The sequence below is a fragment of the Salvelinus namaycush genome, chromosome 13 (assembly GCF_016432855.1).
Source record: "Salvelinus namaycush isolate Seneca chromosome 13, SaNama_1.0, whole genome shotgun sequence".
Lineage (NCBI taxonomy): Eukaryota > Metazoa > Chordata > Actinopteri > Salmoniformes > Salmonidae > Salvelinus > Salvelinus namaycush.
The window spans coordinates 2,689,620-2,759,897 of NC_052319.1; the positions used below are offsets into that span (position 1 = coordinate 2,689,620).

Below are 70,278 nucleotides of genomic sequence, written 5' to 3' on the forward strand. Positions count from 1 at the left end.
TCTTTTTTTTACTGAGTTTACAATAATACAAAAAGGTTTGACATGTGACCAAAAGAAAATGTCCTCTTCCCGTGAAAGACAATGGTTTACTTGCTGTACAATGTCAATGTTGTGCCATCAAATCAGCACAATATCAGTAGTAAGGCCATGTCCTTTATACTATTCTAAATAGTGATCAGGTCACCTACTCAGCACTTTCCTCTAGCCCAAGACTATGTTCAGTACATTGAGAAAGTATTCAGACCCCTTCACTTTTTCCACATTTTGTTACGTTACAGCCTTATTCTAAAATGGATTAAATTGTTTATTTTCCTCAGTCTGGACACTCTACCATAAAGGCCTGATTGGTGGAGTGCTGCAGAGATGGTTGTCCTTCTGTAAGGTTCTCCCATCTCCACAGAAGAACGTTGGAGCTCTGTAGTGACCATCGGGTTTCTGGTCACCTCCCTGACCAGGGCCCTTCTCTCCCGGTTGCTCAGTTTGGCCGGGCGGCCAGCTCTAGGAAGAGTCTTAATGGTTCCAATCTTCTTTCATTTAAGAATGATGTAGGCCACTGTGTTCTTGGGACCTTCAATGCTGCAGACATTTTTTGGTACCCTTCCTCAGATCTATGCCTCGACACAATCATGTCTCGGAGCTCTACGGACAATTCCTTCGACCTTAGGGTTTGGTTTTTGTTCTGACATGCACTGTCAACTGTGGGACCTTATATAGACAGGTGTGTGCCTTTCCAAATCATGTACAATAAAGTTGTAGAAACATCTCAAGGATGTTCAATGGAAACAGGATGCACCTGAGCTCAATTTAGAGTCTCATAGCAAAGGGGCTGAATACTTAAGCTATTTCTGTTTTTTATAAATTTGCTAAAAAATTCTACAAACATGTTTTCACTTTCTCTTTATGGGGTAGATTGATTTTTATTTATTTTTTAAAATATATTTTAGAATAAGGCTGTAAGGTAACAATGTGGAAAAAGTGAAGGGGTCTGAATACTTTCCGATTGTACTGTAGTCAGTTGAGTTGGGACTTGCTACAAGGCCATCAAATGCATTATGACTAGATGGGCAGAAACAACTCCACTCTTCCAACCAATTGTCAATCCAATGCTTTATTAAGAGGGCCCAATTATATATTTAAAAAAAAAAAAAAAAAATGTAACAAGTCTATCAACAACAAAGCTGAACACCAGTCATTGAATGGAAATATTAGACAAACATATTTACCCTTTCCTGCTTAGATGTCTTTGATATGAAAGGATCACAGGGGAAATGTTTCAGTCCAGCGAGGGACACGAGCAAAGGGTTGGTGGTCTAACTAGTCTACCACCGTCCCATCACGTACATAAACACTTTGATTTACTCTGCCCATCTCATGCCGTAGACATATTGCAGACATTGAAAAATGAACAGGACAAAATAAAACATGGACAGCAATAAAATCACTCCAATCATATTGACAGCAGGGCAAGCAGACCTGAATGACCGGCTGCCATTTTTCTAAATAAACAAAGGGAAAAAACATTCTGTATTCAAAACTTCATCATTTCAGATTTTTTTTAAATCAATGACTTACTTCCATAAAAAGGATTTACAATCACTCTTGCTTGTATATGACAAAGTGGAGTTTCACACTCCCTTTGTACAATGGCATACCTTGTATGACAGGAAAAATAACTAAGAAATCAATTTAAGAGACCATTCGTACAGGTTGAACTGAAATGACTTTAGCCCAAATGTTTTACAAATGGTCTAAAAATGCATTTGTGAATCAGTGTACAACTGGATTTTCAGAGAAAACTTAAGTTTGTCTTTACATTTCCCCTGTTCAATCTTTGGTATTGCTTACGAATGTTCATTGCGCATTTTATTCATAAACAACACATCCAGTGTAACATTATGCACTAAAAGCTATGACAAATGTTGACCACAGTATATGGACACAACACATGTCCCTTTTTTAAATATAATGGCATGATTTTGTTCCATGCACCAGTGTGCTTGTCCTAAACAATTCTATTGATTTCATTTCAGGGAACAAAGGAGAACAGGTTGAGCTATTCTAATATTTAGTACCAACAAATGCAATTATGTAGGCAAAAAAAATAAATCTGTTCAATTTACATAAATGGCTCCAACAAACAAGAAAACAATTTATTTCATAAAAAGGTTCTGAAGTGAAAACTAATTTGGCTGCACGTCTATAGCAATGCCTTGGCAAAGACACAGGATTCAGAGATCGGAGTCTCTCGTGTTCCAATCCTGAGAGCCCCCTCTCGTGCCGTTCCCCTAGTACAATCTGCAAGGACAATGGGTGGACGTGACATTACCCAACTCATTGGCAACTATAGTTGCAGCATGCCAGTGAAGGACTAGATTAAGGGCTAACAAAAAGGTAGAGCATCAACCAGAATGACAGTTCCTTGATCCCCTACATCTAAGTACTACTGAGGATAACCATTTTCTTCTCTTACAGTACAAGGACGAGTAGAGAACGACCATATTCGCACCCCTGGAAGAATTAAGGGAATAGAATTCCTAATCCGCTCTGTTTAGAGGGAATTGTCCGTTCACTGTTGAAGCTGTGCGGTTCATACGGGCACAGGGCCAATCACAAACCTATAATAATAATAATAATAAATTGACAATTATGTACATACTTACAAAATTATATAAAGCGGGAAAAACAAGTTTAATCCTTTCATTCATACAATGTCTGCAGACAATTTTGTGCACATTCACCAAAAGGCTTGGAGATTTTTTCAGAAAACAGACTTAATGGAGGTCTTTCTCCATATCCTGGCAGTAATTTTCCACCCAGTACTGTGGCTGGGAGCTGACATGGTGATGTGATGCAGGGTAAAAGACATGGTGGTTCCGACCACTGTGTTGCTAAGCAGCACCATGTAAAGGACCTATATCTAGCAGCTGGTGTACATAGCATCCACAATCACTCCCTACTCTTACTAGGGCCTACTACAGCATGGTGCGTCCACACAGCACACATCCAAGGCTTTGGTTTCCTTTCAATGCAAACACACACCTTCTCTCCTCCCCTAGCAAACAGCCTAGCGAAAGCAACCAGCAGGGGAAGGGAATCCCACATTAACTAAAGAAAAGTGAAATGGGTGAGTCTGAAGGAAACTCATACAGCCAAGGTGGCTTTTGTGCCTCATCTTCACCCTCGTTTAGAGTCTCATGTTCCCTTGTTTATTTTGGGGAGTGGTCGTGGAGGGGGGTGAAGGGATAGTTGCTGGAGGAAGGACACTCCGAGACTCCCTCCATCTTGGCTGGCGAGCCAGTGGAAGAACCCACACTGCTGAGGCTGCCGTCTAGCACGTCTGGCGGACAGAGACTGGCAAGTGGAGAGCACGCAAACTGTTAGATATTCAATGACAGTGGGTCACATTGTGATTCTGCTCATCATATGAAAGTGCAGGGTTTAGCCTAATGGCAGAGGGGACTGAAAGTGTTAAAATTGTGAACCAAATGGCCTAAACATGCAGTGGCTTTTATGAAGTTTGAGGAACAATCACCAGGAGTTGAAGTCTGTCAGTTGGACTTGGGGAGCAGGCAAATCAGAGGACAGCATGGTGGTGGTTCCATGAAAGAGCCTCTTTGGCTGGCTCTCCACCTCCATCATCTCCCCTAGAGAAGGGGAGGCACAGACATTCATCAAGAGAGAACGGACATAAAACACCTCACACAAAAATGCCCTCTTTCACCAAAACAGGAGTTCAAAGGGGCAAGTGAAGTGGCTCTAGTATAATGTGTGTGTGTACAAAAACGCAAAACACAACTTCAAAGACTTTACTGAATCACAGTTAAGGAAATCAGTCAATTGAAATAAATAAATTAGTCCCTAATCTATGGATTTCACCTGACTGGGCAGGGGTGCAGCCATAGGTGGACCTTGTAGGGCATAGGTCACCCACTTGGCAGCCAGGCCCAGCCAATCAGAATGAGTATTTCCCCACAAAGGGGCTTTATTGGAGCCAGAAATACTCCTCAGAATCCCCACTCACTCAATTATCTGGCAACAACTCTAGTGGACATACATACAGTCAGGATGCCAATTGCATGCTCCCTCAACTTGAGACATTTGTGGCATTGTGTTGTGACAAAACTGCACAATTTAAAGTGGTATTTTTATTGTCCCCAGCACAAGATGCAACTGTGTAATGATCATGCTGTTTAATCAGCTTCTTGAGAGCCATACCGGTGAGGTCTTGGCAAAGGAGAAATGGTAATTAACAGGGATGTAAACACATTTGTGAGAGGTAAGCTGTTTGTGCATATGGAACATTTATTTCAGCTCATGAAACCAACAATTTCCCTGTTGCGTTCATATTTTTGCTCATACCAGTCAAACGCTTGGACACCTCATTCAAGTAGCCACCCTTTGCCTTGATGAAAGCTTTGCACACTCTTGGCATTCTCTCAACCAGCTTCATGTAGTAGTCACCTGGAATGCATTTCAATTAACAGGTGTGCATTGTTAAGTTAATTTGTGGAATTTCTTTCCTTCGTAATGTGTTTGAGCCAATCAGTTGTGTTGTGACATGGTAGGGGTGGTATACAGAAGATGGTATGTTACCAATTAGGTCTAAGTCCATATTAAATGGCAAGAACTGGTCAAATAAGCATAGAGAAATGACAGTCCATCATTGCATTAAGACTTGAAGGTCAGTCAATCCGGAACATTTCAAGAACTTTAAGTTTCTTCAAGTGCAGTCGCAAAAACCATCAAGCGCTATGATGAAACTGGCTCTCATGAGGACCACCACAGGAATGGAAGACCCAGAGTTATCTCTGCTGCAGAGGGTAAGTTCATTAGAGTTACCAGCCTCAGAAATTGCAGCCCAAATAAATGCTTCAGAGTTCAAGTAACAGACACATCTCAACATCAACTGTTCAGAGGAGACTGTGTGAATCAGGCCTTCATGGTCAAATTGCTGCAAAGAACCCACTACTAAAAGACACCAATAAGAGAATTGCTTGGGCCAAGAAACACAAGCAATGGACATTAGACCGGTGGAAATCTGTCCTTAGGTCTGATGAGTCCAAATTTGAGATTTTTGGTTCCAACCGCCGTGTCTTTGTGGGACGCAGAGTAGATGAACGGATGATCTCTGCATGTGTGGTTCCCACCGGGAAGCATGGAGGAGGTGGTGTGATGGTGCTTTGCTGGTTACACTGTCAGTGATTTATTTAGAATTCAAGGCACACTTAACCAGCATGGCGACCACAGCATCCTGCAGAGATACACCATCCCATCTGGTTTGCGCTTAGTGGGACAATCATTTGTTTTTCAGGATAATGTCAACACACCTCCAGGCTGTGTAAGGGCTATTTGACAAAGAAGGAAAGTGATGGAGTGCTGCATCAGATGACCTGGCCTACACAATCACCAGACCTCAACCCAATTTTTTATTGAACTAGTAGGCAAGTCAGTTAAGAACAAATTCTTATTTACAATGACGGCCTACCAAAAGGGAAAAGGCCTCCTACATAGACGGGGGCCTGGGATAAAAAATAAATACAATATAAATATAGGACAAAACACACCACGACGAGAGAGACAACACTACATAAAGAGAGACCCAAGACAACTACAATTGAAATGGTTTGGAATGAGTTGGACCGCAGAGTGAAGGAAAAGCAGCCAACAAGTGCTCAGCATGTGGGAACTCCTTCAAGAGTGTTGGAAAAAGATTCCAGGTGAAGCTGGTTCAGAGAATGCCAAGAGTGTGCAAAGCTGTCATCAAGGCAAAGGATGGCTACTTTGAAGAATCTAAAATCAAAATATATTTTGTATTTGATTAACACTTTTTGGGTTACTACATGATTCCATGTGTTACTTCATAGTTTTGATGTCTTAACTATTATTCTACAATGTAGAAAGTAGTACAAATTAAGAAAAACCCTTGAATGAGTAGGTGTCCAAACTTGACTTGTACATACAGTGTACAAAACATTATGAACACCTGCTCTTTCCATGACAGACTGACCAGGTAAATCCTGGTGAAAGCCATGATCCCTTATTGAGGTCACCTGTTAAATCCACTTCAAATCAGTGTAGATGAAGGTGAGGAAACAGGTTAAAGAAGGATTGTTAAGCCTCAAGATAATTGAGACATGAACTGTGCATGTGTGCCATTCAGAGGGTGAAAGGGCAAGACAAAAGGTAAGTGCCTTTAAACAGGGTATAGTAGGTGCCAGGCACACCAGTTTGGGTGAAGAACTGCAACAGTGCTGGGTTTTCATACTCAAGTTTTTTTCCTCCCCAATTTTGTGGTATTCAATTGGTAGTTAGTCTTGTCCCATCGCTGCAACCCCCATACGGACTCAAGAGACGTGAAGGTCGAGAGTCGTGCATCCTCCAAAACCGAGCCAAATCGCACTGCTTCTTGACAATGCCCGCTTAACCTGGAAGCCAGCCGCACCAATGTGTCGGAGGAAACGCGGTGCACCTGACAACTGTGTCGGCGTGCATTGCGCCAGGCCCGCCAGAGAAGTTGCTAGTGCGAGATAGGACAAGAATATCCCTGCCCGCCAAACCCTTCCCTAACCCGGACGACACTGGGCCAATTGTGCGCCGCCCCATGTGTCTCCCAGTCGCGGCCGGCTGCGACAGAGCCTGGGCTCGAACCAGGATCTCTAGTGGCACAGCGACCACTGCGCCACTCGGGAGGCAAAATAGAGCATGTTCTGTTGTGGTAACGTATTCAGCTCATACTTGCCTCAAATAATCTTACTTGGTGTGGTTCTATCTCTAGAGTGAGCAAAGCTTAGTCCCAATGTCGTAAAATCTTTCTCCATGTCTAACTTCGTCCTTCCAATTCCCCAAAAATTACTACAAGTATTACAAAGATAATTCTACCCCTCAGATTGGCTTTTAGAATGTCCCAACAATCACCAGTTTGTTTGTACGCTCATATACACACTCAACAAAAACATATGCAACATGTAAAGTGTTGGTTTCATGAGCTGAAATAAAAGATCACAAAAATGTTCCATAAGCACAAGTTATTTTTCACTCTAATTTTGTGCACAAATTTGTATACATTCCTGTTGGCGAGCATCTCTCCTTCGCCAAGTTAATCCATACACCTGACAGGTGTGGCATATCAATCTGATTAAACTGCACGATCATTACACAGGTGCACCTTGTGCTTGGGACAATAAAAGGCCACTAAAATGTTAAGTTGTCACAACACACAGATGTCTCAAATTGACGGTGCATGCAATTGGCATGCTGACTGCAGGAATGTCCACCAGAGGCGTTGACAGATAATTTAATGTTAAATTATCTACTGTAAGCAACCGCCAACGTCTTTTTAGACAACTTGGCAGTACGTTCAGCCGGCCTCACAACTGCAGAGCACGTGTAACCATGCCAACCCAGGACCTCCACATCCAGCTTGTTCACCTGCGGGATTGTCTAAAACCAGCCACCCGGACAGCTGATGAAACTGAGGAGTATTTATGTCTGTAATAAAGCCCTTTTGTGGGGAAAAACTCATTCTGACTCGCTGAAACAATTAACAATTTTACTGCGTTACAGGAATCGGTCAATTTAAATTGGCCGATCCCGCAGGTGAACAAGCCGGATACGGAGCTCCTGGGTTGGCATGTACTTGTCCTCTTGCTCATTTGTGCACCGGTGCCTCCCACTGTTTCTATTCTGGTTAGAGCCAGTTTGCGCTGTTCTGTGAAGGGAGTAGTACACAGTGTTGAACGAGATCTTCAGTTTCTTGGCAATTTCGCACATGGAATAGCCTTTGTTTCTCAGAACAAGAATAGACTGACGAGTTTCAGAAGGTCTTTGTTTCTGGCCATTTTGAGCCTGTAATTGAACCCACAAATGCTCATGCTCCAGATACTCAACTAGTCTAAAGGACAGTTTTACTGTGCTAACATAAGTGCAAAAGGGTTTTCTAATGATCAATTAGCCTTTTCAAATGATAAACTTGGATTAGCTAACACAACGTGCCATTGGAACACAGGAGTGATGGTTGCTGATAATGGGCCTCTAGATATTCCATCAAATCAGCCATTTCCAGCTACAATAGGCATTTACAACATGAACAATGTCTACACTGTATTTCTGATCAATTTGATGTTATTTTAACCGTAAAAAAAAGTGCTTTTCTTTCAAAAACAAGGACATGTCTAAGTGACCCCAAACTTTTGAACGGTAGTGTATATCTATAAAAAAAAAATACAGACCCACCTTTACGTTTTATGGGCCCCAGGATGCTGGGCCTGATGCAGTTAATGGGGCTTTGGCTCCGCCGGCTAGAGACAAGAGAAGACCGACAACGAAGCAACATTTATAGCAGTTACTAAATAAACATTCTGATCATCAGTTGTAGGCAAAAGTGGTGTAGAACTATGAATGGGAGTTGTCAGTAATCAGAGCTACCCTTAGAGCACTCACCTGAAGCGCCGCGTTGGGCTAGGTATAGGGCTGGGGGATAGGCCATTGCTGCTCACCAGAATTTGCAATGAAGGGGAGAAGCACTGCTGCTCATTGGAGGAATGAAATACATAATTATGAGCCAGGACTCGCTGCCAGAGAAACATTTGTGGTCCTAACTGCCAGGCATCCGTACAAATTGCAGTGGTTGCACAATGCACATACCTTCTTCCCTATCCCTCTTGTAGGGGATGGTGCTGGGGACACAGGCACAAAGTCGATGCGCTTTGGGGACGACGATGCAGATTTCTCAAAGTCATTGTCACTCTGTGGGTATTAGCACAAGCAAAACTGTAATCAGCAATAATCAAACTGTATTGTACCACCATCCATTCAACTGTAAGGTGGTGGTGGTGAGCATACAAATCATACCAATGAGGTGGTTGTTGCTAATATACTACTGAATGATTATTAAAATAACATAGTTGATTTATTCAGGCGAGACAAAATATATAAGATACATAGACATATACAGCCTAACATAAACCATACTTTCGTCTCCATTCCCACCCACCCCATCCCCTCCAGAGGTAGGCAGGCCTACAGCTTAAAGTCTAACGACCAAAGACCAAGTTCATAATGTGGCATGTTTTTTTCTATGTCATGAATTATATTCTCAGATCATTGTGTATCTAAGAACATGGATAACTAGTTAGTAGCCCCACCTGCTGACCACTGCAGCAATGGATCCCATACCCAGTCAGAGCCCTTAAGCGATACTTCAGGATTATGGCAATGAGACCCTTTATCTACTTACCAAGAGTCAGATGAACTCAAGATATAATTTGTGTGTCTGTGTCCCATATGAAGGAAGTTAAGAGGTAGTTTCACTAGAAAATGCTAACTACTGTTAGCGCAATGACTGAAAGTTTATGGGTATCTGGTAGCATTGTTGCGTCTAAATTTTTATACAATATACATTTATCAGAACCTCCCGGGACAAGGAAATTGTTGGATTCTCCTGTGCTCCTGTAATCTTAGGGGTTAGGGCAGGGGTTTTCAAACGTTCCTTGCCCAGGGACGCCCGCAAAGGCAAACTAGCGACCCCCCCATCATATGTTAGCAAAAATGTTTTATCTAAGTATTCAACATTTTAAAATGAATAGATTTGGTAGACAGTTTCATTGTTTTGACTTCCTCTTGCCATTGAACTGTGGGGAAGTGTGACATTTTGTTAACAAATAAAATATAAATACTAATTTCCTCCATATCAAAGGGATAGTTAGAGATTTTTGCAATGAAGCCATTTATGCTAACTGTTCCTGTAAACGTCAAGTCATTGCGCTAATGCTAGTTAGCATTGGCTCGTGAAACTACCTCCAACTTCCTTCATCTGGGATGCAGAGACATAAAAACGGTATCCACAATGGTATTCTGTGCAGCTAGCAATATAAAATACTTCCCATAAAATCCCCCCAAAACATAAAAAAACTGACACCCTGCCGTACTTTGGGGCCACGGACTGCAGTTTGAAAACCTCTGGTATAAGGTTGTCTAAGGTGAAAGCTATGATCCTTTATTGATGTCACCTGTTAAATCCACTTCAATCACTGTAGATAGAGGAGACAGGTTAAAAGGAGAATTTTCAAGCCTTCGAGACAATTAAGACATGGATTGTGTATGTGTGCCATTCAGAGGGGGAAAGGGCAAGATCAAATATTTTAAGTGCCTTTGAAGTGCAACACTGCTTGGTTTTTCACACTCATCAGGGTCCCATGTGTAACAAGAATGGTCCACCACCCAAAGGACATCCAGCCAACTTAACAACAGTGGGAAGCATTGGAGTCAACATTGGCCAGCATCCCTGTGGAAAACTTTCAACGCCTTTTAGTCCATACCCTGACGAATTGAGGCTGTTCTGAGGGCAAAAGGGGGGCAACTCAATATTAGGACGGTGCTTCCTAAGGTTTTTCTCCCGATTCAGCTCGAAATAGAGCATCTTCTTTTGTGGTGAAACTTATTCAGCTCATACTGTACTTGCCTCAAATAATCTTACTTAGTGTGGTCCTATCTCTAGAGTGAGCAAAGCTTAGTTCCAATGTCTTAAGATCCTTCACCAGGTTAAAAAATAAATAATCACCAATTATCAATTCTGGCATAAGTGCCATAACATGCAAAATAAAAATATTTACATATCATTCAGCCTTAATTCATTGGCACAGATTTGGGGCAAAGGGCTGGATCTGTCAACGTCTTTGTCTGAAATCTGATTAAAGTCACCACATCCCAGTAGGGTTTGTACTATTGCATGAAAGAACTCAGGGGAGTCTGCATTTTGAGCATAAATATTGCACAATGTAACCGACACACAAACTGTCCCCTCACCACAATATATCTGTCCCCCTGATTCTGTTCTTGAGAGACTGGTGGCCCTGCTAACTCTATGGCAGTTACTCCGGCATGGGCCACACTCCCTACAACAGAGAGGCTTTCACTGGCCGAGGGACACAAAATGCAATGTGGAGGCAGACCATCATACCAAATATACAAAGTGAAAGGCTCTACCCCAAATAGCACCCTTTCTGTAATGCACTACCTTAGTTTTCGGATGATGGCTTAGTAATCTAACATACTAATGCACTGCCAAATTGCATGAACGCTGAAGTGGTAAGAGCCTCCAAAATAGTGGAGTGCGTAAGCCTAATATATTTTTTGGGGGGGGGGTATTCATATTCATATTTATTGTTACCATGGGAGCATCATCATTTCTCACCAGACTCAGACTCTCCTCCCAGGACTGACTCATCTGCATGGCTGCTTGAACCTCCCTGTGATGAAAACACAGACATCTATGAATATGCTTTTTCCCTCAAAGGGTTGATCCAATGATACGCAACCGCGGTTATTGACATAGTATACAATCACACGACGAGTGAGCGGTTAATAAATTAAATGCTTTCAAGGCCAATAAACTGAATTTCATCATGCACCAACTTGTCCCAATCCACGTGCGTCTCTTACCGTTCATGGGCTGTCTCTCTGTTCATCACATCCACACCCTCCTCCTGTAGTACCACAAACAAGTAGCATAGACAATAACTAATAACAAGATAACTCATGTAAAACATACTGAGTCCGTAGAAACGTATATGTTAAGAACTTTTGTGAAAGAGCAGTTTGAAAGATATGGCAAATAGAAATCAAACCGGGTGGACACCAGAAAGAGATGGGTGAGGTTGAGGGTCGACAGGAGTAAAAACAAATAAAATAGAGCTATTGTAAAATAAACTGTCCATAAATTGTATATAGTATGAATAAGCTGGAAATAAAGGCCTTAGCGTTATTGTTCACTAGTTTACTCCAGTTGGGGGAGGGGTGGTAGGGTTGGAGGGTAATAAAGGAAAATATATATTTTTAAAGAGAGATAGATATGCATGTTCATCACATGTATATATACATTTTTTTTGCAAATATAATGGGGTATTGGAAGTAACGCAAACAATGACATTGATGGAAGCAACAACCCATCTGCAATATTAAAGCTGATCTACCCCCCCACCACAATAAACAAGAAGCATAGATTCAGTTGGTCAGTGCTATTACAGTATCTCGCCTATGGATCAAACGGGCTGACAATCAAGAGTGAAAGTTGTTGGAGAGTACTACCAATAGGTCTGCTCTGGGAAACCGTGAGCTCTGTGTACTATATCGGAAATAGGGTGCCATTTGAGAGGCAGTCTATGGCTCTAGCACGTTTGTCAGTCACGGATGAAGGCCTGAAATGCAAAGCAGCTAAAATCATAGCTTGGTTCCATGACAAGTGTGTGCACTGCAGTCGTACTTACCCGTTTGATCTGATGAAGCCTTGTGCTGGGGACGCGAATGGGCGATGAAGGGACCTGCATGTGTGTGAAGGTGAGCAAGATGAATTAAATGAATCCCCCTGTCTATAAGATATTACTTAGTAGGAGTATTATGCATATTATTTTGATTACACTCCAATTTCCATACCATATTAGGGCGGTTGACAACAGTGGTGCTGTTTCTCCTGCTGCGTAGAATCTCTCTGTGGAAAACCTGGGAATTATCACTAAAAATGGACAGAAAGATTAACACCACTTTGATGTCTCAAATGGCACCCTATTCCCAATATAGTACACTTATTTCCACCAGGTCCCAAAATAGCCCACTATGTAGGCAATAGGGTGCGATAGGGCTCTGGTCAAAAGTAGAGCACGGTATAGGGAATAGGATGACACTTGGAACACATTCTTCGACTACTATGCTCTGAATGTCAGCATTATACTACCGACAGCCTGATCTTGAGAAACTGGTGGCCTTGTTAACTCCGCTGGTCTGCTGTGGCATTACTGAATTGTCCACACTCCTCATATCAGAGAAGGTGTGTGTAATTATTATAGACCCCCTCATTAGTTACTGCAGAGGTCCAGCAAAATGAAGGCACTTCAAAAAAAAAAAAAAAAAAACTTTACGTTTCACAGCACATTAAAAGCCATGTAGTTTGACTAGATCAACATCTCAAGTCAGAAATAATGTGAGGAGCAGTGACCAAATTGACATTTAAAGTGATACAAGTGAGGTGAAAGACATTTTCTGAAAACCTTAAGCCATTAATCATTGGGGCGCTGTTGGATCGTCTCAGGTGTCCGTCGCTCTGAACTAGTGTTGATGGGATTACGAGATCCAATTCCATCTTCTCTTGTTTGCTCATCCTGGTGTCCTTTCGTTTAGCTGGCTCGAGATGTCTTCAGAAACGCCTGCAACGTTCCAGACCACCAGTATGTGAACCTACATGGTGATGCAAAGCAACGTTCTACGTAGGTAACGTTAGCTACTCCAATGCTGATTGATGGATCTGAAAAATATCAACATGTATAAAGTTAGTTTATATTGGCTCAAGTTCCAGCAAGTGACGCTCTTGAAGATTCTTTCTTGGTTCTTTGGCTGAAACGAAGTCCTTTTTCCTAATGGGCTAGCAAATCACAGCTCACTCAAAGCCCTGGCCTGTGCTAGTTAGCCTAGCCACACAGGCACAATGCCTAGTCGCTAGCTAGCTACTTGCTAATGAAACTAGCTAGCAAGCGAGCTAACGTTAATGGTCTCGAGCAAGAAAGTGATGCGTAGTCAACTGTTTAGAAAGACCAGTTAGCCAAATTAAAACACTTCGACAATTGACGTCGTGTTAGCTTGTAGTATGGCACAATATTATTAGTTCGCTACTAACTATTACGTGAGTTAGCTCGAATATTATGATTTCAAGCCAGCTGGCTAACACAGGCTAGCTAACGCCGTTATATCAAATGGTTATTGATGAAGGTGCTATGCTAGCTTGAAAGTTTCATTACCATGTTCAGACGACCATCAACCTACATAACTTGTACAGTTCTCCCTCAGCCATATATCGAGCATTTCCCTTCTTCACAATACGTTAACTCTGAGTAAAATGAAATCGTTTAGGTCGCTGAACTCAATGATCAATTGTGTTTATTAATCTGCTACTGGAGCCGCCGAGAAATCTCCAATACCAAACTTCCCGCCCCTTTTGATGCTTGCAGGGTGACCGACAGCAGACGGATCCAATTAAATTGCCTCAATTTGCCGGTGTGCCCGTTTGAAAAGCAGACAAGTGACCAATGGCTGCAGCGGTTGTGAGCTACTTCCTGGTGACGTCATACAGTCAAAATGTCGGTTAACTGATGCTGCTGCTAGGTAAGAGCTGAAGGAGGTCTGGAGGTGTTTAATAAAAACAGGTACGGGGAGATAGGACAACATTGCCTAATTCCTCTCTTTAACTCAAATCTAGGTGAGGTGCCATATTTCAATTTGATAGAGCTGTTACCATTTGCATAGAGAGTCTTAACAGCCTTACAGAAAAAATCCCCAAAGCCAAGTCTCTCAAGGGAGTGGAAGAGAAACTGATGCTCTACTGTGTCAAATGCTTTATAAATATCTAAAAATAATATGAAGCTATCCTCAGTTAAAAACATTGTTTTTAATACTCTCTAAAAATAATTCAAATAGGAAGAGAGCTACTTGTTCAGAAAATAATTTGTAAAATTCTGATGTAATTTCATCAACACCTGGTGATGTATTGTTCTTTAGATGTTTGATAGACTCTATAATCTCTTCAACGTTGATGGGTTCATCACACTGTTTAGATTCTATATCACTGATAGAGTGAACATTATTCAGTGAGTTAAAAAACATATCTGTGGATTCCTGACAGTACGTAGAGCTATACAATTTTCTGTAAAAAGAAATTTTTGGTCATCTGTAATAATGTTGTTTAATGTTTAATTTATGGATAGTGTTCTTTTTAGAGTGACATTTCTCAAGTCTAAAGAAATAGGATGAATTCTATTCTCACTCCTCAATCAATTTTTTTCTAGATCTAATATATTTATTAATCACCCAACTTCTTGCAAATTCTTTAAATAATAGTCCTGTACAAGGTATTTCCATAGCTGGTAAATAAATTATTATAAGCCAGCTGGCTGATGATACTACACTTTTTCTGAAAGACGCTAACCAAATTCCCATATCGATCAATGTGATACAATCCTTTTCCAAAGCGTCTGGTCTATACCTTAACATTAATAAATGTGAACTCATAGCTGTCAAAGATTGTGTGACACCTTCATATTATGGTATTCCAGTAAAAGAAGAACTTACATATTTAGGCATAACCATTACAAAGGATCAGAAGTCTTACTAAATTTTAACCCTCTTATTAAAGGTACCCAGAAGAAGCTAAATCAATGGCTGCAGAGGGACTTATCTTTAAAAGGAAGAGTCCTAATAACCAAGGCTGAAGGTATCTCTAGACTAACATATGGCGCTCTATCTTTATATCTTGACAGTAAAATAAGCAAGGAGATAGACCAGATGCTTTTCAACTTTCAGTGGAGAAACCGTACCCATTACATTTACGTACCCAAAACTGTTGTAATGAACACTTATGAGAATGGTGAGCTGAATTCTCTGGACTTTACTACTTTAAATAATACTTTTAAGATCAATTGGACAAAACAATTCCTAAGACCCACTTCTATCTGGAATTTTATTCCTCATCATGTCTTCTCTACTTTTGGTGGCCTTAACTTCATGTTGTTTTGCAATTATAATATTGACAAAATTCCAGTGAAACTTTCTGCTTTTCATCGGCAGGTTTTCTTGTCATGGTCCTTAATTTATAAACACAATTTTTCTCCACACAGATATTATATATGGAATAATCGGGATATATTGTATAAAAATACTCCGAAATAATATCCTATTGGTGAGCCAACTGGTAAATGGAGACGGTCTTTTACTCAGTTATAAGGAATTCTTATCACTTTACAAGGTCCCTGTAACACCTAAAGATTTTGCAATTGTTTTAGATGCCATTCCCACAGGTGTTGATTTATTATTCAGGAACGTGTCAAGACCTGATCCTCAGAGCCTACCTTCTATTGTCCCTGTTGACTCATCAGTAGGAAAGATTTGTTTCTCTTTTGGTCCATTCAACAACAGAGCGATACGAACCTTGTTTCAGCAGGATGTTGTATCTATACCTTATGTCATGCCTTATTGGAATGGATTTATTGATAATATCTGTTGGAAAAAAGTTTGGATGTTGCCACACACATACAGTGGGGCAAAACAGTATTTAGTCAGCCACCAATTGTGCAAGTTCTCCCACTTAAAAAGATGAGAGAGGCCTGTAATTTTCATCATAGGTACACTTCAACTATGATAGACAAAATGAGAAAAAAAATCCAGAAAATCACATTGTAGGATTTTTAATGAATTTATTTGCAAATTATGGTGGAAAATAAGTATTTGGTCAATAACAAAAGTTTATCTCAATACTTTGTTATATACCCTTTGTTGGCAATGACAGAGGTCAAACGTTTTCTGATAGTCTTCACAAGGTTTTCACACACTGTTGCTGGTATTTTGGCCCATTCCTCCATGCAGATCTCCTCTAGAGCAGTGATGTTTTGGGGCTGTTGCTGGGCAACATGAACTTTCAACTCCCTCCAAAGATTTTCTATGGGGTTGAGATCTGGAGACTGGCTAGGCCACTCCAGGACCTTGAAATGCTTCTTACGAAGCCACTCCTTCGTTGCCCGGGCGGTGTGTTTGGGATCATTGTCATGCTGAAAGACCCAGCCACGGCAGGGGAGCCAACTTCGGCGGAAGTCGTAACAGTACCCCCCTCCTGACGCGTGGCTTCCTCGAGGCCGCCACCGGCCTCGAGGATGACCCGGAGGGCGAGGCGCCGGGCGATCCGGGTGGAGGCGGTGGAAGAAGGCTCGCAGTAGAGAAGGATCCAAAATGTCCCCCACCGGAACCCAGCATCTCTCCTCCGGACCGTACCCCTCCCAGTCCACGAGGTACTGTAGGCCCCTCACCCGTCGTCTCGAGTCCAGAATGCCACGTACTGTGTACGCCGGGGACCCCTCAATATCCAGAGGGGGCGGAGGGACCTCAGGCACCTCACCTTCTTGCAGGGGACCAGCCACCACCGGCCTGAGGAGAGACACACGAAACGAGGGGTTAATACGGTAATACCTAGGAAGTTGTAACCTATAACACACCTCGTTTATTCTCCTCAGGACTTTAAACGGCCCCACACACTGCGGCCCCAGCTTCCGACAGGGCAGGCGGAGGGGCAGGTTTCGGGTCGAGAGCCAGACCCTGTCCCCCGGTGTGAACACGGGGGCCTCACTGCGGTGCTGGTCAGCGCTCCTCTTCTGCCGTTGTCCCGCTAACCTTAGCGATTCCTGGACGGCTTTCCAGGTGTCCTTGGAGCGCTGTACCCATTCCTCTACCGCAGGAGCCTCGGTCTGGCTCTGATGCCATGGGGCCAGGACCGGCTGGTAACCTAACACACACTCAAAAGGGGACATGTTCGTTGAGGAGTGGCGGAGTGAGTTCTGAGCGAGCTCAGCCCAAGGAACATACCTCGCCCACTCACCAGGCCGGTCCCGGCAATATGACCGCAGAAACCTGCCCACATCCTGGTTTACGTGCTCCACCTGCCCATTACTCTCGGGGTGAAAACCCGAGGTCAAGCTGACCGAGACCCCCAGTCTCTCCATAAACGCCCTCCAAACTCTGGACGTGAATTGGGGGCCCCGATCAGAAACGATGTCCTCAGGCACCCCATAATGCCGGAAGACATGGGTAAACAAGGCCTCCGCAGTCTGCAGGGCCGTAGGGAGACCGGGCAATGGGATGAGACGGCAGGACTTAGAAAACCGATCCACAACGACCAGGATCGTAGTACTTCCCTGGGACGGGGGAAGATCGGTAAGAAAACCCACCGATAAGTGTGTCCACGGCCGTTGTGGAACGGCAAGTGCCTCTAGGCAAGTGCCGAGGAGCCTTGCTCTGAGCGCACACCGAGCAGGAGGAGACATAAGATCTCACGTCCTTAGCCAACGTGGGCCACCAGTATCTCCCTCTAAGACTCCGCACTGTCCTCTCGATGCCAGGATGACCCGAGGAGGGGAGAGTATGAGCCCAATGGATTAGTTTATCCCGGACCCCCCCCCGGCACGTACTGAGCCCCCGCTGGACAGTTAGGGGGGGCCGGCTCTAACCGTGAGGCTCTCTCTATCTCCGCGTCCACCTCCCATACCACCGGTGCCACGAGACATGAAGGTGGAATGATGGGAGTTGGCTCAACGGACCGCTCCTCAGTATCATAGAGGCGGGACAGCGCGTCAGCTTTGGTGTTTTGGGAGCCTGGTCGGTATGAGATGGTGAACTGAAACCGGGTGAAAAACATGGCCCATCTAGCCTGACGCGGATTTAGTCTCCTCGCTGCCCGGATGTACTCGAGATTACGATGGTCAGTCCAGATGAGAAAAGGGTGTTTCGCCCCCTCAAGCCAATGTCTCCACACCTTCAGAGCCTTGACAACAGCTAACAACTCCCGGTCCCCCACGTCATAGTTTCGCTCCGCCGGACCGAGCTTCCTCGAAAAGAAGGCACAAGGGCAGAGCTTGGGTGGTACGCCCGAGCGCTGGGACAGCACGGCCCCGACCCCCGCCTCGGACGCGTACACCTCCACTATGAACGCTAAAGAGGGGTCCGGATGCGCCAACACGGGCGCATTGGTGAACAGCTCCTTCAGACAACTGAAAGCTCTGTCCGCCTCTGCTGACCAACGCAAGCGCACCGGTCCTCCCTTCAGCAGTGAGGTAATGGGAGCAGCCACCTGACCAAAACCCCGGATAAACCTCCGGTACTAATTGGCAAACCCTAAAAACCGCTGCACCTCTTTCACCGTGGTCGGAGTCGGCCAATTACGCACGGCTAAATGCGGTTTTCCACTCATCTCCTCCCCGGATATGCACCAGATTATACGCACTCCTCAGGTCCAGTTTTGTGAAGAAGCGCGCCCCGTGAAATGATTCCACCGCCGTAGCGATGAGAGGTAGTGGGTAACTAAACCCCACTGTGATGGAATTTAGACCTCGATAATCAATGCACGGGCGTAAACCACCATCTTTCTTCTTCACAAAAAAGAAGCTCGAGGAGACAGGTGATGCAGAGGGCCGAATGTATCCCTGACCCAGTGATTCAGTAACATATGTCTCCATAGCCACTGTCTCCTCCTGGGACAAAGGATACACGTGACTCCTAGGAAGTGCAGCGTTCTCCAGGAGGTTTATCGCGCAATCCCCTCGACGATGGGGTGGTAATTCGGTCGCCTTCTTTTTACTGAAGGCGATAGCCAAATCGGCATATTCAGAGGGAATGCGCACGGTGGAAACCTGGTCTGGACTCTCCAGACTAATCTGCTCCTTATGACTACCCTGCGTTACCATGTCCAGTGGTACCGTGGCCTCCCTGACCATTCCTGACCCTAATGGTCGGCTATCTAAGGAGTGCACGGGGAAAGGTAGGTCTAACGACACAAGGGGAATCGCTAGCTTTAACGCGAGCCCCCGATCTATGAAATTCCCAGCTGCGCCTGAATCGACTAGCGCCTTATGCTGTAGAGAGGGAGAAAACCCGGGGAAATAGGTTAACACATACATATGACCGACAGGAAGCTCTGGGTAAGTCTGGTGCTGACTCACCTGGGGTGATCGAGTAGTGCTCCGCCTGCCCTCCCGACTCCCAGATGAGTTCCTCCAGCACCGGTCGGCCGTGTGCCCTCGCCGACCACAACTGGTGCAGGAGGACACTCCTCCTCCGGTCCCCCTCGACGCTGCCCCCCCCTAACTCCATAGGGATAGGAGCAGGAGGGCTGGGAGGTGGAAACGACAGTACCTGTTCCGAACGTCCGCGGGCAGCCAGCAGGTTGTCGAGACGGATGGCCATGTCAATAGGTTCATCCAGCGTAAGGGTGGTGTCCCGACACGCTAGCTCCCTGCGGACGTCCTCCCTAAGGCTACATCGGAAATGGTCTATTAAGGCCCTGTCGTTCCACCCTGCTCCTGCGGCCAAGGTCCTGAACTCCAGGGCAAAGTCCTGTGCGCTCCTCGTCTCCTGACGCAGGTGGAACAGCCGTTCACCCGCCGCACGACCCTCTGGTGGGTGGTCAAACACAGCTCGGAATCTGCGGGTGAACTCATGGTAATGATCCCTCGCCGAGTCTGGGCCATTCCACACTGCGTTAGCCCACTCGAGAGCTCGTCCAGTCAAACAGGAGACGAGGGCTCTCACGCTCTCCTCTTCGGAGAGAGTAGGACGAACGTTTGCCAGGTAAAGTTCCAGTTGGAGAAGGAAACCCTGACACCCAGCCGCCGTTCCATCATACTCCCGTGGGAGCGTCAGCCGAAGAGCCCCGGAGCTGGATGCGGTAGCAGGAACAGGAGGTGCTGGAGTAGGGGGTGCTGGAGATGAGGTGGGAAGGCCACTCCTCTCCCATCGATCCATCCTCTCCATCATTTGGTCCATAGCTGAACCAATCCTGTGGAGAACACTGGTATGATGGAGGACCCTTTCCTCCATCGATGGGAGAGGAGATGCGGCTGCTCCTGCTGATTCCATGTTTGGTGCGGGATTCTGTCACGCGGGACTAGGTGGGTGAAGGAATCAGACGCAGAGAGTTCCAATTGTGAAAAGTGCTCCTTTACTATAGCACACAAAAAATGAATAAGCCCAAACATACAGGGCACAGCGAACAACTTGAATAACCCAAAACACAGGGTGCCAAGTAATTAGAAAAATAAATACACCTCTACCTAAAACACACACACGTAAAGACAATCCCGCACAAAACAAGGGCGGGTCTACCTACTACATATAGGGAAGCTCATTAACCGAAAACAGAAACACAGGTGAAACTAATAAGACAAAACAAACAGACAAACGAACGAAAAAGGGATCGGTGGCGGCTAGTAGGACGGTGACGACGACCGCCGAGCACCGCCCGAACAGGCAGGGGAGCCAACTTCGGCGGAAGTCGTGACAATAAATAACACTTTCAAGATCAGTTGGTTTAAAATATGTTTGGTCAATGCTGAATCAATTTGGTATTTCATTCCAAACAATGTGTTTAATAAATTGGGAGGTTTTCAATTTTTACTGAAATGTAATTATATTCCTGAAAGATTACCCGCTAAATTGGCCAGGTTTCACTAACAAGCTTTAATGGCCTGGGAAATATGTTTCCTGCACAATTTTTCCCAGCATAAAGCTCTTTTGTGGAATAATTCCAACATAACTGTAAGGAATACGTCCTTGTTCTACCCTAGCTGGCATGAGAGGAATATTGACTTTGTTCTTGATGTTTTTGACAACGGGTAATATTCATGCATATTGTAAGCTGTGTGTTATGTGTTAGGCTATTAGTTTGTTATGTTGTACTTACCAGTACCCAGTGTTCGCAGGGTCTGACATGCCAATCAACCTGCTATCTGCCAATCACGGGAATGTCTGGAATGTTCTGATGCCGGGCATCCTGGTGGTTGGCGGAGTGGCGTGGAGGGGGGTTGGGGCAGGGGGATGGAGCATTGGAAGTTAAGACCAGGTTTAGCCATTGTTCTCTCTCTTTACGTCTGGCCTTCACAAGAGAAGGTCATGGTTGGTTTGTGGTTATCTTTCGTTTATTTGGCGTGGCCTACAGCCAAACAGTAGCCTGTGTGAAGTTGGGTTAATAAACCGTCAATTCGTAAACTCAATCCTCTGTCTGGACAATTGTTCCTTTATGATCTAGCCAGGTCATTACAATATGAACAATTTATAACGTTGAATGAGTTTCCAATACCTTTCAAAGAGTTTATTTCTGTGATCAAAGCCATTCCCAGTTGTCTAACAACACGAATTAAAACTTTTTCTGGACATGCTTATTCCTGACATTTTCTGTAAAAAAAAAAGCTTGGTTAATGCCTTACGAATATTGTATACCAAACAAATTTAAGGAAGTGCACTTAAAAATTCTACATAAGATATATCCATGTAATTATGTGTCGTCCAAATTTGTGGCTATTGATGATATCTGCGTTTTCTGTGAAAAATCTGAAAATCTGACTCACTTGTTCTGATGTTAATTTGTGATAGAATTTTGGGAAAACCTTGCAGAATATTTATTTACCATTTTGAACACTACCCATGTTTTTGACATGAAGGATATATGTTACTATTGCAATGATAACAAGACCATTGAAATGATTGAATTTTTTATTCTTGTTGCCAAATACTTTATACACAAAAAAAAAATCCAGAATGCTATACCCAAATTACAAATATTTTGGATTGAATTGAATCATGTTGTTAAGACGTTATTTCAGAGTGAATACAATTGCACTAGAATTTAAACAGAATTTATGTTTTATTTTGTATTATTATTTGTATATTTTTGTATGTAGCATTTTCTTGTTTATACCTGTGTTTTGTTTTGTTATACATGTTTGATGTAGCAATGTAGGGGCGGCAGGTAGCAATGTAGGGGCGGCAGGAAGCCTAGTGGTTAGAGCGTTGGGCCAGTAACTGAAAGTTTGCTGGATCGAATCCCCGAGCTGACAAGTAAAAAAAAATCTGTCTTTCTTCCCCTGAACAAGGCAGGGGCAGAATGGTAGGCTGTCATTGTAAATAATGTTCTTTACTGACTTGCCTTGTTAAATGAAGAAAAATGTAAGTTGTTGATAATTTTGTATTATGTATAAGAAAAATGTAAATGCTGCTGCTAGGGAAAAAACTTTGGCCGGCGGTAAATGAGTCTAGAAAAGAAGGGAAGAGAGCATCTTTCAGCGGAAAGAAGCTTGATTGCCAGTACGTCAAGTGAATGTTATGAGAGTACTGAATGTTTTGAAAACAGGTATATACACTGCTCAAAAAGGTGATCCTTGGAAGATGTCTTGCAGAAAAAGGTTATAACCAGAAAGGTTAACATGAGTATTTAAAACACTCTTCCTTAACCACGTCTCAGTAATGACCAACACATCTGGATTGGAGCTGTGAACCCACACTTTCAATTGATCCATTTTAGGTAATAAGCTTCTAGTGTTAACATGCAGAAAACCTAGGCTTTTACAAGAGCAGAAATCAGTGAAGGAGATATCAGAGCACAAGTCAGAATTGGGGATAGCAACAGTAGATGGGCCATGGTGTACATGCACATTTCCAGATATCATCAACAGTAATACAATCAAGGCACGGCATAGTACAGGGAGAGCTCTGCAGTGCTGATTTATGACATCTGAACATCTACAGCAATTTAATCAGGTAACATGAATACAAAGGACAGTGGGGCGTCAGGTAGCCTAGTAGTTAGTGTTGGGTTAGTAACCGAAAGGTTGCTAGATTGAATCCCTGAGCTGACAAGGTAAAAATCTGTCGTTCTGCCCCTGAACAAGGCAGTTAGCCCACTGTTCTTAGGCCATCATTGTAAATAATAATTTGTTCTTAACGGACTTGCCTAGTTAAATAAAGGTTAAAAAAACAAAGAATAGTGAAATGCTACATGCTAAAAAGGTGGGCTTTGTATTTTTTATTAAAATGGTAATAAATTGTACAGCACAAGCGGAGAAGTCGAAGAAAATTGGATGCCGCTGAACGTTTTTTGGGTGTTGTGATTTCACAGCCGAGGCCGTGCAGGAAATCCTGTCAGTGAATGTTCCGCCATCACAGGCTCCTGAGCTTGTGTAAGGATGTATTTTGCAGTGGACTGTGATTGAAGAGGTGGGATGGTTTTTCTTTGTTGACGTGTTTAATTTTGTATGGTGTCGTTTTTCCCATTTCCCGCAATGTTTTTTGTGTGTGTCTTATTCAATACCCCGTCCAGCTGGTGGTGGTAATGCAACATTAACATTGGATGCCAACCGCCCTTAAACCCAATCGAAGAAGAAGAATTTATAACTTCTCTTGAACATGGTTTCGTATTTTTGGAGAGATGTCGTAGGGGGTGGTCTATTTGCCCTGGCTCATGCGGCTTTCTCAGCGGCACAACGTAAGTGCGATACAATGAGATAAACATATCTGTCCTTTTATTTAGCTGTTTAGATCAAAATACACAGTCAGATATCAACCATGCAGTGTACTGCGGCCTGTTAACTAGCGCGAGCTAGCTAACTTTTGTTAAACATAAACAAACCAAACCAGTTTAGCAAGCGAGGAAGAATAATTCTTAAACCAGATGGCTAACTACTAGCTAGCGATTTAGCATGTCATATTATTGGCACAGTAAGCAGCTAGCTGGTACCGTTGGGATAGAACATGTTTTCGTTCAGACTCACGATGATGTGTCCCAAAGCTACTGACGTTACAATAGCTAGCTAGCTAACAATGTCTGCTTGCCAACGCGGTCTTAACTGTACGTGACTTTATATTAATACGTATTCAATTGAAAACGAGGAATCAAATCAAGGTTTATTGGTCGCGTACACAATTTAGCAGGTGTTTTAGCGGGTGCAGCGAAATCGTCATGTTACCAGCTCCTAACAATGCAGTAAAATGTCAGACAATTCAAATGTAAGGGGGAAAAAAGACAGGGAATCAAGAACTGCGGGATGAATCTGATTAACACAAATAGCACGGAGGCAGTAATCCAATGCAATCTACGTATGTACTATGTGAGAATTTACACAAGATCAGCTAGAATTTAATGTAGATAAGTTCATACACTACCGTTCAAAAGCTTGGGTTCACTTAGAAATGTCCTTGTTTTTTTTAAAGAAAAACACTTTTTTTGTCCGTTTTTAAAATAACATCAAATTGATCAGAAATACAGTGTAGACATTGTCAATGTTGTAAATGACTGTTGTAGCTGGAACCGGCAGATTTAAAAAAAAAAAAAAAAAAAAATGTATTTTTATGGAATATGTACATAGGCCCATTATCAGCAACCATCACGCCTGTGTTCCAATGGCACATTGTATTAGCTAATTCAAGTTGATCATTTTAAAAGGATAATTGATCATTAGAACCTTTCTGCAATTGTTTGCACAGCTGAAAACTGTCCTTTAGACCAGTTGAGTATCTGGAGTATGAGCATTTGTGGGTTCAATTAGGCTCAAAATGGCCAGAAACAAAGACCTTTCTTCTGAAACTCGTCAGTCTATTGTTCTGAGAAATGATGGCTATTCCATGCGAGAAATTGCCAAGAAACTGAATATCTCGTACAACGCTGTGTACTACTCCATTCACAGAACAGCGATAACTGTCTCTAACCAGAATAGAAAGAGGAGTGGGAGGCCCCCGGTGCACAACTGAGCAAGAGGACAAGTACATTAGTGTCTAGTTTGAGAAACAGATGCCTTACAAGTCCTCAACTGGCAGCTTCATTAAATAGTACCTGCAAAACAACAGTCTCAACGGCAACAGTGAAGAGGCGACTCCGGGATGCTAGCCTTCTAGGCACTGTATGTCAATAATCCAGTGTAAATTAAATACGATGTACAGTAGAAATATTATGATTAGCTATGTCAGGGATACAGTGTGAAATGGGAAATGACAAGTGGTTTAATATCTATAGCGTGTGACAGCGTTGGCTTTGTGTGTGTGTTTGTGAGTATGTAGTGTGTGTGATAGCTTGTGTGTTTTGTGTGAGTGAGCATCACTTGGTAGACGGCTAGCGATGGCTGTTCAACAGTCTGATAGCCTGGTAATAGAAGCTGTTTTTTAGCCTCTCGGTCTGAGCGAAGTTGCACCTGTACTGTCTCTGTCTGTCGGGCGATAGCTGAGTGAACAGTCAGTGGCTCGGGACAGTCGGGTGGCTGAGGTCCTTAATGATCTTCTTGGCCTTCCTTTGACACCATGTGCTGTAGATGTCCAGGAGGGCAGGCAGCGTTGTGATGCGTTGGGCTGCCTGCACCACCCTCTGGAGAGCCGTGCGGTTGAGAGCACAGCAGTTGCCGTCCCATGCGGTGATGCAGCCTGACAGAATGCTCTAATGGTGCAGCTGTAGAGTTCGTGAGGGTCTTAGTGGCAGTGTTGTGTTCGAGACCACCTAAACTGAGACTGAGCCAAGTCAGGGTGGCGAGGGGTCTGAGACTTCCCCCAGTCACCACTTATTAATAGTGAGCACGCAACTTTCAAACAATGTCGCCCACTCTTCCCTACCAGCGAATCAAGGATATTCTGATGAACTTGAGGATGTTTTTCAACGAAAGTAAAGGACAGTAATGTTACAAGTAAAGTAGGAAGCCCAGGTTTCAATAGACAATAAGATATTGTGTAGTGAAGGAGTGTGACTACATTTGCCTGGCGAAGCGGTTTTATGGGCTGGCTGAATGGGAGCTGATAATTATGAGTTTTCACTCCACTGGTCTCGGCAAGAAATGACGAGTTGTCATTGTCCGAGACCGAGTCAAGACAGGGTAAAAATGTATCCGACACAGAGACAAAACCGAGACCGGTCTCGAGTACTACAACACTCGTTAGGGGCCATGGCCAATTTCTTTATCTGCCTGAGGTTGTAGAGGCGCTTTTGTGCCTTCACCACAATGTCAGTATGGCGAGACCATTTCAGGTCCTCAGTGATGTGCGCTCCGAGGAACTTAAAGCTTTTGACCCTATCCACTGCGGCCCCGAGGATGGGGGTGTGATTTCTCTTCTGTCTCCCGTAGTCTAGGATAAGCTCCTTTGTTTTGTTAAGGCAGAGGTTATTTTCCTGGCTCTGACCTACTCCCTGTAGTCTGTCTCGTTGTTAGTAATCAGGCCTACCACTCTTCTGTAGTCAACAAACTCTTGATTGAGTTGTAGTCGTGCAATGGCCACACAGTCATGGGTGAACAGAGAGTACAGGAGGGGGCTAAGCACATCTGTGGGGGGGCTCCGTGTTGAGGATCAGCGTACGGAGTTGTTTCCTACCCTCACCACCTGGTGTCGTCCCGTCAGGAAATCCAAGATCCAGTTGTAAGCTATGCTCCAAAAGCCAAAGTACTAACCGTTATGCAAGTTAGCTTGCCACTTGCAACATCTGCTATGAATGCAGTGAGACTAGCTACCCACTTGATTTTGTCTCAGCTGTAGCCACATTGATTCCGGTGTGATAAATGTTATTCTTTTCCCCCACCAGATCGATCCTACATGCGTCTGACAGAAAAAGAAAATGAAACCCTACCAATAGATGTAAGTTATTTAATGCTAAATAGCTAGTAAGTTATTCCATTCTTTGATGTAGATCCATTCTATTAATTGTACCGTTTTGACTAAACAAAATACATCTATTTTAATTTTGTTTTGCAGATTGTTTTACAGACATTGTTAGCTTTTGTTCTGACCATTTATGGTATAGTCCACATCTCTGGAGAGTTTAAAGATATGGATGCATCCTCAGAGCTGAAAAACAAGTAAGCCTTCATTTCAGTAATTTATATTTATTATGGATCCCCATTAGCTCAGCAGCTACTCTTCCTGGGGTCTAGCAAAATTGAGGCAGTTATACAATTTTAAAAAACATTACAATACATTTCACAACACATCAAGTGTGTGCCCTCAAGCCACGCGACTACTCTACTACCACATATGTACAACTCAAAATCCGTGTGTGTGTATGCGTATGTCTCTCTTCACAGTCCCCACTGTTGCATATTGTGTATTTTTATCTGTTTATCTGATTTTACTGATTGCATTAGTTACTTGAAGTGGAATAGAGTTCCATGTAGCCATGGCTCTATGTAGTACTGTGTGTCTCCCATAGTCTGTTCTGGACTTGGGGACTGTGAAGAGACCTCTGGTGGCATGTCTTGTGGGGTATGCATGGGTGTCTGAGCTGTGTGCCAGTAGTTTAGACAGACAGCTCAGTGCATTCAACATGTCAATACTTCTCACAAATACAAGTAGTGATGAAGTTAATCTCTCCTCTACTTTGAGCCAGGAGAGATTGACATGCATATTTATAATATTAGCTCTCCGTGTGCATTTAACGGCCAGCCGTGCTGTCCTGTTCTGAACCAATTGCAATCTTCCTAAGTCCCTTTTTGTGGCACCTGACCACACGACTGAACAGTAGTCCAGGTGCGACAAAACTAGATCCTGTAGGACCTGCCTTGTTGATAGTGTTATTAAGAAGGTAGAGCAGCGCTTTATAATGGACAGACTTCTCGCCATCTTAGCTTCTGTTGTAGATGCACTACAGTTGAAGAGTTTGGGGTCACTTGGAAGTGTCCTTGAAGAGATGACTCCGGGATGCTGGCCTTCTGGCCACCCATTCTGAAACTGACTGCAGCTCTTTGTTAAGTGTTGCAGGGATTTCACTTGTTGTAACTGACATGTATAGTGTTGTAAATCAGCATAATAATTGACTTGCCTATATGGGTAGCCCTATTGTTATTGACCTATCGCACTGAAAACATAATCATGAGTATAGTTCAAACTACTCACTGCCCTCTTCTCATTTTTTAGGACGTTTGACACATTGAGGAACCACCCGTCTTTCTACATGTTCAATCATCGCGGTAGGGTGCTCTTCTGCTCTCCCAACCGAGAGGTCTCCAACATCCCAAACGCACAGGCCCTGCCCAACCCCCTGCGGCTAAGCAAGCTGAAGCATTTGCACTGAGACTTGCCTTCCTCACCCACATGTCTTTATTTCTGTGCACAGATAAGCTTTATGGTTAGATCCCACAAAGTAATTTCTTCTACTTTTAATTTGCCTTAGTCCATATTAATATGCAGTACAAATGTGCATCTCCTCCCATACCATAAAAGTGGTTACCATATTTAACTCCTGACTGTCAACCAACCCCACATTTTGTTCAGGCAGATTTGTTTGTATATACTTGTAATTGCTTAGAAGTAAAAGGATTTGACACATCTTCCCCTTACTTAGGTAAGATGTATGTGTCAAATCCTTTAAGACTTCTAAGCAGTTGTTGGACAAGGGGCATGATGTTTCGTTTGTCACAATACATGTCTATCTACATGTCTATCTAGCTGTCTGGAACTATTTCTTTCTTATCTGCATTTATGAGATTTTGTTTTATCTAGTAAAAAGTCTTCACTTCTGAGATATTTTATGACCTGATCTCCTGGGGTTTAAAATGAGGCTTTGGAGCTTATTCTGTATGCAATAAAGTTACCACGGTCATTGAAGTCACGCCTGAAGGATGCAGCATGGAAAGCAATGATACTGTGAACACAAAGTAGAGACTAATGGTACATTTGTTTGGGCAGTGTTTTTATTTGTCCTTTTAAGATTCAACAGAATGTTTTAACCTAAAATCTATGATTTTATCAGTGTGTTCGATGTATTTCTGCATTTATTGGTCAAAGATAACCGAATGCATTTAATGTCTTGCAGATATACGCTACATGACCAAAAATATGTGGACACCTGCTCGTCGAACATCTCATTCCAAAATCATGGGTATTAATATGGATTTGTTCCCCCCTTTGCTGCTATGACAGCCTCTACTCTTCTGCGAAGGCTTTTCACTAGATGTTGGAACATTGCTGCGGAGACTTGTTTCTATTCAGCCACAAGCGCATTATTGAGGTCAGACACTGATGTTGGGGGATTAGGCCTGGCTCGCGGTCGGAGTTCTAATTCATCCCAAAGGTGTTCGATGGGGTTGAGGTCAGGGCTCTGTGCAAGCCAGTTTAGTTCTTCCACACCGACTGCTACAAACTATTTCTGTATGGACTTTGCGTTGTGCATGGGGCATTGTCATGCTGAAACAAGTAAGGCCCTTTCCCAAACTTTTGCCAAAACAGAATTGTGTAGAATGTCATTGTATGCTGTAGCGTTAAGATTTTCCTTCACTGGAACTAAGGGGGGGGGCTAGCCCATTATTCCTCCTCAACCAAACTTTACAGTTGGCACTAAGCATTGGGGCAGGTAGCATTCTCCTGGCATACGCCAAACCCAGATTTGTCCGTCGGACTGCCGGATGGTGAAGTGTGATTCATCACTCCAGAGAACGCATTTCCACTGCTCCAGTGTCCAATGGCAGCAAGCTTTACACAACTACAGTCGATGCTTGGCATTGCACATAGTGGTCTTAGGCTTGTGTGCGGCTGCTCGGTCATGGAAGCCCCCGAAGAACAGTTTTTGTGCTGATATTGCTTCCAGGGGCAGTTTGGAACTTGGTAGTGAGTGTTGCAACCGAGTACAGAATTTTTACGCGCTTCAGCGCGTGGGGGTCCTGTTCTGTTAGCTTGTGTGGCCTACCACTTCGCGGCTGAGCTGTTGTTGCTCCTAAACATTTCCACGTCACAATAACAGCACTTACAGTTGACCGGGGCAGATCTAGCAGGGCAGACATTTTATGAACTGACTTGTTGGAAAGGTGGGATCCTATGACGGTGCCACATTGAAAGTCACTGCGTTCTTCAGTAAGGCAATGTTGTGCTATGGAGAATGCATGGCTGTGCTCGTTTTTATACACCTGCCAGCAATAGGTGTGGCTGAAATGGCTAAATCCACAAATTTGAAGAGGCGTCCACATACTTTTGTATATATATATAGTGTATCTGTGGGTTAGGATGCATTAGTTAGGTTTTATAGATTGTGCATACTTGAGTCCCAAATGGCACCCTATCCCTATATAGTGCAATACTTTTGCCATTTGGCACGCACACAATGACTACATCAAAAGCTTGTGTCTTTACAAGCTTGTTGGATGCATTTGCAGTATGTTTTGCCCAATATGAACTGAATGGTGAATAATGTCTTGTCACTTTTATTGTAGGAATAGATGTTTCTGAACACTTCTATATCCATGTGGAGCCTACTATGATTATGGATAATCATGAATGAATTGTGGATAATGATGTTTGAGAATGTTACAGAGACACAAAGAACATACCTCCCAAAAATGCCACCCTCCCCTGTTATTGGTAGTGTTCCTGAGTGGTGCAGCGCTTTAAGGCACTGCAGCTCAGTGCTAGAGGCGTCACTACAGACACCCTGGTTCGAATCCAGGCTCTATTACAGCCGGCCGTGATTGGGAGTCCCATGGGGGTGGCCCAGTGTAGGCCGTCATTGTCAATAAGAATTTGTCCTTAACTGACTTGCCTAGTTAAATAAAGGTTACATTTAAATTGGTAATGGTGAGAGGTTAGCATGTTTGGTTGTAGCCTCTGAACTGCATCTCATGAATGATTCTTTTCATTATTTTTCTTAATCATGGCATAAGGATTAATTGAGAAGTGTTCAGAAACAGGAGTCATTAAGAAAATTACTCAAGTCGTCATTCACCATTCAATTACTATTGGGGGTAAAACGCAACCCAAACAAACTGTAAATGCATCCAATGACTTTAGTCACAAGCTTGATGTAGTCAATGCATGCAAGGAATATGGGACCAAATACTAACCTTTTGACTACTTTAATACACTTTAAGTGTATATGTCAAAATACTTATGAGTTCTTCACATGGGGGGGGGGACTAGATACATAGTGGTTTCATTTCTAAACGGTAAAACATTTATGAAAATCCCTCAAAATAGGTGACGTACTCTCAAATCCAAAATGTGGGGTATAGAGACAAATATAAAATCTTAGCTTCACTGTTCAAATACAGTACATATGTGTATGGGGGGTGGGTGTACTTGTATATTACACTAAAAGCAGTGGGCTACAGTAAAATCTAATTTGGAATTTTTAATAAGCAATTGGACATTAATCTGTTTTTAGTTTTTTTTTTTTTTAAGAAGCATACAGTTTAATGGGCTTTATACAACTTTTACTTTCAAAATATAGTTTTTTTTAATGTTCTGGTTTAAACACCATCCACAAATATTGTTTTTTTACGTTTCATTTAAAAAATAAACTTGAGGAAAAAGAGAAAATGGGTAACTTGTGTATGTTCTCTGAAAAATTGTTCACCAACGGTGCTACTCCAGATGACTGACGAAGGGGGAGCAGAGATTTTGGTTGATCACACAGTTCTTCCAGGGGAGAGTCAATGGACACCCAAATACCACCCTATATACAGTACTGCACTACTAGAGAGGGGAGGGAGTTGGCCAAGCTCCAGTTCAAAACCTCAAAATGGGACCCCAACAGCTGGCATCCTCAGTCACTGCACCAATGTTTGGTTGCAAGTCCACAGATGTTCCTTAATCTACATGAAGAGCAGTGGAGCCTGCTGATGGGAGGACGGCTCATAATAATGGAGAGAATGGAATAGCATCAAACACATGGAAACCATGTTTGACATATTTGATACTATTCCACTCCAGCCATTGCCACAAGCCCGTCCTCCCCATTTTAAGGTTCCACCAACCTCCGAATACAACAGGTGTAGACCTTAGAGTCAAATGCTTACTTACGAGCCCCTAACCGACAGTGCAGTTTAAAAAAAATTAATTAAAGAGGAGCAGTAAAAAATTATATATACAGGCGGGTGCAGAGTCAGTGTGCTTGGTCACCCGTTTCCCTCCATTTTATGGGGCTTGCTCCGTAAAGCTCCACGCATCGACCCGGTATTGCAGTACCTCCGGGAACGGTGCAACACTTTTCGTGTCAAGGGAAAAAAACACAAAGGTATGTAAAGAAAGCGGGTTATCGCTTCTCGGCCTTTTGGCTCAGATCAAGTGTAGTATCTGTTATCAGATATCACAACATCATCCAAAAAAATCTGTTCTTATCAGTTTAATATCTGATACGTCCCCCCAAAAAAATGTTGGCCAGGATAGTGTGTGTCTGTCTCTCTGTTTGTGTCTGTCTGTGACTTTTTACCCAGAGCCCTCAAACTTGGCGAGTGGGTTCAGGGACCACCACAGAGCCCGCTATCTTGTTTCAAGAGAAATCGACATAGATGACGCCGAGACTTTTTGCTCAGGCACGTTTGACTTCAATCCGGCTGACCGGTGTATTTTTCCACCACTCAAAGTAGTCGCTCGGGCAATTGAGTTCAAGCCCCTACGACTGGCCTATTTGCCAGGCTTTGAACAAATAGTTAGCGTAAAGAGCTAGTGACTTACAGCCGCATTGGCGACTTTAAAAAAAAACACTTGCCCGTCGCCAGGGAAACGTTGGGTGGGGAGGAGCCAACTTTTGCCAAACCGCCGAGACCCCCGGGTGCCCGGTGGGTGCAGGGGTCCATTTGTGGGTTATCGCTTCTCGGCCTTTTGGCTCAGATCAAGCTTGGTACCGAGGTGCCCCAACGCCCGCTGAGTCAGAAGGTTGAAGGAAGGCAGGAGGGAGGAAATGTTATTGTTTTGTTTTGTAGAAATTGGGTTTTAGTATTCTTTTTCTACCAGAGGCTTCTTTTTTTGAAGAGAGCTTGATGCCTGAGAAGATGACGCAAGATGTGCCAAGAAGAGCGGTTCCTGGGATTGGGTTAGGGATTGGGTTAGCGAATACAGTGAGGTTCGCATGGAGCAACAAGGAGACGGAGCCATTCGGGAGAACAGTCTTGATGGGGACACTAAAATTGGCAGTTGAAGACGTTTTGTGCCTTCAGGATAACCCGATGGAGAAAGCCTTTGATGTTACGTTTTACACAGAGAAGATGCATGAAGAAATCATGAAGGTGAGGGCTGTGGGAGGTGCGAGACCTATGTGTAATTACGAGGTCACAAGTCTGGCCAAGAACAATTTTAGGGTGGTGACAGTGAACATATATAACCCACATGTCAAGGACGAGGAGGTAAGGACATTTCTGGGGAGGTTTATGGATAATGTCTCATCGGCGAGGCTCCTCAGGGACTCCCTGTGGTTCTGGAATGGGAGGAGAGGGTTCCAGGCACTCCTCAGGGAGGATCCAAAGGGGGTGGGTGGTTACCTCCATCCTCCAGCGATGTTCTCCCTGGGGGCTGACAGGGGGACGTTGTATTATGCACGTCAGCCTCCGTATTGCAGGCGTTGTATGGCTACGGCCATATCCTAGCCTCGTGCAGCGCAAGGAAGTGCAGGTACTGTGGATCTGGTGAGCACGAGGCGAGGGACTGTGTCGAGCCGAAGGTGTGGATCTGGTGAGCACGAGGCGAGGGACTGTGTCGAGCTGAAGGCATGTCACGGGTGTGGCTTGTTAGCACACCTGTGGCGGGACTGCCCGGCTCGGCAGAGGTCATACGCGTCTGCAGCTGGGGGGGAACGAGAGCGGGGGATGGGGGAAGAGGAAGAGGAGACCCAGAACCGAGCACAGGCCCAGAGGAAAAGGACACACGGCAGGAGGAAGAGAGAAAAGCGGCAGCAGGAGAAGAGAAGGACAAGGAAGACATGGGCGTAGTGGAACCGGAAGGGCAGGAGGCTGAAGGAGAGGAGGAGCAGGTGCAGGAAGGAGACAGGAGAGTGGAGAGGCCAGAGAAGATAGTGGTGGAGAGGATGGAGACAGAAGGCATCGGAGAGGATGGAGACAGAGAAGGCATCGGAGGTGGGACCAGAAGGAGAGGGTGTGAAGGACTGGGGGGACAGTAAAGTGGTGAGAGAACGGGTAGAGGAGTTGAGAGATATGGTGGGGGGGCTGACGTAAAAGGATAGGGATGTCCCCTGGCTGCGTCCTCCTCCAACAAAAAGAACAAAGGGGGTGGCAGAGCAGGGGGGAGGGGAGGGAGAGGTTTCAGGGCCCTCGTGGGCCCCCTCTTCTTCTTCTTTCACATCCCTGTCTGAGCTAGACCTCCCAGGCCTGGCCCAGGGTTGGGTGATGGAGGGAGGATCGAGTTTCCTGTTTGGGGAGGTGGGGTCCTCTGTCCAGAGTCCGGAGGAGGGCAGGGTGGTAGACTTGAGCCAGGGGCACATGACAAAGGGGGGGGGGGGAGTGAGCCGGGTGCTGTCCCTGCATCAAGGGGTGGGGGGATGGTGGCCGACGGGGGGAGTCAGGAGTGGAGATGGCGTTCCTGGCGATCGGGATAGAGAAGGGGAGTATTGGGTGAGATGTTGGTTTTCCTTTGGTGTGTGTATGGGTAGTTTGTAGGTGGGAAGGGGAGGGAAGAATAGTGTTTTTGGTTTTGATTATTGTTTATTCGTTTTTGAAATGACAATTTGGAGATTGTTAAATAATTGATTTGGTTTGAAGTATTGAATTGATGGTAAAGACATTTGTAAAAAAAATAAAAAAATAATCGGTTCTTATCAGTTTAATATCTGATACGTCCCCCATCGGGGGACTACATATTAAATGGATTTTTCGAACAGGGAGTCGGAAATGGGGCTTGCTCCGTCCGCTCCACGCATCGAACAGGTATTGCAGTACCTCCGGGAACGGTGCAACACTTTTCGTCCGTTGTCAAGGGGGAAAAAACACACAAAGGTATGTAAACAGCTAGCAGAAGAAGAGAGGGACAGAACAAAGAAGAAATCCAAAGTGAAAGAAGGGCGAAGCGCCCTTCATGGGGTCCCCCGTTTCCCTCGATTTTACTTAAAAAAATAAAACATTGGCCAGGATAGTGTATGTGTTTTTGACTCCCCCCCCAAATACAATCACTTCACCAGGATAGTGTATGTGTGTGTCTCATTCTGTCTGTCTGTGACTTTTTACCCACAGCCCTCGAAAACTTGGCTAGTGGGTTCAGGGACCACCCGTGAGAACTCAGCCTAGAGTGCACAGTGTGTCTCGGGCCCAGACCTCTGACTTCCATACGACTCTGGTTTCTCTTCATTACGCACAAGCCTTTCGCCTTTTACTAAAGACTTCCGTGGAGAGGAACACAGTTATGAGTTCAACATATTTTTAGAGGGGCTTTGCTTCTGGCAGAGCCCGCTATCTTGTTTCAAGAGAAATCGACAGAGATGACGCCGAGACTTTTTGCTCAGGCGCATTTGACTTCAATCCGGCTGACCGGTGTATTTTTCCACCACTCAAAGTAGTCGCTCGGGCAATTGAGTTCAAGCCCCGACGACTGGCCTATTTGCTGGGCTTTGAACAAATAGTTAGCGTAAAGAGCTGGTGACTTTTGGAAAAAAAACACTTGCCAGGGAAACGTGGGGAGGAGTCAACTTTTGCCAAACCGCTGTGATCTGCCGAGACCCCCGGGTGCCTGGCGGGTGCAGGGGTCCATTTGTGGGTTATCGCTTCTCGGCCTTTTGGCTCAGATCAAGCTCGGTACTGCGGTGCCTCAAAGCTCGCTGAGTTAAAAGCCGATGGCCGGAGGGCAGGATCAACAGTCAGCCAGAGGGGCTGGACTGCGCAATATGTTGCAGTTTGTTTGGAAGAACAAGGGCCAGCAAATTGGGAATAGAGAATGGTTCATCAGGACGGTGATCATTGAAGGGTTAAAGGTGGACCCAGGGCACGTTTACTGCTTGCAGCGGAACATGGCGGCGGAGGGCTACGACCTGTCTCTAAATAGCGAGGCCTTGTACAGGCGGTGTATGGACACCTGCAAAGAGAAGGCAGCCAGTGTGCCGTTCTCAAACATTCAGGTTCTCCCCTTGTGCCGGTTGGATTTAAAGATCATCACCGTGCACATTTACAACCCCTACGTGGGGGATGACGGCATCGGGGCTTTCCTAGGCCGGTTTGGGAAAGTGAGTCCCGGGGTGCGGTACCTACGGGACGGGTATTGAATCTGGTCAGGGAGGAGACAGTTCCGTGTCGCGCTGAACAGGGATCCGGAAGGAGCCGATAAGTTGGTTCACCCACCAGCCTATTTCTCCATTGGAGCGGACCGGGGGTACCTGTTTTATTCAGGCCAACCAAGTTTTTGTAGACACTGCCGTAGCTTCGGTCATTTGGCCACGGGGTGCAACCTGCTGAAGTGCAGAAACTGTGGGAAACCAGGTCACGGGGCAGCCAACTGCAGGGAGGCTCGAGTCTGCAATGGCTGTGGGAAGCAGGGCCACTTGTTTAAAGACTGTCCAAATAGACAACGGACCTATGCGGAGGCAGCCGGCAATGGCCCCGAGGAAGGTGCTGCGGGCTCTCCCCTCAGGCCAATAGAGGAGGTTCTTGAGGAAATTCGAGCGGCGGCAGCGGAGGTAGCGAAAGCCCCAGGGGAAAGTGCAGTAAAGGAGGTCCGTCCGAAGGGGACTGAGGAGGAGATGGAGCTGCTGACGGGAGCATAGTCTGCTGAGTGAGATGTCAGATGATTCGGCTACCCGAACCCCTACACGGAAGATAAGCTCGTCTTCGGCAGGCGGGTCGACTGGATCGGCATCTTCAGACATTTGAGAGTCCGGGAAGGTGTACAAGGGGAAAAGGAAGAAGAGGAGGAGGGTCACTGACCGGGTGGCGGTGGAAAAGCATAGGAGGCCATCGGTGGCTACCTCCAACCGGTTTACAGTGCTGAACCCTGATACCGGGGATGAAGGGTCAGATGTGGGGGCTGAGACCCAGGATCCAGTTGTTTTGAAGGCTCCTGCGTCGGCGGCCTCTGAAGCCTTGGTGGGGGGGGGGGTCTGGGGAGCAGGTCCATGGGCCCTGTTTGGTTCCTGCGCTTCCAGGGACAGGCACCTCGGAGATGGACACCAATCCTGAGGGGGCTTCAATGGACTGTGCACAGGTACTGTCCGGGGGTGACCACTCTTCCAGTCCTGGGGAAGCATCGCAGGTCCGTGGACAGGTATCAACCTGTGTGGACTTTTCCAGCCCTGAACGCTCTTTCTTGGCGCCAGGCACGCCGAACAGTGACCAATACCTGGAAGGGGTGAGTGGCTTCGGGATGGGGGAGGCTCCTATCTGACAGACTGCATGATCTCCTTTAGTTATTTCTTCTTTTGTATGGGCCTTTTTACAGTAGTAACAGTGAATGTAAGGGGATTAAGGGATATGGGGAAGAGAGGAGGGGTGTTTCAGTACCTTTCCTGTATCTCCTTCCAGGTTTGTTTTTTACAAGAGGTTCATTTAAAGGACATGGAGGATGTTTCTGTTTTTTCAAGGGGGTGGGCGAAGGGAGAGTCCAGATGGGGGATAGGGGGGGTGCACTCCTCTGGGGTGGGGATTTTTGTTTGGTGGGTTCCTTTTCTGTCATAGAGGGGAGGGTTTTAGTGGTTGATGCAGACTGGAGTGGGGCGAAGTTTCGTTTTATTAACATTTATGCACCTGCTGAACCTCGAGGTAGGAAATATCTTTTTTTGGCTCTGCCAGATGTTTGTGTTACTAACCGAACTGTGGTTTTGGGCGGGGATTTCAATGTCTCTTTCAAAGGCACTGAGGATTTTAGCATACCCTATTTGGTTTCTGTGGTTAAAGATTTTTCTTTTAGGGACTCTGGGGTCGCAGACTCTGAAAATGGGGAGGGTATGACATGGGCAAACTCAAGGGGTTCCCGTAGTCGTATATATTTAATTTTTTTTACCTGTATCTGTGCCAATCTCGCAAGTCACTGTGTCTCCGGTCTGGTTTTCTGACCATTGCCAAGTCCAGGTAGTGTTCTCGGTAGACGTGCCGATATTTGGCAGAGGTTTTTGGAAATTGAACTCCAAAATTTTGGCGGATCTTTCTTTTAGGGAGGCTTTTAATTCCCATTATGAGATATGGGGGGACCTCAAGCCTTTTTTTGGTTCCATAGTTGAATGGTGGGAGTGCGTAAAACGCAATGTGCGTACCCTGGCCATTTCGCACTGTGTCACTAAGGCCCGAGCAGATAGGGAGGTTTTTCAGCGGCTGCAGGGGAGCTGACTGTCTTGGTGTCAGCTGAGAATAAGGGTGAGGGGAGGTATGTGGAGAGGATGGAGGTTTTAAAAAGTAAGTTGGGGCTGCTGTATTTTCAGGGGAAGGTCAGGGACTTTCTCTTTAGGTGTCAGAGACAAGTTCGAGTTTGGTGAGGCTAGCAGCTCATATTTTTTTAAACAGGTGAAAGCTGCCCGTGCCAAAGCAGTTATTGCTCAGCTGCGAACAGAAGGGGGGGGGGGGGGGGGGGAATGGTTTCTGACCCAAAGGGGATGGTGGAAGCAGCGTCCTCTTTCTACCAAGAATCCTTCAGGGAGAAGGACATAGATGGTTCGAAAGAGCGTGTTTTTTGGGGGGTTTTGAGGAAAAAGGTTCCCCCGGAGGCAGCCTCTGATCTCGACCGCCCTTTCGAGCTTGCGGAGGTTGAGGCTGCTTTGCGGGGTTTACCAAGCAACAAGGTGCCAGGTTACGATGGGCTTCCTCGGGAGTTTTATGTTACTTTTTGGGAGATTTTGGGCAGAGATTTTCTTTCGGTAATTAAAGCTGTGTATGATTCAGGGCTCCTGGGGTCTTCAATGAGGGAGGGGGTTTTGACGCTGCTCTTCAAGAAAGGGGAAAGGGATAACCTGGGGAATTACAGGCCCATTACACTATTGTGTGCAGACTATAAGGTGGTAGCCCGTGTCCTAGCGGGCCGCCTAAGGAAGGTTCTGCCCCATGTCATACATGAGGACCAGACCTGTGGGGTGGAGGGGAGGTCCATACATTGGAACCTGAGTTTGGTGAGAGACTGTATTGCTTGGGCCCAGGACAGAGGGGTGCACCTCACATGGAAAAAGCTTTTGATAAGGTGCACCATGGGTTTCTTTTTTCAGTTTTGGAAAGGATGGGTTTTGGGGCTGGGTTCCTGAGGTGGGTGGGGATTCTATATACTACAGTGGGAAGTAGGGTTTTAGTAAATGGGCATGTAGGGGAGGTGATTCCTCAGCAGACTGGGGTACGTAAAGGCTGCTCTTTGTCTCCACTGCTCTTTGTGTTGTACATGGAGCCTCTGGCAGCAGCTTTCCGGGCAGATGCACGTATTTTGGGCCTCCGGCCCCCAGAGGCTCTTCAGTGGTCAAGATCTCCCAGTATGCGGATGACATGACTCTGTTTCTGACATCCGAGGGGAGTGTCGCAAGGGCGGGGGAGGTCCTGGGGGAGCAGGTTTATTTGGCCTATGTTTTTCCTTTGCCTCCTCGTTACAGGAAGGATTTAGTGCGAACAATTTTTTATTTTGTTTGGGGAGGCTATGAGTATGTGAACAGGGACTGGATGGTGCAATCAGTGGAGGAGGGAGGAAGGGGAGTTCCTCTGAAGTTGGACACTATTTTCTTTTCGTCAATATGTAAAAGTCTGGTTAACCCTTGCAACCATGGCTTCAAGGCTTTTGTTCTGTTTTGGCTATCTTTCCCTCTGCGAAGGTTGGTAGCCTGGGACAACTCCCGACCTAAGGCGGAAACCCTCCCGGCTCATTTCCAACATGCAGTGAAGTGGAGCAGAAGGCACACTGAGTGCAAGGAGGGTCGGCTTTATACAGGACCTTGGTGGCTAAGCGGGGTCCTGTCGGTGTCTATGGGGTGGGGCCGGTGGTGTGGCAGACGATTCAGCAGAAGGGTCTCTCTAACAGGTTGAAGGATCTACATTGGTCGTGTGTACATGGGCGTCTGCCAGTTAGGGAGGTCCTTTACAGGCACGGCCTGTCAAAGGTCAGGGGATGCCCAAGGGAGGGGTGTGAAGGCAAGGAGACGCTCCGTCACACTTTTTGTGAGTGCTCCTTTGCCAGGAGGGTTTGGGGAGATTTGGGCTCTTTCTTCCAAGTGCTGGGGATTCTATCTTTTGATGCAGTTATGTTGGGGCGGGGTTTGGGGATCAGGAGCGGGAGGGGATCCTTTTTAATTTGGGGAAGTCGGCTCTGTGGGATTCAAGGGTGGTTTTGGTTAAATCCAATGTGGACTGGGGAGTGGGTGGAGTGGTTAGTAGGGTTAGAGCTGATCTGAGGAAAAGGTTTGATTTCGATGTGGACAAATACGGCTTCCATGCCTCTAAGGAACGCTGGAAGTACCTTTATGAGTAAGAGGCCTAATTGCAGTGGTTGGGCCAAAGTGTAATTTCTGTATGTTTGTGTTGTTATTTCCATGTCTCGGTTTTTGTTAGCCGGGTCTTGAAATGTCCAGTATTTTGGAAAATGTGAAATGTTTAAAATGAATGGTTTGGTTTAATAAAATAAAATAATCTGTCCCTATCATTTTAATATCTGATACGTCCCCCGTCGGGGGACTACATATTAAATGGATTTTTCGAACAGGGAGTTGGAAATGGGGCCTGCTCCGTCCGCTCCGCCCATCGACCCGGTATTGCAGTACCTCCGGGAACGGTGCACCACTTTTCGTCCGTTGTCAAGGGGAAAAAAACACACAAAGGTATGTAAACAGCTAGCAGAAGAAGAGAGGGAAAGAACAAAGAAGAAACATCCAAAGTGAAAGAAGGGCGAAGCGCCCTTCACGGGATCCCCCGTTTCCCTCCATTGGCCAGGATAGTGTGTGTGTGTGTGTGTGTGTGTGTGTGTGTGTCTGTCTGTGACTTTTTACCCACAGCCCTCAAACTTGGCGAGTGGGTTCAGGGACCACCCGTGAGAACTCAGCCTAGAGTGCACAGTGTGTCTCGGGCCCCGACCTCTGACTTCCATACGACTCTGGTTTCTCTTCATTACGCACAAGCCTTTCGCTTTTTACTAAAGACTTCTGTGGAGAGGAACACAGTTATGAGTTCAACATATTTTTAGAGGGGCTTTGCTTCTGGCAGAGCCCGCTATCTTGTTTCAAGAGAAATCGACAGAGATGACGCCGAGACTTTTTGCTCAGGCGCATTTGACTTCAATCCGGCTGACCGGTGTATTTTTCCACCACTCAAAGTAGTCGCTCGGGCAATTGAGTTCAAGCCCCGACGACTGGCCTATTTGCCGGGCTATGAACAAATAGTTCGCGTAAAGAGCTAGTGACTTACCGATGCATTGGCGACTTAAAAAAAAAAAACTTGCCCGTCGCCAGGGAAACGTTGGGTGGGGAGGAGACAACTTTTGCCAAACCGCTGAGATCTGCCGAGACCCCCGGGTGCCCGGCGGGTGCAGGGGTCCATTTGTGGGTTATCGCTTCTCGACCTTCTGGCTAAGATCAAGCTTGGTACTTGGTACTTTTGGTTATTAAATCTCTACTTTTTTTGGCTTTACTTATTTATTTTTAGAGGGATCGAGTGCGTCATCCTCCTTGCGGAGATGGCGCAAAATTCTACAAATAGGTCGGTCCCAGGGGTCGGGCTGGCAAATACTATTAGATTCTCATGGAAAGAGAAAGAGATGGAGCCTTTTGGACGTGATACTTTCGGAAGAACCATCTTGATTGGAATACTGAAGCTGACGGTCAAGGACGTTTTTTGCCTACAAGGGAACTCTTTGGAGGGAGTTTGACGTTGCTTTCTACACGGAGAGTAAACATGACGAGATCCTTAAGAAGGTTAAAGCAGTGGGAGATACGAGGCCGATGTGCCATTACGAGATAAAGAGTTTGGCGAAAAACAATTTTAGAATTGTAACGGTGAACATCTATAACCACTACGTTAAGGATGAGGAGGTGTGGGCCTTTCTGGGGAGATATATGGATAGTGTCTCCTCAGTAAGGCACCTCAAGGATTCTTTGGGGTTTTGGAATGGGAGGAGAGGTTTTCAGGCCCTCCTCAGAGAGGACCCCAAGGGACTGGGTGGGTACCTTCATCCCCCAGCTATGTTCTCCCTGGGGGCTGACAAGGGAACATTATATTATGCACGTCAGCCCCCATTTTGCTGGCGCTGTATGGCCTATGGACACATCCTGGCCTCGTGCAGCACTAGAAAGTGCAGATTTTGTGGATCTGGTGGCACGAGGCCAAGGACTGTGACGAGCCGAAGGCTTGCCACGGGTGTGGCTCTAAAGAGCACCTGTGGCGGGATTGCCCGGCTCGTCAACGGTCGTACGCGTCTGCGGTTGGAGGGGGAGCAGGAGCAGGGGATGGGGGAAGAAGAGGAGGGGAAGCCTGCACGGAAAGAAGAGGAGAAAGGAGTGACAGCAGGAGGAGAAGGGGAAAGAGAAGACTTGGGAGCAGAAGAAGGAAAGGAGGAGAATGGAAGCAAGGGAGTGGACGAGCGAGAGAGAACAACAGTGGAGGGAGAGGTGGTGGAGGGGGTGCGAGAGTGGGGGGACAGCATGTCGAGCGCCCTCGTGGAAGAAATGAGGGAAATGGTGAAGGAGCTAGCGGGGAAGGGGGGTGATGTCTCCCCGTTACCTCCAACACTGAAGAAGAAAGGGAAGAGGAGGGGGTGCTCGACAAGCAGTGAGAGGTAGGGGGTGTGGAGGGGGAGGGGGTTGCCAAGCGAGGGATGGTTGAGGGAAAAGTTTTGTTGACCTCGTTGTTTTCCTCAGCCCTTCAGAATTTGGTGGAGGTGGACTCCCAAGACGTTGCTCAGGGCTGATCGTCTGGGGGGGATCTCAACTCCTCTTTGAGGAGAAGGGGTCCCCTACTCTCAGCCAGGAAGCCTACAGGGAAGGAGGAGTGGAGGGTGTTAGTGGGGCAACCGGGATTGGAGAGATGGAGGAGGACGGGGGGACGTCAGGCGAGAAGACGTCCCTGCCGGATGAGATGGAGCAGGGGAGCATCGGGTGAGTCTCCTGTTTTTTGTTGGTTTGGGTTTATTTTTGAGGGGTTGATTTTAATTTTAGAATGAACCTTTCTGTTAATTTGTTTAGTTTAAATGTAAGGGGTTTGAGGGATTTTGTTAAGAGGAGGGCGGTTTTTAGTTTTTTAGAGGGGGTGGGTTTTGATGTTTTGTTTTTTACAGGAGGTTCACCTGAGGGATGGAGGGGGATGTTGATAGGTTTAGGAGGGAGTGGGATAAGGGGGAGTCAGTTTGGGGTATAGGTGGGGATTTTGTTTGGGAATAGGGAGGTGAAGATAGAGGGCACTTTTGTTGTGATGCAGGGGAGGGTTTTGGGGGTGGATATCACTTTAAGGGATAGTAGTTATAGGTTAGTGGTGGTGTATGGGCCACAGGTGGCGGCAGACAGGAGGTAGATGGTGGACTGTCTGGCGCCCCTGTGTGTTACAAATAGGCACTTGGTGATAGGAGGGGATTTTAATATAGATTATTTAGGGGTAAGAGGGGATAGCAGTGCAGGCGCTATCACTGGGCTAATGGCTTGCCATGGTCTGGTTGATGGTGGCCTGCACACTACTCCGACAATGGTCGGTCCCACATGGCGCAACTACCGGGGGTTGCGCGGAGGCTCGACTACATTTTTGTATCCAGGTCTTTGGGTCAGTTGTCTGGGCGGCTGTTGCCTGTTTTCTTTTCGGACCACGACGGGGTGTTCCTGCAGGTGGGGTCGCCAGTCTGGCTCTTCGGTAGGGGGTACTGGAAGCTAGATTGGGATGTGCTGGAGGAGCAAGCTTTCGTTGACGCCTTTTTTGGTTTCTTTCGGGGGCTTGAAGGCCTCCAGTCCATGTGTAAGGGGGTGTTAGAGTGGTGGCATTTAGTAAAGGTAAGGATTAGGGCCTTTATAATAGGATATTGCAAGAGGAAAAAAAGGGAGGAAAGGAGGCAGGTGGATCGTATCCAAAGGTTAATTGAACTCGAGCACGAGGCGTGCAACCTCGGGGGGTCGATTGACTGGGAGAGATTCGCAGCCCTGAAGGGAGCTGCAGGAGCGGAAGGCTCGAGCTTTCCTGGAGCGTGCGCATAATGGCTTTATAGAACATAATAAGACTTGTTCCGCTATGTTCTTTAAGTCGGTTAGGGCCAGACAGAGTAGGAAGGTAATGCATGGGGTTAGGGAAGAAAATGGTAGTATAGTTAGCCTTTTCTCAATAGGGGGTGCTGTTTTCACTTTGTAAAAAATTTCGTTCCCAAATTAAACTGCCTCGTACTCAATTCTTGCTCGTACAATATGCATATTATTATTACTATTGGATAGAAAACACTCTCTAGTTTCTAAAACCGTTTGAATTATATGTGTGAGTAAAACAGAACTGAAGTTGGAGCAATTTTCCTGTGAGGAAGTGAGAAATCTGAAATAAGGCAGGCTGTTCTGGGGTCAGTTTATTAATTTGCATGTCTTCTATTGGTCGAGATGCACTGCATACGCCTTCCCCTAGATGTCAGCAAATAGTGAGAATTGGAATGGAGTTGCTAGGCAGATCTGAGGCCATATAAATGGGCTGGGAACGTGGGGTCCAGTCTTTTCATCTTCCGCCATGACGCAAGACAGACCTCAGGATGGCGTTCTTGAAAGCTACCATTATAGGCCTTAGATATATCCGGCTCTCATTTTATTCGATATAGGTGTTAAAGACATCATAATGTTGTTATTTTAAACCGAGTTATATCAGTTTATATCAGTATATTGCGATTTTCGGTATTTTATTTGTGCTGCGTTATGGTGAGTTGGACACGTCTTCGCCACATGGCTAATGTTTACTGCTAATTCCAAAGTTGAAGGCGACAATCTTCAACCGAGCAACGATTCCTCTGGACAAAGGACAACTTGCCCAAGATTCTGATGGGAGCTCATCAAAAAGTAAGAAGTATTTATGATGTTAATTCGTTGTTCTGTTGAAAAATGTAAAACTACTGTTCCGCCATTAATTTCGGTGCGGTCTCGCTTTAACGCACGCTGTATGTCGTAGTAACGTTAATTTAAAAAAATCTAACACAGCGGTTGCATTAAGAACTAATGTATCTTTCATTTGCTGTCCAACCTGTATTTTTTAGTCAAGTTTATGATTAGTTACTGATTAGATTAGGTGCCTCTCCCAAGATTTCTCCCGACATATTGTTGGCAGCTTGGCTACTATTCTCATTGTATAACCACGATTTGTGCCGCTAAATATGCACATTTTCGAACAAACTCTATATGTATTGTGTAATATGATGTTATAGGACTGTCATCTGAAGAAGTTTGAGAAGGTTAGTGAAAAAATTAATATATTTTGCTGGTTTATTCGTTATCGCTATTGTTGGCTTGAATCAATGCTGTTGTGTGGTTGGCTATTGTAGTAAGCTAATATAATGCTATATTGTGTTTTCGCTGTAAAACACTTAAAAAATCTGAAATATTGGCTGGATTCACAAGATCTTTGTCTTTCATTTGCTGTACGCTGTGTATTTTTCATAAATGTTTTATGATGAGTATTTAGGTAATTCACGTTGGTCTCTGTAGTTATTCTAGTTGCTTTGGTGAGAGTTGTGATGGTGCTGCAATGTAAAACTATGATTTATACCTGAAATATGCACATTTTTCTAACAAAACATATGCTATACAATAAATATGTTATCAGACTCATCTGATGAAGTTGTTTCTTGGTTAGTGACTATTTATATCTTTATTTGGTCGAAATTGTGATAGCTACCTATGCAGTAAAAAAATGGTGGAGAAAAAAAAGTTGTGTCTTTTGCTATCGTGGTTAGCTAATAGAAATACATAGTGTCTTCCCTGTAAAACTATTTAAAAATCAGAAATGATGGCTGGATTCACAAGATGTGTATCTTTCATCTGGTGTCTTGGACTTGTGATTTAATGATATTTAGATGCTAGTATTTACTTGTGACGCTATGCTAGGCTATGCTAGTGAGCTTTTTTACTGATGGGGGTGCTCCCGGATCCGGGATTGTGACCAAGTAGAAGTTAGAGAACCGGAGGAAATGGTCAGGGTAACAACTGACCATTTCTGAGGTTTATTTAATGAAAGGGAAATAGATGTAGAGCAGGGAAATGTGTTTTTAGAACACTTGTCCCGGCGATTGCCAGAGGACATTAGAGAAGTGATGGAGGCCCAGATCTCACTAGAAGAGGTTGAGAGCGCTCTTAGGAGGATGGGAAAAGGGAAGGTGCCTGGGATGGATGGGCTGCCGGCCGAGTTTTATCTCAAGTTTTGGGGTATACTTGGACCAGTGGTACTCAAAGTCTTGAAGGGGGTCCCGGGGGGGATCAATGGCTGTTGGTGTGCTGCCACTTCTTTATAAGAAGGGCGAAGCAACAGACCTTGGCAACTGGCGGCCGTTGACCATGCTGTGTGTAGATTACAAGCTACTTGCAAAGGTTTTAGCAGACCGGTTGCGCACAGCCCTTCCCTACGTCGTCCATGAGGATCAGGCTCTATTAGATGGAACCTACAGTTGATCAGGGACTCCATCGCTTGGGTAGAAGATAGAGGTCTGCCTTTAATGGTAACAGCGCTAGATCAGGCGAAAGCCTTTGATCGCGTGAATAGATCTTTTCTATTCAGGGTGTTAGGTAGATTAGGATTTGAGGAGAAGTTTATAGGGTAGATCCGTACATTATATGTTGGAGTGGGGTGCCGAGTTAGTGTAAACAGTCACTTGGGTGACGTTTTTGACCTCTCGTCTGGGGTCAGGCAGGGGTGCCCGCTCTCGGCTCTCCTCTTCGTTCTGTACATGGAGCCTCTGGGGGCTGCCATTAGGGCAGACACAGGGGTGGAGGGCTTGCTGATCCCTGGAAGCGGCAGTCTACGTGTCAAGTTGACGCAGTACGCCGATGACACTTCCTTGCTGCTTTGCTAGGACTCGTGCCTGACAAGGTCACTTGCCATTATTGGGGACTTCACCCGAGCGTCGGGAGCGGTTCTGAACCACGTCAAATCTTCCGTCAAGTTTTTCGGAAGATGGCGTGGTAGGACGGATGTGCCCGGGGGGTTCTCTCTCTGTAACGGGGCCCTGAGGATTCTCGGGGTCCATTTTGAGACCTCCGGCTCAGCGACGCTGAACTGGAACATGGGTATCGCAGTGGTACGGAGGAAGTTAGCGATGTGGAGGGCTAGGTCTTTGTCATTTATAGGCAAGGTCCTGGTCCTCAAGGTGGATGTATTGCCATCTCTTTTGTATTTGGCTTAGATTAGGTTTAGATCACAGGCACGGGGCCTGGACAACAGTGCCTGCACTCCCTCCCAGACCACTGCCGGGACGCCCACTACAGGCGCCGGACTCCCTGCCTGTCTGACCTCCTCGTACAGGTGCCTGTGATCTAAACCTACTCGGGCAACTTCAACCTCAGGGTGCGCACGCAACCACTTGGCCGCATGGTCAAAGTGCCACGGCAGCTGTTCCGCCCGAGGACCCGTGTTAGACCACACCATTATGCTTCTCGCCTGATACGAGAAGAACACCCGCAGGAGGTAACCGGACGGGTGTATCACCGGATGAGCAAGCTCTGTCAAGAAGAAAGAAACAAAAATTGCGTCCAGCTTGAGGGGGAGATGTGGTACCCCCCTACCTCCCTCCCCGATGGGACAGAGCATGCGTGCCCTGGCGACCCACTCGTACCTGCCACCCCACATGAACTGAAACACTAGCCTCACTCAGCCTCCTGAGATTGTGCCCTCGTTAACACACAAGCAGGAAAAACATGGGGAAATGCTTGAACCAATTTCTCATCTGTAGTTCTGATTTCTGGGTTGTCTACTACCTATAACACAGGAGTGACGTTACCACCAGCAATATCATTCCCTAGTAGCAATGTGACTCCTTTTACTGGCAGTGTAGATACTACACCAACACGGAAACGTCCTGATACCAAGTCTGACACTAAGTAGACCCAGTGTAGTGGTACAGGTACGGTTTTTGTCTCTATCCCCTGTAATATGACATGCGAGCCACAATACGTTTCAGGAGACCAGGGTAAAGCATCAGTAATGATTACTGACTGCGCCGCCCCGGTGTCTCGTAAGATTTTAATGGGCTTTTGATCAGCTTGTTCTCCAGTTAAGGAAACACAACCGGCAGAGATAAATGGAGCATAGACAGGATCCGGTTTCTCAAATGCTGAATCAAGAACTCGATCCAATGGACGAGCCAAAGACTTGACTAAACCCAACCTTTTTCTTTTTGGGGACGGTGACTGGGACTGTTTTGGTTTATTTTTCAAAACTGGGCAGTCCGCAATCACGTGACCCTTTTGGTGACAGTAAAAACATTCACGGATTTCATGAAAAGGCTTGTCAGAGGAAAAGCGACCTGAACGAGGCACTGATGACGTAATCAGTCTACCTTCAAAACGAGGTGCACCAAAGACACTCTTGTGTGTCAAAGCGTACTCATCTGCCAACACTGCTGCCTGGGCCAATGTCACCACTTTCTGTTCATTTAAATGAACTACAATTCTATCAGGGAGGTTGCTTTTAAAATCCTCCAACAACATCAACTCCCGAATATCAGCAAAGGTGTTAGCTTTGCTGGCTGAACACCATCGATTAAACAGAGACTCTTTGTCCCTTGCAAACTCAACAAAAGTATGGTAAGAGGGTTTCTTGTGGTTCCTGAAGCGCTGTCTATAAGCCTCAGGCACCAACTCATAAGCCCGCAACACGGTAGTTTTAACTGTATCGTAGTGTAAACTGTCTTCCAGCGAGAGAGCAGCTACTACTTCCTGGGCTTTCCCAGACAATTTACATTGCAACAGGAGCGGCCAAACCTCAAGTGGCCAATGCAGCGCAGCGGCCACACGCTCAAACGCAGAGAAATAGGCATCAACTTCCGACTCTCGGAATGGAGGGAGTAAAGCTATATTTTTACTCACATCAAAGTGGGTTTGATGATGAGCAGCTTGTGGAGTCGCACTGGAGCCAGCTTCTAGCTCCAGTTGTCGGATCCTCACCTCCTTGTCGATTTCCATTTTCCTAATTTCAAGTTCAAAATTAATTTGTCTCTCCTTATCTTGTTGCTCCATTTTTAACCGGGCCAGCCTCACCTTCAGCCTAGGGGTCCCGTCTGAACGACCGGAAGCAGAAGATAAAGGATCGTATCGAGGTAATGTAAAGGGGGTACGAGCAACCCCTTCCTCCGCCCACAGAGAGCTCAGTGCAGCAGGGTCCGGTGGGTTTAATGGAATCCCGGATGAGCCCCCATTATGTTACGCACGCCTCTGTGAAGAGGGAACGTAACACCCTGCTACAACTCAACTCTCCGTGAAGCGAAAGAGGTATGGACTGTAGGTGCGAGTAAGGATGACAAAAAGGCAGAATTGACCGCTTACTAGGATTTATTTCCTTTACACGGTATTATGGGGAAAAGGGGCTGGACGGAACCAAAGCAAAGAAAGTAAATATCAAAGCTCCCCCTCTCCTATCTAACCTGCCTACCCACTACTTACCTAACTTAGCACCACCTGGTGCCCTCTTCCAAAATACAAGGGGGTGGTCCGCCCAGGTCTTACCTAGTGTGCCTAGACAGTGAATATACTACGGGTATATGTATGCCCGCGGGCCTCTTGCCTAAGCACTCCCTAGGTGCCTTCCCCTTCCCCCCTGGGAACAAATGAAACAGAATATTAAACAATCCACTTCACAACAAAACTGAGAAAAAACTCAGGCCATTAAAGAAGCTCTGACAAAGCAACAAACACAGAACATACCAAAGCTGCTACCAACAACAACATAGTACATACTCACGACCAACATGCTATAACCCTCAGCCATAAACCTCTCTCTCAGCAATGATCTCAGCCTGCCTATGATCTCAGCCTGCATATGATCTCTTATGATCTCTCTTCTGAACAACAGAACACTGGCTTTTATAGCTTCAGGTGGCAATGGTAATTAGAGACAGCTGTATCTTGACGAGGGGGCGGGGTCAGCTCTCCAATCATCCATTGGGGCCGACCAATCAGCTGTTTGGGGAAAAATTCTAGGAAGCCATCTCCTGAAACACACACACTCAAATAGAAACTACAACACAGAAACTGGGGAACGTAACAACAAGTGCTCGCCGGTACGTTCCAGGTCCTCAAGGTGGATGTATTGCCATCTCTTTTGGCATAGTTTGGCGCGATCCCCCACCTGTCCAAGATCCTCTTGTGGCAGGGAGGAGACTGTGCGCCATGCCTTTTGGGACTGTGCCTTTGCCGGAGTAGTATGGGCTAGGGCACGGGTGCTGATAGGTAGGGTAAGAGGGGATTTTGTGTTAACGTGGGCAAGGTTAGAGAGAGGTGTAGGGAGAGCGAGGGGAACTGATAGGGATAGGTTTCTGCTCTGGCTTCTCATGAGTCTCTTTAAACGGGGGCTGTGGGAAGCCAGGCAGAACTTGGTCAAGACAGGGAGAGATTGGGGGGTGGAAGGGATAGTGAGGGAGGATGAAGAGGGAGGAGAGGAAGTGGGGGCAGCATGCTGCCCGGGAGAGGTGGAAGGGGGGTTTAGGGCTGGAGTTAAGTTAGATGGTTTAAGAGGATAGATTAGGGACAGGGAGATAGGGAAAGGTAGTGGTTAGGTATGACTGGGAGGGAAGATGCTCCCATGAGCTTTTGGTTTGGTTTTTAAATTAAAATGCCTAGATTTGATTTTGTATGGAATGTATGGTTTTGTAAAGAGTGAATGGCATTGTGAGTAATAAGTTATTTTTTTCAACAAAAAAAAATCTGTTCTTATCAGTTTAATATCTGATACGTCCCCCATCGGAGGACTACATATTAAATGGATTTTTCGAACAGGGAGTCGGAAATGGGGCTCGCTCCGTCCGCTTGCAGTACCGTATTGCAGTGCCTCAGGGAACGGTGCAACACTTTTCGTCCGTTGTCAAGGGGAAAAAAACACACAGAGGTATGTAAACAGCTAGCAGAAGAAGAGAGGGAAAGAACAAAGAAGAAACATCCAAAGTGAAAGAAGGGCGAAGCGCCCTTCACAGGGTCCCCCGTTTCCCTCCATTTTACTTAAAAAAATAAAACATTGGCCAGGATAAGTGTGTGTGTGTGTGTGTCTGTTTTTGACCCCCCCAAAAAATACAATCACTTCACCAGGATAGTGTGTGTATGTGTACGTGTATCTGTCTGTCTGTCTGACTTTTTACCCACAGCCCTCGAAAACTTGGCGAGTGGGTTCAGGGACCACCCGCGAGAACTCAGCCTAGAGTGCACAGTGTGTCTCGGGCCCCGACCTCCATACGACTCTGGTTTCTCTTCATTACGCACAAGCCTTTCGCCTTTTACTAAAGACTTCCGTGGAGAGGAACACAGTTACGAGTTCAACGTATTTTTAGAGGGGCTTTGCTTCTGGCAGAGCCCACTATCTTGTTTCAAGAGAAATCGACAGAGATGACGCCAAGACTTTTTGCTCAGGCGCGTTTGACTTCAATCCGGCTGACCGGAGTATTTTTCCACTCAAAGTAGTCGCTCAGGCAATTGAGTTCAAGCCCCGACGACTGGCCTATTTGCCGGGCTTTGAACAAATAGTTAGCGTAAAGAGCTAGTGACTTAAAGACTCATTGGCGACTTAAAAAAAAAAAACACACTTGCCCGTCGCCGGGGAAACATTGGGTGGGGAGGAGCCAACTTTTGCCAAACCGCCGAGACCCCCGGGTGCAGGGGTCAATTTGTGGGTTGTCGCTTCTCGGACTTTTGGCTCAGATCAAGCTCGGTACTGCGGTGCCTCAAAGCTCGCTGAGTTGAAAGCCGAAGGCCGGAGGGCGTAAAGGGCAGTTTCTTTCTTTCTTTAGGAAAAGTTTGGAATCTGGGTCGGTCCCTAAGACTGGACTAAGGACTGGACTAAAGGACTGGACTAAGGACTGGACTGGACTAAAAAACACGATTCGTTTTGCTTGGAAGGAGGATGAGGGCCGGATGCCGAGGGACACCTTCGCAAGGACCGTGCTGATTGGGGCCCTAAAACTTCAAGTACAAGTGGTGATGTGTCTACAGGGAAATGCGATGGAGGAGGCGTACGATGTGACCTTCCTTCCATGAATTAATGTGCGATTCGACAATGGACCGAGCTAAGGCTGTGGCTGGGGAGAGGCCGCTGTCTTTCTTCAACGTGACGTGCCTAGCAAAGATGAACTTCAGGGTAATCAACGTACATATGTACAACCCCCATGTGGTGGATATCGCCATAAGGGATTACCTGAGTCGTTTCTGCGACGTAACATCAGGGGCAAGGTATGTAAAGGATTCCCTGGGGTTCTGGAACGGCCGACATCAATTCCAGGTGCTCCTTAGGCCGGATCAGGGAGGTTTTGATGGTTTCCTCCATCCTCCGGCAAGTTTCTCGCTGGGTTCGGATAAGGGATGTTGTTTTACACCCGCCAACCTCCGTACTGCAAAAAATGCAGAGAATATGGGCACATTACAGCTGCCTGCAGTGCACAGAAGTGCCGTTTTTGCCAATCCGTGGACCACGAGGGCAAGAATTGCACAGTGCCAAAAGAGTGCCATGGGTGTGGTGCCAGACAACACCTGTACAGGGAGTGCCCGGGGAGGCAAGGCTCGTACGCGGCAGCAGCAGCCGGCGGAAGGATGACAAGAGGAAAAGGCATGGAGGAGAAGGGAAGGGCAGGAGAAGGTGGCCTAGGCCACAGTCGAGAAGAGGAAGCGAGGAGGAGGGCGAGGGGAGAAAAGGATGAGCCACCCCTGTCCTTGCCAGGGCCACAAGTCGGGGGTCAGGCTGATGTGGAAGAGAGGGCCTCTGCGGTTTTGGGGGTGGTCCCGGAGACCCAGATGGCAGAGGGTACATCACCCAACAGCCAGCTGCAGGTAGAGGTTGGGGGAGCAACGGGTGAGATGGGCCCGTCCCTTGATGCAGTCTTCATAGACAAGGAGGCGTTCGGGGCCCTCGTGGGGGAGATGAGGGAGATGGTGGAGGAGCTCGAGGTCTCGCAGACGAGGACGGAGGAATGGAGGTCCGTCTCGCCCTTAACGGCCACCCCAAGACAAAAGAGGGTAGCCTCTACAGCCCAGAAGACCCTGGATGAAACAGGGGTGCCTTCTGACTTCGGGGAAGCACGGAGGAGGAAGAAGAAGAGGATCTCCATCGAGCTGGGAGAGGGCCAGAGCGGGCTGGGAGGGGTGGGGGAAATAGACAGTGCCTCTGAGGTGGTCCCCCCGTCGTCAACGGGCTCATCTATCCCACTCATCCAGATGGACGTAGATCTGTAGACCAATGTGCTGGTGAATCCTGCTGGAGATGGGGTGTCTCAGGACATTTCTGGGACTCTTGGACCCAAGAGGGGGGGCGACCTCAGAGAGTGAGGGTCAAGAGCCCTTGTACGTGGGTGTACAAGTGTTCGGGGGAATGATCAGTGTCGCCAAGGTGGACCCCCTGTCATCACAGGACTGAGCTCTCCCGCTTCTCACCATGGAGGGGATCCAGTCGTCCCCTGCACTGTTTCTGCCATTAGGGGATGGGGTGTCTCAGGCTAGTTCTGGGACACCGGGGACTCCCCATCCCCAACCCCTTCCCCGCGTCTTGGGGTTCTCGGGATGGGGATACGGGGAGTGGGAGAGTTGGGGGGGCCTCCGAAGCTGCTGGAGTAGGATACCTGTCCGATGAGGACCTGTACACACCGGACAGAGTAAGTGCATGACTTCTGTATAGGGCTGTTTTTTTTTCTTTTAGTTTGGGTAAATGGCGAACATTAAAATAATGACAATGAATGTTCGCGGTCTAAGGGACCCTATAAAAAGAAAGGCCGTTTTTAGTTGTTTGTCCAACATAGGTTTAACTTTTTGTTTTTTGCAGGAGGTGCATTTGAGAGATGGGGGGGATGTGGAGCGTTTAAAAAAAGAGTGGGTTAAAGGGAAGTCAGTGTGGAGTGTGGGGGGAGTCCACTCAGCAGGGGTTGGAATTTTGTTTGGCACAAGGGAGGTGAAGGGTAGAGGGAACACACGTAGCGATGCAGGGAAGGGTTTTGGGGGTAGACATAGTATTAGGGGATTTTAGACTAAGGGTTATAGGGGTATACGGGCCACAGACAGTGCCAGAGAGAAGGGAGATGGTGGCGCTTCTGGCACCTCTGTGTGCCACAAACAGGGTTTTGGTAGTGGGAGGGGATTTTAATGTAGATTTAGGAGGGGTAGCAGATGGTAGTGTAGGGGCCATCACCGGACTTATGGCAAGCCATGGTCTGGTGGATGGCGGCCTTAACACTGCTCCGGCGCTGGTGGGCCCCACGTGCCGTAACTCCCGGGGGGTTGTGCGGAGGCTGGACTACGTCTTTCTACCCAAATCCCTGGGGCTTTTGTCAGGGCAATTGCTGCCTGTGTTTTTCTCGGGTCACGACGGGGGTCAAAGCTCCCGTCTGCCTTTTCGGTAGGGGGTACTGGAAGCTCGACCGGGATATCCTGGAGGAGCGAGCTTTCGTCAACACTTTCTCTTTTTTTTCGGGGACTTGAGGGTCTCCGAAATATGTGCGGAGGGGTGTTGGAGTGGTGGGAGATAGCCAAAGTCAGGATTAGAGTTTTTCATATTGGGTTTTCTAACAGGAAGGTGAGAGAGAAGGGAGGTGGAGCAGCTCCAACGTTTACTTGAGCTCGAGTATGAGGCTGGCAACCTCGGGAGCTCTATGGACGTTGAGCGTGCAACCAGCCTCAAGGCTCAACTCAGGGAGGTGCATGAGCGGAAGGCCTGTGCCTTCCTGCAGCGTGCACGAAGGCCCGTGCCTTCCTGCAGCGTGCACACTGAGTTCATAGAGCAGAATGAGACCTGCTCTGCAGTGTTTTTTAAATCAGTTATGGAAAAGCAGGCAAGACAGGTATTTTATGGGGTGAGGGATAGACAGGGTAGGATAGTCAGGGAGCCGGCGCAGATGGTCAGGGTGGCAACTGACCATTTCCGGGGGGGTTTCCAGGAGAGGGTAGTAGAGGAAGAGCAGGGTACCGTGTTCTTAGAACACTTGTCCCGGCGTGTGCTGGAGGACATTAGAAAGGTGATGGAGGCCCCGATAACACTAGAGGAGGTGGAGAACGCCCTCAAGAGGATGGGGAAAGGGAAGGTGCCTGGTATGGATGGGCTGCCGGCTGAGTTTTACCTCAAGTTTTGGGGTATGTTTGGACCGGTGGTCCTCGAAGTCCTGACCGTTCTCGAGACTGGAGTCCCGGGCAGGTCAATAGCTGTAGGCGTGCTGTCCCTCCTCTACAAGAAGGGAGACACCGCCGACCTTAGCAACTGGCGGCCGTTGACCATGCTGTGCGTAGATTATAAGATACTAGCTAAGGTCATGGCAGACCGTTTGCTCACAGCCCTTGCCTACGTTGTCCATGAGGATCAAACCTGTGGGGTGGAAGGCCGTTCTATTAGGTGGAACCTCCAACTGATCAGGGACTCCATCGCCTGGGTTGAGGATAGAAGTCTACCTCTAATGGTAGCGGCGCTTGATCAGGCCAAGGCTTTTGATCGCGTCAGCAGGGTTTTTCTTTTCAGAGTGTTAGGTAGGTTAGGGTTTAGTGATCGCTTTATAAAAAGTGGATCAAGATTTTGTATGTGGGAGCGGGGTGCCGGGTGAGCATTAACAGTCATCTGGGTGACGTGTTTTGCCTCTCCTCAGGGGTCAGGCAGGGATGCCCACTCTCGGCACTCCTTTTAGTGCTCTATATGGAGCCCCTGGCGGCTGCCATTAGGGCTGACGTAGGGGTGGAGGGTTTGCTGGTCCCTGGGAGAGGCGGATTGCGTGTTAAGGTGACACAGTACGCCGATGACACCACCTTGCTTTTGTGCAAGGACTCGTGCCTGCTAAGGTCTCTGGCCATAATTGGAGACTTTACCCGCGTGTCGGGAGCGGTCCTTAACCTCGCCAAGTCCTCTTTTAAGTATTTCGGCAGATAGCGGGGCAGGACGGACGTGCACGGAGGGCTCTCTCTCTGTAATGGGGCCCTGAGGATTCTTGGGGTCCACTTTGAGACCTCCGGCTCCGCGACACTGAACTGGAACATGAGGGTTGCTGTGGTTCAGAGGAAGCTGGCAATGTGGAAGGCCAGATCCTTGTCTTTCTTGGGCACGGTCCTGGTCCTGAAGGTGGATGTACTGCCTTCCCTTCTGTACCTGGCATACATCTATCCATTGCCGGCGAGCATTAGGATGGGGCTAGTAAGGCTCGTGTTTCAGTTCATGTGGGGGGGCAGGTATGAGTATGTCGCCAGGGCTCGCATGCTCTCAACCATCGGGGAGGGTGGGAGGGGAGTTCCACACTTCCCACTCAAGCTGGACTCGATTTTTGTTTCGTTTTTGTTGAAGGAGCTTGCTAACCCGGTGATTCTTCTTCTCGTACCAGGCGAGAAGCGTAATGGTGTGGTCCAACACAGGTCCTCGGGCTGAACAGCTGCCGTGGCACTTCAGCCATGCAGCGAAATGGCTGCGTGCGCATCCCGAGGTTGAAGTCGCCCGAGTAGGTTTGGATCACAGATACCTGTATGAGGAGGTTAGACGGAGCGGTTGTGCGGCCCCTGTGGTGGGTACCCCTGCTGTGGTCTGGGAGAACATACAGGTGCGGCGTTTGGACAATCGCCTCAAGGATCTAAACTGGTTAAGCCTCCACAAGTGCTTGCCGGTACGATCATGTACCGGCATAGCTTGGCACGATCCCCTCAGTGTCCGAGACCAACTTGCGTTGGGGAGGAGACGATACGCCACATGTACTGGGACTGTGCCGTCGCTGGAGTAGTGTGGGCCAGGGCACAGTGTTTACTAGGTAGAGTTAAGGGGGGCTTTGTTTTAACATGGGCTAGGGTGGAGAGAGGAATAGGGAGAGCAGGAGGGGTAAGGAGGGACCGTTTTTTGTTGTGGCTGATCATCAGCCTTTTTAAACAAGGGCTGTGGGATGCCAGGCAAGGTTTGGTTAAGTCGGGGGAAAACTGGGGGGTGGAGGGAATAGTGAGGAGAGTGGAGTGAGATTTGAGAGGGAGGATAAGGAGGGAGGAGAGGAAGTGGGGCCACCATGCCGCCCTAGAGCGGTGGAAAGGGGGGCTAGGGCTGGTCAGATAGGTCCTAGAAGGTAGGTTTGGTAGGCTGTTGTCGGATATTGATGTCTTATGTTTATTGATGTATTGTGGTTTTTGTTCGCTGCGGTCCCCTGAAAAAGAACGGGGGTCAGGCGCAGGTTGAAGACCAATACCCTGTGTTTATGAGCCATAAAAATTATTTTTCCATATAGCATAAATTGAGAAGGGGGGAATGTCAGTCGGTTGGAAAATGTATTTGACGTGCTGATTTTTCTACTGTGAAATAGATTATGGTGTATGTTTTGATGTGGTGGTACAACGTTTTGAAAACCAGTGGCTTTTTGTTATGAAAACGTTTTGTATGGGTATGTTATAAATGTGTAAACAAACTTTTCGTTCGGTTGTCAAGGGAAAAAATACACACAAAAGTATGTAAACAGCTAGCAGAAGAAGAGAGGGAAAGAAGAAACATCCAAAGTGAAAGAAGGGCGAAGCGCCCTTCACGGGGTCCCCAGTTTCCCTCCATTTTACTTTTTTTTTTAATTAAAAAAACATTGGCCAGGATAGTTTGTGTGTGTGTTTTTGACCCCCCCAAAAAATACAATCACTTCACCAGGATAGTGTTGTCTGTCTGTCTGTGTCTGTGACTTTTTACCCACAGCCCTCGAAAACTTGGCGAGTGGGTTCAGGGACCACCCGCGAGAACTCAGCCTAGAGTGCACAGTGTGTCTCGGGCCCCGACCTCCATACGACTCTGGTTTCTCTTCATTACGCACAAGCCTTTCGCCTTTTACTAAAGACTTCTGTGGAGAGGAACACAGTTATGAGTTCGACGTATTTTTAGAGTGGCTTTGCTTCTGGCAGAGCCTGCTATCTTGTTTCAAGAGAAATCGACAGAGATGACGCCGAGACTTTTTCCTTCAATCCGGCTGACCGGTGTATTTTTCCACTCAAAGTAGTCGCTCGGGCAATTGAGTTCAAGCCCCGACGACTGGCCTATTTGCCGGGCTTTGAACAAATAGTGGGCGTGAAGAGCTAGTGACTTAAAGACGCATTGGCGACTTTGAAAAAAAAACACTTGCCCATCGGAGGAGGCAACTTTTGCCAAACTTTTGCCAAACCGCTGAGATCTGCCGAGACCCCCGGGTGCCTGGCGGGTGCAGGGGTCAATTTGTGGGTTATCGCTTCTCGGCTTTTTGGCTCAGATCAAGCTCGGTACTGAGGTGCCCCAGAGCCCGCTGAGTCAAAAGCCGGAGGGCGTAAGAGGAAATCCAGTTCTAATTGTTGCGGTGAGAACGTGGATTTACGGCCATTTTCCGTGAGGAGATGGCCAATAATAGCAGCGCTGGGTCGGTCCCCAGGACGGGAAGAATACGATCCGATTTGCTTGGAAGAAGGAAGAGGAAATGAGAATGCCAAGGGATTCGTTTGCAAGAACCGTACTGATGGGGGCCCTGAAGCTAAGAGTGCCTGAAGTGATGTGTCTGCAGGGAAACGCTATGGAAGAGGCATACGACGTAACGTTACACACAGAAGGTATGTGTGACGTCGTAATCGATAGAGTCAAGGTGGCGGCTGAGGAGAGGCCATTGTCCTTTTTTAACATAACATGCCTGGCAAAGACAAACTTCAGGACCATCAATGTACACATGTACAATCCGCATGTTGCGGTCATAGCAATAGGGGCTTTCCTGAGTAGGTTTTGTGATGTGACGTCGGGGGCAAGGTACGTGAAGGACTCGTTGGGGTTCTGGAATGGCCGCCGCCCGTTCCAAGTACTGCTGAGGCCAGATAAAGCAGGTTTTGATGCCTTCCTCCATCCCCCGGTGGTCTTTTCACTGGGCTCAGACAGGGGGATGCTATTCTACACCCGTCAACCCCCTTTTTGTAAGAAGTGTAGGGAGTATGGGCACGTCACGGCTGCCTGCAGTGTGGGGAAATACCGATTTTGCAAATTGGGGGAGCATAAGGCAAAGGACTGTAGGGAGCCGAAGGAGTGCCACAGGTGTGGTAGTAGGCTGCACCTGTTCCGGGACTGCCCGTCCCATCGGCAGTCGTATGCCGAGGCGACGGCAGGGAGGAGGTTCCTGGGTCTAGGGAGGAGTGCCCAGAGAGGAAAGAGCAGGAGAGGCCATCCCCACCAACACACACTCCAAGTGCCAAGATCAGGAAGGAGTTGGCGTCAGGGCCGCCAGCAGAAGAGAGGAAGGAGTCCGCTATCCAGCAGCCGGAGGTGGAGGAGGTTGGGGGCAGAACGGAGGAGCTGGGGTCTTCACTGGATGAGGTGGAGGGACTAGGGGCCCTAGTAGAGATGGTGGAGAATCTGCTGGTCTTGGGATCAAGGGCAGGGGAGGAGGTCTCTGCCTCCATTATGGCACTCCCGCCCAGGCAGGATGGGGAGGTGCCGTCAGGCGAGGGGGCAATCATAGAGCTGAAGACGGACCCCTATGAAGGAAAGAAGAGAAGGGTGAAGCGGAAGAGTGAGGGGCAGAGTGGGATGGGGGGCTTAGGGGAGGGGGCGGGCATGCGAGTGATGGGGGTAAAAGACAGTGCCGCTGGGTGGCCCCCCTGTGCTTGCATGACTCATCTCTCCCTCTGCCCCTAGAGGATATTAACAATACGATCTCCACTCTTTCTATGCCCCTGGGGGAAGAGGGGCCGCAGGGGTTTTCTAGGAAACCGGAAGCCTGTGTCCCAAACCCAATCCCGGCGTCATGGGCAGATGACCTGGGGGCAGGGGAAAACATGGAGAACCTAGTGGGTGGCGGGCAGGGGGCCTTTTCTGAAGAGGACCTGTATTCGTCAGACGGGGGGAGCATTTTTGCATCCCTGTCAGAGGAGATGGAGCAGGGGAGCATCGGGTGAGCCTCCTGTTTTGTTTTTGGTTTGTTAGGAGAATAATATTTTTGTTCCTTATGGATACAATCACTTTTGTTAGTGTAAATGTAAGGGGGTTGAGGGATAGGGTAAAAAGAAGGGCGTTTTTTAGTTATTTAGAGGGTGTGGGGTTTGATTTTTGGTTCACCTAAAGGATGGGGGGGATGTTGTTAGGTTTAAGAGGGAGTGGGATAAGGGGGAATCAGTTTGGGGTATAGGGGGGGTTCACTCTTCGGGGGTAGGGATTTTGTTTGGGAATAGGGAGGTTAAGGTTGAGGATACTTTTGTTGTTATGCAAGGGATGGTTTTGGGGGTGGATGTCACATTAAGGGTTGTAGGTATAGATTAGTTGGGGTATATGGGCCACAGGTGGCGGCAGACAGGAGGGAGATGGTGGACTGTCTGGCGCCCCTGTGTGCCACAAATAGGCAGTTGGTGATGGGGGGGATTTTAATATAGATTTAGGGGTAGTGGGGTACAGCAGTGCAGGCGCCATCACCGGTCTACTGGCTTGCCATGGTCTGGTTGATGGAGGCCTGCACACTACTCCGACAATGGCTGGTCCCACTTGGCGCAACACCCGGGGGGTTGCGTGGAGGCTTGACTATATCTTTCTATCCAGGTCTTTGGGTCAGTTGTCTGGTCGGCTGTTTCCTGTCTCCTTTTCAGATCACGACGGGGTGTTCCTGCAGGTGAGTTCTCCAGTCTGCCTCTTCGGTAGGGGGTACTGGAAATTAGATCGGGATGTGCTGGATGAGCAAGCTTTCGTTAATGCCTTTATTGGTGTGTTTCGGGGGCTTGAAGGCCTCCGGTCCATGTGCGAGGGGGTGTTAGAGTGGTGGGACTTAGTCAAGGTAAGGATTAGGGTCTTTATTATAGGATATTGTAAGAGGAGAAAAAGGGAGGAAAGGAGGGAGGTGGATCATATCCAAAGGTTGCTCGAGCTCGAGTACGAGGCAGGCAACCTCGGCGGGTCAGGGCAACCACTGCCCTGAAGGCGCAACTCAGGGAGCTGCAGGAGCGGAAGGCTCGTGGTTTCCTGGAGCGTGCGCATAGTGGCTTTTTAGAACATAACGAGACTTGTTCCGCTATGTTCTTTAAGTTAGTTAGGGATAGACAGAGTAGGAAGGTAATGTACGGGGTTAGGGAAGAAATTTGTAGTGTAGCTAGAGAGCCGGAGGAGATGGTCAGAGTGACCACTAACCATTTCCGAGGTTTCTTTAAGGAGAGGGAAGTGGATGTAGAGCAGGGAAATGTGTTTTTAGAACACTTGTCCCGGCGATTGCCGGAGGACATTAGAGAAGCTGCAGTATTGAGTAGCTTGGATGAAAGGTGCACAGAGGTGCCCAGAGTAAACGGCCTGCTCCTCAGTCATAGTTGCGAATATATGCATATTATTATTAGTATTGGATAGAAAACACTCTGAAGTTTCTAAAACTGTTTGAATTATGTCTGTGAGTATAACAGAACTCATATGGCAGGCAAAAACCTGAGAAAAAATCCAAACGGAAAGTGGGAATTCTGAGGCTGGTCGATTTTCAACCAAGATCCTATTGAAATCACAGCAAGATATGGATGCGTTTGGACTTCCTACGGCTTCCACTAGATGTCAACATTCTGTAGAACCTTGTCTGATGCCTCTACTGTGAAGGGGGCCTGAATGAGAGGGGAATTAGTCAGATCTGCCATGACCTGACCATGCGCGTTCACATGAGAGGGAGCTCTGTTCCATCGCTCATCTGAAGTCAATGTAATTCTCTGGTTGGAACGTTATTCAAGATTTATGTTAAAAACATTCGAAAGATTGATTCAATACATCGTTTGACATGTTTCTACGGACTGTTACGGAACTTTTGGACATTTCGTCAGCTTTTAGTGAACGCGCTTCCTGACGTTGGATTTGTTTACCAAACACGCTAACGATTATTTGACGTGGCTCTCTGCAATTTCTCCGGATATTTTGGATGCATTTCTGAACATGGCGCCAATGTAAACTGAGGTTTTTGGATATAAATATGAACTTAATCGAACAAGACATATATGTATTGTGTAACATGAAGTCCTATGAGTGTCATCTGATGAAGATAATCAAAGGTTAGTGATTAATTTAACTCTATTTGTGCTTTTTGTGACTCTTCTCTTTGGCTGAGTCATTGAAACTCGTTTTTCAACCATTCCACAAATGTCTTGGCTAGTCAGTTAGGAAATCTACTTTGTGCATGACTCAAGTAATTTTTCCAACAATAGTTTACAGACAGATTATTTCACTGTCACAATTCCAGTGGATCAGAAGTTTACATACACTACGTTGACTGTGCCTTTAAACGACTTGGAAAATTATGTCATGGCTTTAGAAGCTTCTGATAGGCTAATTGACATCATTTGGTGGTGTACATTTACATTTAAGTCATTTAGCAGACGCTCTTATCCAGAGCGACTTACAAATTGGAAAGTTCATACATATTCATCCTGGTCCCCCCGTGGGAATTGAACCCTGGTCCCCCCGTGGGAATTGAACCCACAACCCTGGCGTTGCAAGCGCCATGCTCTACCAACTGAGCCACACGGGACCACGTGGATGTATTTCAAGGCCTACCTTCAAACTCAGTGACTCTTTGCTTGACATCATGGGAAAATCAAAAGAAATCAGCCAAGACCTCAGAAAAAAATTGTAGACCTCCACAAGTCTGGTTCATTCATGGGAGCAATTTCCAAATGCCTGAAGGTACCACGTTCATCTGTATAAACACCATGGGACCACGCAGCCGTCATACCGCTCAGGAAGGAGACGCCTTTTGTCTCCTAGAGATGAACGTACTTTGGTGCGAAAAGTGCAAATCAATCCCAGAACATCAGCAAAGGACCTTGTGAAGTTGCTGGAAGAAACAGGAACAAAATTATCTATATCCACAGTAAAAATGAGTCCTATGTCAACATAACCTGAAAGGCCACTCAGCAAGGAAGAAGCTACCGCTCCAAAACCGCCATAAAAAAGCTAGACTACTGTTGGCAACTGCACATGGTGACAAAGATCGTACTTTTTGAAGAATTGTCCTCTGGTCTGATGAAACAAAAATAGAACAGTTTGGCCATAATGACCATCGTTATGTTTGGAGGAAAAAGGGGGAGGCTTGCAAGCCGAAGAACATCATCCCAACCGTGAAGCACGGGGGTGGCAGCATCATGTTGTGGGGGTGCTTTGCTGTTGGAGGAACTGGTGCACTTCACAAAATAGATGGCATCATGAGGAGGAAAATTATGTGGATATATTGAAGCAACATCTGAAGACATCAGTCAGGAAGTTAAAGCTTGGTCACAAATGGGTCTTCCAAATGGACAATGACCCCAAGTATACTTCCAAAGTTGTGGCAAAATGGCTTAACCCTCCCGTTGTCCTCATATTCTGTATGCACCCGTGTGCTCCGGATCAAACTGACCGGCCTAAACCCCGAATTAGCACATGTGTGACAGTATGCATGTGCAAAGCCTTTGCAGATATATTTCTTACACCTGCAGCACACAGTATGTGTTTTACAGTCCTTCTTTGGTTGGCAGATCTGACACCTCTTCCTCTTACTTGCCCCAGCTGGGGCAGTGGCTTGGGCAGTGGCTGGGGAATGGCTGGGGCAGTGGATAGTGGCTCCTCAGGTTGAGCATGAGATCTAGCCCTCTTAACAGCTTTCAAAACTGCTGCAGATATGTCTGTGCGGGGGAGATGCTCCCTTCTTTCGATGAATGGAGTTACAAGTGCCTTTCCCAGCTGCTCCAGGAACACCCTCCTCTTGTTGCGCTTACGAGGCATCCAGCTAAGGTTGATCTCTCTCCATATCACAAAGGCATTGTAGGAGGAAACATCAATGATGTTGTGGAAGATGACCAGGGGCCAGTGGGCAGTAATCCTTCTGCAGCTATACCTTCCAATCACCTTATCTAGGTTGTCCACACCTCCTTTGTTGCAGTTGTAGTCTAGGATCATGGCTGGCTTCCTGTCATGGCGATGGCTAATTTCAGCCTCTGTGTGCAGTGTGCTCAGAAGTAACACATTCGTGTTTTTCTTTGGGAGGTAGGAAACTAGAGTGGTGGTGGGCGTGAAGGCAAACTTTGATGAGAAGACCTCTCTTTCCTTTGACGCAAACAGTGCAGTTAGGAGCTCAGACTTGTTCTTTCGAACTGTGCCAACCATGGTGATGTTCCTCTTCAGGAGCTGCCGTCCGAGTTCATAAGAGGTGAAGAAATTTGCAGGCCACCCATGACCCATGACCCATATTTTGCTGGCTTGCTGGGCATGTACTGCCGGAAAGGACAGCGACCTTTGGCAAGAAGAGATTAGCAATCATCGGTAATTATTAGTATCGGTGTCACACAGAAACAGTCACAGAAGTCAGTTGTGAAAATCACTTTTATTATATATATATATATATACTACCTCTGAATGGAACCAGTTGCTCATCCACTGTCACGTCAGGCCCTGGGTTATAGAGGTATGGCAGCTGCTCCACCCACTTGTCCCAGACCTCTCTTATGGCTGCCAGTTTGTCTGTCGCACGTCTTGCAGGTCTTGACTCACGGTGATCAAATCGTAGCAGTCTTGAGTAAGTTTGAAATACTTTGAGTGGCATGGTGGCACGGAAAGTCGCCCTTCCTCTTCCTGCATCCCATAGTCTAGCTGCAGCCTCACCTCGGGACCTGTATACACCTGCTAAGAATAGCAGCCCTATGTAGGCATGCAGGTCAGTCTCAGCCATCCCTTTCCAGCTGTCTCCATATTTTCGAAACCCCTCCAAATTTGTGATGTCCAGCATGATTTTTTCTATTGCCGGTGTAATGAACAGGTAGAATGTTGAGGCCATGTCATGGGCATGGGAAATGGCATACATTGTGGGTCCTGGGGTCATCTCCACGGCCTTATGTTCTGCCATCCTTCCCTGTTTGTGATATGCTACTGAGGACCATTTGATTTTGCAGTTTTTTGACAGGAAAGTCTCACTTTTAGCTTGAGGGATTTCTTCTTCTTCTGAAGATGATGCATCATGCTCTGGGTTGTACTCCTCCCCATCTGCATCTTCTGACACATCCTCCACTTCCTCTTCAGAATCAGAGTAATCTTGCTGGACATTTGAAAATATCTGTTCTAGAACCTGTTCAGCAGTGAAACGCACAGTCATGGCTTCAGCACCTTGGGCAAGACCACATGTCCGGACATATACGGACATGTGTCCATGACAATATTAGTATCTGTTGTTTCGTACAGCTTACACGGATACATGAATAAAGGCAACATTTCACTTTTGGAATATTGTGGTCATTCTAGGACAAGTCATCAAATGTCAAGGTGCATAATATCATGGATGTGATTGTTTTCACTGCTATAGTGTCGGGTCAAATGACCCAACGACAGCGGGAGGGTTAATCAACACAATGCCAGGTCACAGTGTCGGGTCAAAATGACCCAAGGACAGCGGGAGGGTTAATGAACAACTGTCCACAACCAGGGAAGTTAGTCTTGGAGGGGGGTGGGGGGCGTTTTAAAATTCATACCCAAAACGCACACAGTCCACAACTCAGGGAATGTGGAGACATTCTGTACAGGATGCAGGGGTCCTTGGTGATAGGGGCCCAACGCGATATATTAATTAATATACTAATGACAGTAGCAAAGGCACTCCAAATCAGAATAGAGTGAATAATGGCTCATGTTACATCAGGGTGTTTTGATACACTCAGGTATTATGATACGAGAAAGGGGAATGACAGTAGCGATGACTCAGACGTTGAGTTTGTTAGTGGCAACACATGTAGATTGCTGCAGCTCAACCCTGTTAGAGCTGCAGTTGCGCAGCTTCTATGCAAGAGGCTGGAGGTGCAGTGCAAGCAGCAGTCTGTAATTCTTACAGCTAGTGGTGAGTTAGTGGCTCCTTGTAAGAATGTAAAAATAAAAGGAGACGGACATTTTCTTCTGAGCGGTCAGTATAGCGATGTGTGGTACAGATGAGTATCATGGAACAATTATAATGTTGTGGTGAAGCAGCTAGAAAGCAATGATGGTGCATATAGGAGCATTTTGAGAATGGGTTACCGTTCAGTGCCAGAATATATTATCAAATCCAAAATGAGCTCTCTAGGTAGTTGGGCGAAGTGGAGATTCAAGCAGCAGCAGATTGTTTGGGTGTAAGCATATATACATACTACACCGACCATTGACTTGAATACAGTTGTAACGGCTTACAGGTGTCTAACAAGGGGATTATTTTTGGAGAATCGTGGGAACCATTATGAGACAGTTGTTTGCGTCAAGAGGCCTCAGATTGTCTTGTTACGGTTACTGCAAATTAGATGCAAGTGGGAACAGTGTTACACCAGAAACATTCAGGTGTTCAGCCTCCAACTCGCCCGATTCCGAGAGAGCTTGGCGAGCAACAAGGTCCAGTGAATACAATGATTGGATGTGTGAGGATGATCCCATATACTGGCAAGAGGACGATGAGCATGAACACGAAAAGTGGTACCACAAACACGAAACTCCGGGTGATGACTTGGAGGATACCAGGGACCACGAAGCCGAAACTCGTCACCAATACAATTCCAACAACAACTTTCTGGACGACGACGAGGTTTACGCCGACGACGAGGTTTACGACGACGAGGTTGTCGAGGTTGACGACGCGGTTCGTGCTGAGGAGGATGTGAGACAAAAACAGCAGATGCAACACAAGCTTAATTGGTCACTATTGAACAGATCATGGCTTTCATTTTTAGAATGGCTGGGTGAGCGCTGGTGGGGCTCGGTCTCTGAAGAGCGGATTAGCTCTTTCATGAATACACCGAAGATTTGCGCTGCAGATATTGTCATCGCAGCACACTTTGGTGAGACCATGACCATGACGCAGTCGTGACATTTGCTGTGTTCATCCGTCGAGGCAATTACATATGTAACGACTTGGTACAAGGTGAATTTTCAAATCCTATTGACATAATATATCTCGTTTGTAAACTGGGAGAAGGGCACTTGCTGCCTAGACAGAGGAAAATACCTCATAACCCTGACTACTTTTCTGTGACACATATAGTGGAAGAGATGTGTTACATGATAAAGGTGCTGAAAGGTGCATGGTGGGGAGCTTCATACGGCAGTTCCGAAAAGTCACCCGAGCACCGTGAAGTGATACAGCATCTACGAATGAAGGAAAAACTGTACGCCGACCCGGATGCAGCAATGCATTATATGGATAACGAGAATTTGGGATACCTGTTCAAGATTGTAACTGCCAAGGGAAAGAGATTCAAGGTGACTTGGGACAAGTGCACGCTTCTCCGAGATCACAAGTGTACTGTCCTACATCAACATGGTTGAAAAAGTCACCTTTGCAACTCGACCCTGTTCCGCGATGCAAGCGAACCCGAGCGTTGGGGATGAAGACATGGAAGGTCCACCGCGTGTCACAGAGTCAACAAGAAATCTGTAGATTACTACAGATGGAAGTTGGTAGCATATGTAATATCTGTTCTATCCCTGTTTCACTATGTCATTTCAAAAGTCCTTATTGTAGTCATCAATGCCCATATCAATATGTGAATAAAGACAAAGTATTTCTGAAACAGAATGATCATTCACATTTATTGACAGAGTACATTACAAGCATTCACTTTGTCAATAAATCCATACCCAAACCGTCACTGTCCACAACCACAGAAAGGAATAAAATAGGTTCTTCTCCTTAGTCCTCACTACATTGGAACATCGTCATCCCCCTGCTCTTCCACATCATCGGCCATGTACTTGAGAGAAAGACAAATAATCACATTACCAAGAGGCCATACACACAAGCAAAGTGTCATCACCTTATACATTTCCAGATCTACCATGCCATCTTCTTTCTGTTCAGCTGGGGAAGAGGAGGCAATGCTGGAAGAGGTTGAGTTTGCGCATGGTTGAGGACCTCCGGGGGCAACAGTGGATGCTCTTGTTATACCACTGGGTTTTCAGGTCCCTCTCCGTCAGAGGATAGTATGTAATCGCTCTCCTGAGATGTGTATTATATGCATGGGATAGAAATATCACATAGACATGGTATAACAGTGCATGAAACGTGATCGAAATAGTCATTCACAATCTATCTGTGTACCTAAAGAACGGCTCAGGGTCATGGTAGATGCCTGTGGAGTGGAGATTAGCGTCAGAACCGTACAAGATAAAAGATTACAATTAGCATGTTGTATAAACAAGGTGTGTGGAACGTAGGATATAATCATGTGTATCCTACCGGGCTGAGCTCGCTGTTGTCAGTTTCTATACCACTCTCCTCTGACACCATTACAAGTGTGAAATGAACAATGAGTTGAGTCAAAGAGATACAGGTCTACATTTGGCTGGTAGAATGTGACACTTTCACTAGGTGTCACGATCAAACTCCTTCCCACGGTTAGTTTGGGTTAGGGTTAGGCACAGGGGGTGCGGGGCGTTTTTAAAATTAATTGTTGTGGATGACGGATCTCACGTTGACACGGTCCGGGTTTTCCTTCTCGTGATCTGTCAGGGTCCTATTCTTCAGGAGGAGGCAGTTGTACCAGCGCCCATTGTGTTAGTCGATTCGGTGGGATCCTGGGGAAGATGGCGGGTTACTAGGGAGGAGAGGATAGGAGGTCTGCTCAGTTATCCGAGGGACTTGGTGAGAACGGGGAGCGAGTTGTTGTCAGAGTGACTCACTGGGCAGTTTGCTGCGCCGAGAGAGTTGTTTCCCCAGCTTCACTTTCTTTACTTCTTTTGCCCTGAGTATGACTTCTGGTATTAAACCATGAGATGGTTTGCTGAGGAAGCTGTTAGCAAATACTGGGATGTGACGGGAGAGGAGAGCTCAGTGACACGCTCTCTCGAGCTTAACCTTTATATAGTTCCTCATGTGGTCCCGGTGACCCTCTTATAGACATCTAGATATTGTGGGCTCTAACTGGTGTAGCCTCCTTCCGAACCATTCGGTGTCGGCTGCGACCCGCTTCCAATATGACAAGCCTGACTCCCTTGTTGTTTCCGGCTGTTTTCTTCTTGGTTTTGTTATTTTTCTCATTCACATTCTTCTCAACTCGATCCTCGCTCCGTACCCAGTCACGTCGGTGGTGTCGTGGACGAGTCTGATATAAAGCACCTGAACGGTGATGTGCACTACACTGTGACAGTGCACAAGAGTCGTCAGATTCATAGGAAGGGTGATTGTAGTGGGAAGTTACCGATATAACACTTATCTATCTCTGAAGCACACATTGTCCTCTCACACTCTCACAACCCCTGTTTTGACTGTATGTCTCTTTGATTACATTGTTCATCACAACCATGTTGGATTCAGACTCCGGAAACCATTCATTCTGCTCCTCATATTCCACTGCCAACTCCACTGATAGTCTTGATATGATTCTTTTCTCATTTCTGTGGTACCCAGTTGTCATTATGAAAGTAATAACGCGCATCTCTGTCATTCGCTAGATGCCTGGTGGGCTGCTGCATTACCCTTTCTTCAAGAATGAGTATCTGGACACAGTCTACCACTGCCCTATCTACAACGCTTCTCTGGTTGTAATAAAGAAGTGAAGTGTAGCAGCCATATGGACAACTGTACGCTTTCATATGAACCTAAACCTATGAATATTTTCTATGTTCCTATTCATATTATTTTCTGTTGAACGTGTGTCAATAAAGAGAGACCAGACTCCGAGAAATTGGGTCATTTATTCACATAGATACCACAAGTTGATCCACGACACACACATCTACATCACTGTGACAAGTGAGAAAACACAAAGGGGGATCGCCCAATCACATAGGAGCCTATTCTGCTATTGGATGATTCGATTGCTTTCGCTGCAAAGCATATTTTCAAAATCTGACACGATAGGTGGATTAACAACAAGCTAAGCTGTGTTTTGGTATATTTCACTTGTGATTGCATGATGATAAATATTTTTAGTAATATTTTTGAATCTGATACGTCTGGGAATTTTCTTCTGCCTTTCAGGACCGGAACGAGGCTGTAGTTTTCTGAACATAAGGCACAACCCAAATGGCGTTTTTTTGTTATAAAAGTAATATTTATCGAACAAAAAGAACATTTATTGTGTAACTGGGAGTCTCGTGAGTGCAAACATCCGAAGATTATCAAAGGTAAGCGATTAATTTTATTGCTTTTCTGACTTTCGTGACCATGCTAATTTGGGGCTAGCTGTTGTAGCATTGATTGATACACACACAAAAGCTTGGATTGCTTTCGCTGCAAAGCATATTTTCAAAATCTGACACGATAGGTGGA

General features: G+C 46.5%; 2 protein-coding genes, 5 non-coding genes and 3 pseudogenes across 9 annotated transcripts; 9 read left to right on the top strand and 1 right to left on the bottom strand.

The window, feature by feature from the left end:
* Nucleotides 1-1,090: 1,090 nt before the first annotated feature.
* LOC120058176 (protein FAM122A-like) lies at nt 1,091-13,976 on the bottom strand. 3 transcript variants are annotated; one of them, XM_039006654.1, is made up of 11 exons: nt 13,785-13,976; nt 13,041-13,294; nt 12,430-12,484; nt 12,264-12,317; nt 11,440-11,483; nt 11,168-11,246; nt 8,644-8,745; nt 8,440-8,525; nt 8,233-8,297; nt 3,533-3,644; nt 1,091-3,351 (listed from the first exon to the last, which is right to left on the bottom strand). In XM_039006654.1, exons 2-11 carry the CDS (start codon nt 13,148-13,150, stop codon nt 3,207-3,209), a joined length of 852 nt encoding a protein of 283 aa, XP_038862582.1. In that variant the 5' UTR covers nt 13,151-13,294; nt 13,785-13,976; the 3' UTR covers nt 1,091-3,206. The 3 variants fall into 3 exon arrangements, with proteins under 3 accessions (XP_038862582.1, XP_038862581.1, XP_038862580.1); XM_039006653.1 differs by having other exon boundaries at nt 11,192-11,246; nt 12,430-12,508; XM_039006652.1 differs by having other exon boundaries at nt 12,430-12,508.
* A 9,711-nt stretch (nt 13,977-23,687) lies between these two features.
* On the top strand, nt 23,688-28,923 carry LOC120057824 (membrane magnesium transporter 1-like). The gene is made up of 4 exons (XM_039006287.1): nt 23,688-23,836; nt 26,906-26,958; nt 27,076-27,179; nt 28,234-28,923. Exons 1-4 carry the CDS (start codon nt 23,758-23,760, stop codon nt 28,388-28,390), a joined length of 393 nt encoding a protein of 130 aa, XP_038862215.1. The 5' UTR covers nt 23,688-23,757; the 3' UTR covers nt 28,391-28,923.
* Nucleotides 28,924-32,340: 3,417 nt separating this feature from the next.
* On the top strand, nt 32,341-32,450 carry LOC120058588 (annotated as a pseudogene).
* A 2,365-nt stretch (nt 32,451-34,815) lies between these two features.
* LOC120058585 lies at nt 34,816-34,995 on the top strand (annotated as a pseudogene).
* Nucleotides 34,996-35,359: 364 nt separating this feature from the next.
* LOC120058591 lies at nt 35,360-35,478 on the top strand. The gene has a single exon (XR_005478036.1). It is a non-coding gene; the product is annotated as a U5 spliceosomal RNA (small nuclear RNA).
* A 5,095-nt stretch (nt 35,479-40,573) lies between these two features.
* LOC120058586 lies at nt 40,574-40,757 on the top strand. Its single transcript, XR_005478035.1, has one exon. It is a non-coding gene; the product is annotated as a U2 spliceosomal RNA (small nuclear RNA).
* Nucleotides 40,758-41,059: 302 nt separating this feature from the next.
* LOC120058594 lies at nt 41,060-41,178 on the top strand. The gene has a single exon (XR_005478039.1). It is a non-coding gene; the product is annotated as a U5 spliceosomal RNA (small nuclear RNA).
* Nucleotides 41,179-50,797: 9,619 nt separating this feature from the next.
* Nucleotides 50,798-50,967, top strand: LOC120058587 (annotated as a pseudogene).
* Nucleotides 50,968-51,343: 376 nt separating this feature from the next.
* LOC120058592 lies at nt 51,344-51,462 on the top strand. The gene has a single exon (XR_005478037.1). It is a non-coding gene; the product is annotated as a U5 spliceosomal RNA (small nuclear RNA).
* Nucleotides 51,463-57,855: 6,393 nt separating this feature from the next.
* LOC120058593 lies at nt 57,856-57,974 on the top strand. Its single transcript, XR_005478038.1, has one exon. It is a non-coding gene; the product is annotated as a U5 spliceosomal RNA (small nuclear RNA).
* The last annotated feature ends 12,304 nt before the right edge of the window (nt 57,975-70,278 follow it).

Coding starts and splice junctions, on each gene's coding strand:
- LOC120058176 (XM_039006652.1), bottom strand. CDS start 13,150: ATGAGCAAACAAGAGAAGATGGAATTGGATCTCGTAATCCCATCAACA. Junction 11,247..11,439: donor AGAGAGACAGCCCATGAACG/GTAAGAGACGCA, acceptor TTTTCATCACAG/GGAGGTTCAAGCAGCCATGC. Junction 3,645..8,232: donor GGGGCCCATAAAACGTAAAG/GTGGGTCTGTAT, acceptor CCCCTTCTCTAG/GGGAGATGATGGAGGTGGAG.
- LOC120057824 (XM_039006287.1), top strand. CDS start 23,758: ATGGTTTCGTATTTTTGGAGAGATGTCGTAGGGGGTGGTCTATTTGCC. Junction 23,837..26,905: donor GGCTTTCTCAGCGGCACAAC/GTAAGTGCGATA, acceptor TTCCCCCACCAG/ATCGATCCTACATGCGTCTG. Junction 26,959..27,075: donor ATGAAACCCTACCAATAGAT/GTAAGTTATTTA, acceptor TTTGTTTTGCAG/ATTGTTTTACAGACATTGTT.